The sequence below is a fragment of the Euprymna scolopes genome, chromosome 46 (assembly GCF_053919585.1).
Source record: "Euprymna scolopes isolate OS-2025 chromosome 46, ASM5391958v1, whole genome shotgun sequence".
Classification (NCBI taxonomy): Eukaryota; Metazoa; Mollusca; class Cephalopoda; order Sepiida; family Sepiolidae; genus Euprymna; species Euprymna scolopes.
The window spans coordinates 69,483,752-69,555,840 of record NC_136527.1 but is presented as its reverse complement, the minus strand read 5'-3'; the positions used below and the strand labels follow the sequence as shown (position 1 = coordinate 69,555,840).

Genomic DNA, 72,089 nt, shown 5'->3' with positions numbered 1-72,089 from the left:
AAAAACAATCAGAATTTTATGCTATTTTATATCTTCATATTTGCTTTATAACAAAATTGTGAAAGTGCTTTCAGTTTCGAAAAATTTTTCATTACTCAATATTACATCATTACTTTATCTTTTCATTGGTCAAAAATTAATGTCAGTAAATAAAAACGAACGACAATCACTTGAAATGCATTCGCTCGTGCTGTCACACTGTATCTTTAGTTATTGATTAGTGGATCACTTAACAATGTCTTTCTTAACAGTTCTTATGAACACTGGAAATTCAGTCAGGCACTCCAGCTCTATTTAATATATATGACGCTCCTGTTGTTAATGCTGGTTCTGTTAGTCAGAATTCTTTGGATCTGTGAGTCTTCATGAAAATAGAATTTAGACATGTTAAAGTCAGAAAAACCTTTTAATTTTTTTAGTTATGAGATTTCAGACGTTCTTGGCAGAAAAATCGATTAGTGTGAAGCAGTACACAGCTTTAGAGTGCGAGACATCAAAGCTAAATTTTACCACAAAACTAAGGATTTTATTTTTTATTTTTCCCCTCAATTTTGCACCAGATAAATGGATGACCAAAAGATCACGATATTGCAGGAGAAGATACCCGGATGTATTCATATTCAATACATCACCATGATCTGAGCTAAATTTTCCTATGATATCTTAATATCTTGTCTTAAGGTTTTGATATAGTCTATTTACGTTATTACTGCATATTTTCTTATTGAAGTGACGTTTACCCACTTTAATTTCTAGGATTAATGTTTGATTTACCGAGATTTTACAGAGCAAAAATCTTTCTTCTTGTAATAACGTTTAGGAAGTCTGGAAGCTCGTTTCCAAAATAGGACATAATTGTATCCTCAAATCCTCAAATGGAGAGTCCTACACCTCTTGAGAAATATGGGGTTTATATGTGGTATTTTCATGTATGCTGTAGACATATGCTGGGATTACATTCTTGATTTGATTGTATTGTTATAAGGCTACGTGTGCAGTGGACATAATTTGCAGAGTAACGTTCAGAACAAATCCACTCCTCGATAAGCAGCACTTACTGCCATTCTAAATAATGATCTGATATGTCGAAATTAGATCTTTGATGACCGGCAGATCATAGATTTAACAACACAATGTTTGGTCATCTTTATCAGTGCATGAATTAATGACAACACTGTATGCATGAATAGTAGTCTATAACACTGCACACTTTTGAATTGTTCTGCTTAATGCAATTCACTAGTGAGATTGACATTTCGGGAGTAAATGTTTTGTTTGTCCAAGAGAACTGCTACATTAATTAGATCGTGTACAGTCACAGATACACGAACTGGCTCTGAAAATTTGACCACTGCTGACTTAAGTTTAAAAAAAATATTGCGTTTATTTCCATTAGAGACTCACGCCTAAGTAGGTCTTTCACCATTATCAGGGCCTAAACTACAATCATGCATTCACATATTAACTCTATATGTCTGCATTGCAATCAAAGAGTAATCTGCTGAATAGTTTTCTTTTGCTAAATGTGATTATAAGACCAAGCAGTTACAATGGTGAACTCTCACGTAGAGTGCTATTAGTCATAGTAATCGTTGGTTGGAAAAGTTTCTCATAAATTTTAAAGGAAAGTAGATTTCTGTTAGTAACAATAACTTTTTATCGATTTATGGTTTCATTTACAAAGTAGTGAAATCTAACTAGAGTAATTAAATAAGTTTATGGGTTTTAGGACTTGACGTTTGTTGGTCATGTCTTTTTTAAATTCTTCATCACTAGTAACACAAAGGCAATTATTCAAATATAAAGAGAGGGAATATCCCACAAGTCATTTGTTGTATAGTTTGGAGAGAAAAAGGGTCATCTACTGATGATAATTATGTTAGTATTCTGCAAATTATATTTTTTACATGAAAAAATAAAAATTGTTATTTTTCAACCAATTTTGCTATTTTAAATTTCTAATTAGAAAATGCAAATCTTTTTAGTCAGAGTTTATTCTTTGAAATTATATAAGGAAATCACTATATCTTATTATTTAATACAAAAATCTGTTTATTCTATATTAAATCAATAAATTTGCACTGTTTTTTAATATATAATAAGAGAAACTCAAGTGTTTATTTCATGAAAAGAAAATTTAAAAACAATCAGAATTTTATGTTATTTAATATCTTCATATTTGCTTTATATCAAAATTGTGAAAGTGCTTTATGTTTTGAAAATGTTTTCATTACTTAATATTACATTATTACTTTATATTTTCATTTCTCAAAAATTAATGCAAATAAATAAAAACAAACGGCAATCACTTGAAATGCATTCACTCGTGCTGTTACACTGTATCTTTAGTTACAATTGATTAGTGGATCACTTAACAATGTCTTTCTTAACAGTTCTTATGAACACTGAAAATTCAGTCAAGCCCCCCAGCGCTCATTAATATATATGAAGCCCCTGTTGTTAATGCTGGTTCTGTTAGTCAGAATTCTTTGGATCTGTGAGTCTTCGGGAAAATAGAATTTAGACATGTTAAAGTCAGAAAAACCTTTTAATTTTTTAAGTCATGAGATTTCAAACGGTCTTGGCAGAAAATCGATAAGTGTGAAGCAGTAAACAGCTATAGAGTGCGAGATATCAAAGCTAAATTTTACCACAAAACTAAAGATTTTATTTTTTCTCTTTTCAATCAATTTTGCTCCAGATAAATGGATAACCAAACAATCAGGATATTGCAGGAGAAAATACCCGGATGTATTCATATTCATTACATCACCTTGATCTGAGCTAAATTTTTCTATGCTATCTTAATATCTTGTCTTAAGGTTTTGATATAGTCTATTTACGTTTTTACTGCATATTTTCTTATTGAAGTGACGTATACCCACTTTAATTTCTGGCCTTAATGTTTGATTTACCGAGATTTTACAGAGCAAAAACCTTCCTTCTTGTAATAACGTTTCGGAAGTCTGGAAGCTCGTTTCCAAAATAGGACATAATTGTATACTCAAATCCTCAAATGGAGAGTCCTACAACTCTTCTGAAATATGGGGTTCATATGTGGTATTTTCATGTATGCTGTAGACATATGCTGGGATTACATTCTTGATTTGACTGTCTTGTTATAAGGCTACGTGTGCAGTGGATATAATTTGCAGATTAACGTTCAGAACAATCCACTCTTCGATAAGCAGCAGTTACTGCCATTCTAAATAATAATCTGATATGTCGAAATTAGATCTTTGATGACCGGCAGATGATAGATTAAACAGCACAATGTTTGGTCATCTTTATCAGTGCATGAATTAATGACAACACTGTATGCATGAATAGTAGTCTATAACACTGCACACTTTTGAATTGTTCTGCTTAATGCCATTCACTAGTGAGATTGACATTTCGGAAGTAAATGTTTTGTTTGTCCAAGAGAACTGCTAGATTAATTAGATTGTGTACAGCCACAGATACAGGAACTGGCTCTGAAAATTTGACCACTGCTGACTTAAGTTTTAAAAAAATATTGCGTTTATTTCCATTAGAGACTCACGCCTAAGTAGGTATTTTACAATTATCGGGCCTAAACTACAACCGTGCATTCATATATCAGCTGTATAGGTCTGCATTGCAATACAAGAGTAATCTGCTGAATAGTTTTCTTTTGCTAAGTCCAGCATTTAGTCTTGCTCATTAGAGTTTAGGTGCAAATAGAATTTACTAGTGCATTCAAGACTTTAATGTTGGATCATTTTTAAATTCAAGTCATCTGTCACCATGTATGAACTAAGTTTGTCTAATTTGGTTTTACATTTTCTTTCAACTCTTTTAAGAATTTTTTGCTTCAAAAGTTAAATGAATGTAATCATTTGTATACGTGTACAATTAAATCAAAGTTTTAAAACGTTAATAAAAAATTTAGCCGATCTCCAAAAGTTAAAGTATTCATATATAAATACTAGATTACAAATTAATAAAGCAAATCTTATTAAATTATGAAATATTTCCCCACAGAAAAACAAATTTTTACTAAAGTAATTTTATCATAAATGTTAAAACCTATTTATTTCTTATCGAAAATGCATTTATAAAACAAACGGGTGAATGTTTTTCTTGATTGCTCTTATTTTAACTTGCAGATGCCATATATAACTTTCAGGGTTTTATGTTGTGAGTAAAGTTTGTCAGCGATTTTTTCAAGTAACGATTTAAATAATGACACTTATGGCGATATTGTTTTTCATTGACAATTTTTGAAAGCTAATTAATCAGTAAAAAATGTCTTTTCTACTTTTATTTTTTAATAAAATGAGCGAAGTCGATTAATTAAAACAATGAAAGGATTACCAGAAAAAACTCCTTTTATCGAAGGTTGTTTAAAAACATGCGAAAAATTTCAGATGTTTATACCTTCAAGTCTTAACATAAAATTCTGTGAGTTTAGAATTACATTTATTAAAAAAAAATACTTTAAAAATTTTATAATGTATCGACTCGACATGGGATGAATATGTTATATTTTAAAAGCATGTTGTTTTACTCAATTTATATATTCAGCTGAATGTTGTTTTGTGAACAAACATATAACTGTTACACCTGCAACATTGGGTCTTTGTTTAGTTGTTTTATTTTTATTAAATGTAAATATTACAGAAATAACCATATTTGTTACAATTAAATAATGGAATAATGAAATATTTATCAATATGTAAAAAAGATGAATGATTTTATGTTTTATGGCATATCAACTATTTGTTGGTTACGTTAGTAAATTTTAATATATCCACCAATTTTTTTATTATCTTAAATGCTTATAAACCTACATCAAACAATGTTACTAATAACATGTGAATATTATAAGTTTTTTTTAATGCGGTTACTAAAGTATTAACGCTTCACAAATATTATTAAACTTGCATATAATAACTTCAGTCTAGAATTTATTGCACATGCTTAAACCAAATCTTTTCTTGAAATGTAACTTAGACTTTTTTAATATTGCAGAATATCCAGCAATCAATAGAAGCAAACAAATGCAGGTTGACTACAGTTACAAGTCAGAAACAAGAGAAATCATACTGTTGTCTACGATACGAATTTTTGTTTCAATTTACAGTTTTGATACTATATTGAAAAAATCATTTTCCCATCAACTTTAAATGTGTTTATTCGCAAGCAACCTTACTGGAATACTTTTTGCAACTGTGTATGACTTATACCCCAATGATTGCATATGGCTAATGAATGTATGGTCTCTTTAATAAATGCAGAATTTTAGGCATCGAAATAATAGAAAGAAAAATCAACTGGATTGTTAAAACTGAAATTATATCTTGCTTATTTGTTGAAAAAACAGTTTCATCAAATTTTAAATCCATAAAACTTTTTAAATAAATTGTAAGTCTCTTAATATCTTACACAAGAGAAATATAAGAAACGTCTAATACGTCCACTTCGGAAGTGAACTATGAATCTGATTTCAAAAAGACAGCATATTCTTGTAAAGTATATGGGTTCTCATTTAAAAAAACAGAGTATTTTCGAACATATGAAAATACCATTGAAAAGTATGTGGCCTTTATTTTACAAATGAATCAAATATGTTAAAACACATGCGAACACATACTAGAGTAAAACAATATTCATGTGAAGTATGCGACTCTTTTACAAGAAAACAAGAAATGTTAACAAACATGCGAACACATACTGGAGCAAAACCATATTCTTGCAAAGTATGTGGCTCTTCTTTTTTAGACAGAATCAGTATTTTGCAACATATGCGAACACACACTGGAGAGAAACCATATTTGTGTGACGTATGTGGCTCTTCTTTTACAAGGAAGAAATATCTGTTGCAACATATGCAAACACATACTGGAGAGAAACCATATTCTTGCGAGGTATGTGGCCTTTCTTTTACAAGGAAGCAATATATGTTGGAACATATGCTAACACATACTGGAGAGAAACCATATTCTTGTGAAGTGTGTGGCTCTTCTTTTACAAATAAATCAAATATGTTAAAACACATGCGAACACATACTGGAGAGAAACCATATTCTTGTGAGGTATGTGGCTACTCGTTTACAAGTAAACAAGTTATGATACAACATATGCGAACACATACTGGAGAGAAACCATATTCTTGTGAAGTATGTGGCTCTTCTTTTACAAATAAATCAAATATGTTAAAACACATGCGAACACATACTGGAGAGAAACCATATTCTTGTGAAGTATGTGGCTACTCTTTTAGAAGTAAACAAGTTATGATACGACATATGCGAACACACACTGGGGAGAAACCATATTCTTGTGAAATATGTAGCTCTTGTTTTACACAGAAGGCACATCTGTTGCAACACATGCGAACACATACTGGAGAGAAACCATATTCTTGCGAAGTATGTGGCACATGTTTTACAAGTAAACAAGAAATTATACGACATATGCGGACACATACTGGAGAGAAACCATATTCTTGTGACATATGTGGATTCTCATTTACACAAAACTCTAGTTTGTTGCTGCATGTGCGAACACATACTGGAGAGCGACCACATTCTTGTGAGATATGTGGCTCTTCATTTACAAGGAAGCAACATATGGTGCAACATTTCCGAATTCATACAGGAGAAAAACCTTACTCTTGTGAAGTATGTGGTACTTCTTTTACAGTTAAACAATCTATGTTGCGACATATGAAAAAGCACACTGGAGAATAATAGTGGTCTACACATGTTTCTATTGTGCCTAGATTCATATCAGGTACATCCATTAATCAAACATCCATGGATTTACATGTGGCACTATATTGTAGTGCCACGGTTGGTAGTTCCTTATGCACCCTCCCCTGCATGGCCAGGTGGTCATTCAGCTGTAGGCGGAGGAATACATAGAAATGTAACCTCAGAATTCCCTTTTCCTTTTTTTCGTTCTCTTTTCGTCTGAACAGCAGGAGGTGAGCACGTATTTTCCGTCCCTCTGTATATGAGAGGAAGGGGAGCCCCTTCCTCTCATCATGAGTTAGGTCTGTTAGTTTTAAGGAGCTAATTGTGTTCAATTTATTGTATGAAAACATTTAAGATCCTTTATATACAATTGTGTCGTGTGTTGTTTGTGCCTGTATTGAGTGTCTGCCTAAGGTCAAAGAAAACGGGCTTGAAGACGAAGAAGATTCCATACAGAATGACAATAGAGTGGGGACGAAGCCCTGAGTGAAGGAAATGGCCACACCCAATATTTCAGGCATGTCTTTGATCTTACCTCTGACAAAGACGTCTAATCAACAGATCTTCATACGCAGACTGTTTCCAGGACATTTAGTGTAACACGTGGGTTAGTCACATCCCGATAGATCCAGTAAGCAAACTATTGAATTAAAAACAAATGTGTTTCCAATATGAGCCAGGGTCTCCGAAAAAACTCAAACAAACCGACCAATCAGTTGTTTTTTATGATGACGTCAAGCTGTATGCCAGCTTAGATACCAACTTAATTGAACTCTTTTTTTTTACATAGGCATCACCACTTATCAAGGCCAAGAGACCACTCCAAGATAAGGGTTAAAGAGTGTACAATAGAAATTGGAAATTATAGTAATCGTTAGTGATGGAAATTCGGTAAATTTCCTAACAAGGGGAACGGCTCATCAAGAACTTGTTTAGGTTAGACTTGAAGACAACCACATTGTAGTCAGTTGGAAAGCAGGAAAACGGAAGACAATTCCACAGGCCTGCAGTTCTAAGAAAGAAGCTTTGTTCAGGGAATCTATGTTTAGGTTTAGGCACAGATAACGAGTGGGGGAAATTATTTATAGTGATTTCAGCTAAACGAGTGTTTCTTGCAATCGTGCATAACCTCTCTGGGATATTGGCGTTAAATCTGAACTGAACAACTGTCGTAAGTGCTTCATTAATCTGAGAAGATCCAAACTGAAAATATAGCTGGATAAATACACACACCAAGGACATAGACGAGCAATAAAAATATCTTGTCATAGAATAGAACAATATCACTCAGCATGCCAACATGAGATTAAAAAAATGGAATTGAATGCATAAACCGAATCAGGAAGATATGTAAAATGGAACATACGGGCAAAACCAATACAAAATATGGCATTAACCAACTAGCCATGCCTGTTATGACATTGCCATTGTTGAATTGTCACAAAAAGATATAAACAAGCTTGACATTAAGGTATGAAAAATGTTGAAAATGTCTTAAAACGGTCTTCTGATTGGAATGTATGAAATATCAGGCGAGTGTTTGGCATGTGGTAGGATTCTCCATCCACGACTTTAACAAAATGATAAGAAAATAAAAAATAAGAGAGAAAAATCGTATCTTGTAGAATATGTGGCTTTATTTACAAAAAAAAGCCTTTTGGAACATGAACGAATACATTGTGAAGAGAAGTAATATATAAAAACCAGTGTCTGCCTAGAATGTATTTGCTTAGATGTACAAGAAATTGACCATCAACACTATACTACTATTGTGAGTATCGGACAATATCTGTTTTTGGAAGAATTAAACCAAGATTATACAGATAAGGGAGGCTCTATAAACTGCCCAAAAGATCAGGAGAAATTATAATAACTGCCTAAGAAGAAGGCTTGATGACCAATGCTTTTAAAAAGATGAAGGGTCTAAGTAATAATTAGTATACGTACAGCCAGGACAAATCTACAACAGGAACAGTTCATAGCCATCATCGTTTGCAATGGCCACATGTGTGAAGAATTCACATTGTGATGCAACCACCCACGCACATAAAACAAAGGAACTATGTTACGTTTCCTCACATAGAGACATTGAATTACAATAAACTGACTGCAAAATTCGAGAACATCTCTATACAAAAATTTAATAAGAAAGGAGTGTGGGCCACTTTACATGCAGCTGCAATGTTCTGCTAGAGGACGGCTACTATACAATGCAACACAATGAAATGTGTAAATATATTCACTGGATGATCTGTAAGAAGTTAAATATTGAATGCAGCAGCAAGTCTTGGCATATATACCTGATAATATATTTGTACACACAAACACCATACGTTGTGACATATGCGAGTGCATACTGTAAAAACATAGTTTTGTTATGTGGCTCTTCATTTACTAGGAAAGAAAATGTGTTGGAACATATACGAACACATGCTTGGCTAACCACGTGCGAAAGAGATTCAAACAATTGCACTCAAAGTGACGGTTAAAAAGATCTCTCGGTTTGAATGTATAAAACAGCAGGTGAATGTTTGGCATTTGTTAAGGTGCTTCATCCCTGACATGAACAAAATGATCAGAAAAATTTAAAAAAAACAAATCAGAGAAGCATATTCTAGTGAAGAAGCCATATTCTTGTGAGCTCATCTTTTACAAATAAACATGTTGAAACACATGCGAATGCAGGCTAGAGAAAAACATTCTTGTGGCTCTTTATTTGCAATGAAAAAAGTTTAATATCAAATGTAGCAGCAAGTCTTCGGAGCATGTACCAAAAAGAACTGTTTGAAATAAGTCAGATAGCATCCATTATTCATACACCATTCCATGAGTTAGGTATCTCGAAACGGGTTATTTGCCCTGATAGAACAATATGTGACAAGAAAATAAAAACTCGACGAAAGTAGAATTTTGTGTCCCAAACGATGCTGGGTTAAACAACTGAGAATATTTATATAAGGAAATACCAACGTCTTATGTAGGGCATGCAAAGAAAGTGAACTTCAGAAAGATCATCATTCCATACTTATAGAAGGAATTAGACTCAGTTTGAATATATGAGAACCAAGTTAAAAACAGATTAAAACATTTGCAATTGAATGTTAGGATCTTATAAAGATCTTTTGGTTTAATATTTGAAACAGAAAATGAGGATCAGAATTCTGGTAGAACGTCTCATCTTCAACGGGAACAAAGTGATGAGAATTTTTTTTGAAAGAGAGAAATCATGTAATTGTAAAATATGTAGCTATTCTTGTAAAATGAAGATAATATCTTGCAACATATGCAAACGCATACTTGGGAGGAAACATTAAAAACATTTTGTGTTTTCTTATTTGAATATATTGCCAATGAAACATGATGTAAGCCAAATTATGTCCCTTTAAAGTACACCCCCTTTTTGCTTTTACATAGATACACGTTTATGCAAACCTGAACAACTACTGCATAGAAACAAATTCCTGTTGTGAGAGCTGTCCTTCTTTGACCATTTTAAGAGTTATTTCCCTTACCTTTAATTTTCTACTTTTTCATATTTTAATGCTGTAATGACACATTCTTATTTTTCGTTGTCCTAAGCAATTATATTACATGCATGTACAGTCTCATAAAATAAATAAAGTGTAAGCGTCTCTCTGTGTCTGTGTTGAACGAAAAGTCTTCTTATGTGCGTTTTATTTTTAAATATTCTGTATTACATTATGAATTGCACCTATTTTTTTAACAAAGTATGCTTTGTTTTGACGAATAATTAGTCAACACTATGAAATAAAGAACTCTTACTTTTCAAAGTCGTTTGTCTTCCAGTATGAAATCTACAGTCTTACATCTATTTTCAGATGAAGTGTTTTATTTGTTTGACTATAATAATTATCAAACGAAAGTTATGGGCCTAGAACTCAACTCGATGATCGTTGAGAAGATATTGGATGATCAGTTTAATAAGAACGTGGGCTAACAAATAAGCAATGAAAGAAAATTATAAGACATTAAATAAAACATTCAAACGATTAAAATCGTTGATGTGTTGGTAGATTAAAGATTTTATTGATAAATAGGATAAAGTTGTGAATCATCTATCTACACTTGCAGATTCTTATAACATGTTAATGACAGTATTCGAAATAAGGATATATGAAGCAACTAGGATTAAAAGAATGGCAAACTATTAGTAACAAGTCTTGATTATGATGTAAACAAGGCTATCAACTTTTGTGAGTCACATTTTGATTGAAAACATTGTAATTTACGGTTGCATAAATTTTTTAAACTGCACTGAAGTAAATGAAGCAGAGTATGCAGCAATTACAAACTCAGGTTTAAATAAAAAGAACAAATTTTATCCACCATGGAACAAATAATTTACAGAAACTAGTAAAAAAACAAATTATAGCATCAGATTAAATAATTGGGTGAATAACCTTTATTAAACTACAGTGAAGGAGGCAGCGTATGCAGCAATTACATACTGAGGTTTAAATAAAAAGTAAAAGAATAATTAGTAACAAGTCTTGACTATGATGTAAACAAAGGTATCAACTTTTGTGAGCCACATTTAGATTGTAAACATCGTTTCTCGTTACAATAATCTGAAGTAATTTATGTGAATTGTACATTGCTATGTTTGTGGAGTGAATAATATCTTACTTTTATTGATGATAAATGAACATGTGCGTGAATTTGAGTACTCAACCACAAAAGAAAATATATTCCTCAGATACGGTATTGGGATTAAGGGATTAAGACCCTATGCTATGATAACATTGATTGTATTCCATAGCAGTGATGTCATCCTCAACGAAATAGATTCAGTAGTTAAACGAGATGAAGGAAATTGTAAACTCGTAAATGACAAGACCATGAAAATAACCAAGAATTAAGAAAACTTCAGATAATTAATGGTGAATGAGTCTACAAAGAAAATATATTCCTCTGATATGATATTGAGATTCAGGAATACAGACTCTATGATACAATGAAATTGAATGTATTCCATAGTATTGATGTCGACTTCAACGAAACAGGAAAGGAGGGAAATTGTAAACTCATTTCAAGTGAAAATCGAACCTCAAGACATATATGATAATGATGATAATGATGATGATGAAAACGTGAAAAAAAGTGACACGATCCAATAAAACTGAGATATTCTCTCAGTTCGGTTTTGCCCTTGGCAGAATGAAAGAAAGCAAGCAGAAATCACTACATGCTCACTTTTAAACTTCAACGTAAATGTTATTAAAGTTATAGGATCCAAATTGCAAAAGATGTGCCATCTTTAGCATTCTGCCACAACAGAGCTGATAAAATTCGTAAGGGTAGTAGTTCATGGTTTATCTTTACGTTTGCAGGATTCAAGATTCCATGCTGTTCGAAGAATAGTTGCAACAAGTCGATGAGTTAAGTGATGCCTTCCAATGATGAATGATGCAAGTCCGATAATCATCATGAAGTTCAATGTAAATAATCACCCGAGTGGCGGACAAAAGGCAGGTCATACTGTAGACCTTAAATTCGTGTCGGGGATACATTATACAAGTAATGAAGAAAGTCAATCAATCGTAGAGCACAATAGTGTGCGAAGAACAATATTTCGCCCAATGTAAGGGCATTGGTGTTTGCAAATGATAACATTTCGCCCCACGTTAGGGCATTAATACTTCTCGATGAGACAAATTGGGTTTTGAGGCTACATGCCTCGAACAAGTTTTCTTACGTCCATTCGACCCGTTATCTTTGTGAAAACTGAGGCGACCTGAAACATGCTAATAGCGCCAAAAATACGACTCGGCAGTTAGTAACGACAATCAATCTGATAGGTCCAAACTAAATCGTGGGCGATCAAACCGACCAATGAGGAGCCTGCTTTTTTTTGTAGAATTTCGTACAATACTCGCGAGTAACACAACCACAAAAATCACCAAGGATTAAGAAAACCAGATACTTATGCTAAATGACAATCGAAGAAGGACAATCCAGTGTTGAGAAAGATGAACCAGTGCAAAAAATGCAACGTGAAATTTCTTTTTTATATACTAAGAAATAATACAGGAACAATCAGCATTTACAGCTAAAGACTAGGAACATCTTGTCTGTAAAATGAAACGAAACATTTATTGTTTTAAACAATCGACAATCTTTTGGAACGAAGCATTGGGTTTGTAGCTGAAAAGGATGCAGTTAAAACAGTTAAAGAATGATTTTTGCATCTATATAAAATGTTCACGACGAGAAATACTTATAGCTGCTCTTCACGTGGAGAGATAACATTGTGAGAGCAAGGGTGACATGTATTCAATAATTTGTAAGACCAATTAAAGGACATTCGGAAACTACATCACTTTTTGAATGTAAAAATTGTTTATCGAGAATCTGGGCAAATACGGATAAGGACAATCAGCATGTACAGCAAAATATTTGAAAAAATTTGAAATGGAAAAATCAAAAATCAATCCAATTGATGCTCGAGGAAGATTAATAAGAGCGACTAAAGAAAGCAAACTGACTAATCAAAAGTTAAATATATCATCAGCTTGAAAACTACTGCATCTGTCAACGTGAACAAGACCTGGTGTTGCATATGCTATTGAAAATGTTGCAAAATTTTGTTCCCATCCTATAATTGAGCATCTCTTTAAACTCTACACAAGAGTGTGGCTTATTATATACCAAGAAGATGACAATGAAACTCCTGGGATACTTAGATGCAAACTCGACTGCTGATTTAGATGATCACAGTTTAACCTCATAGTACGTGTTCAGATTAACGAAAGGAGCTGTTAGCTGGATAAAATCAAAAGTATGTTGCATTATACACAACTGAAACCAAACACATAACAGTGATAAGCGCGGTACTGGATGTATGTGCCCACAATTTTTAAAGCTAGGAAGACTGTTAGAAAACCAACACAATAATCTAACATTATTGAGGAAGAAATTATAAATGTTGTTAGAGTTGTCTTCCTTGGGCCATTTATACAATGCTATTAGGAATTATTTCCCTTTAACAATAATTTTCGATGTTTACTTCTTTTTAACGATATAAGGACACTATCATTTTCTATTGTCATAAACGAATATATTACAAGTAAATCATTTGTTTATGGAAAAAAACAAAAATATTACCAAAAAGTATTTGGTTTATTTCCATGTTTACAATATATATCGTAACACAGACGAACAGATGATCAAAATTATATCGTTTTGCTGTGTGTGATTGCCTTACACATACGTTCTATAATCAGGTTGGTGAAAAAAAGAGAAAACTTTTGGTAATCACAAATGTGAATTAGAATTATTAAAACAGTCTTTTAAAATAATTACTTTGTGAATGTAATGGAAACTTGTATAAAACATGTTCAAATTTTACATGTAATAAACAAAATATTTTAATGTTAAAATGATTTCTCAGAGTGAAATCTTTGTAATTAATTTTATAAAAAGAAATGACGATGCATATGTTATTACAATAGAAAAATGCGAACAGGAAAGAGAAATAACAAGTGAAGCAGAGAGAATGAAAGCATAAAAGAGAGATAATTGGGTGGAATTTTATTGAAAGCAGACGAGTGCCTACAGTATTACATGTGTGTTTATGGGGACAAAAAATAAGACAGAAATTAACAAAGAACAAGTGAATTTATTGGAGCCTGGAAAATCATAGAATATAATAGAAAATGAGAGTATGAAAAGTAATATGGTTAAGCTTACACATGGAAAAGTAAAAGACTAATTGTAAAAAAATGGAAAAAAAGAAAATATATTCTAGTAAAAATATAATACATTTACAACTTAAACTATTGTAGCATTAAGAATTGATTATATGTTATAAATTGAATTAAAAAAATCTTATTGCTGAAATATTTTTCGTAATAAATTTATATTTTCCTAGAATATATTGTCTCCTTATTTTCCAGTTTTATATATATATATATATATATGATAGGATTACTGAATCTTACATTATTTCATTAACTAGAATACATACGGTCGGGCAAATTCTGCAGCAGAATCAGTTCATAGCCATCATCGCTTGCAACGGCCACATGTGTGAAGAACACACAAAGATACAACATTGTTATGCAATCACTCTCACACATAAAACAAAGGAACTATGTTACGTTTCTTCACAAAGAGATACAACAAACTGGTTGCAACATTCGAGAACACCTTTATATAAAGATTTAACTGCAAAAATTTAAACAGTCCAGGATGCAGTTCTACAAGTACCAATTACCACTGCTTGTGGTAATCATATATGCTCGACTCCTTCGATTTAGATGTAAAACAGAATCGCCGTTTAGAATTGCTTTTTCTCAACGTCTCAACCATTACTTTCTTGTTGCGCAAAAAGAATAAAAAAATGTTTCATATTTAACTTCCGCCATAAATCTGTGAAACAAATTTACATCGTAGTATATGTGGAGGTTGGGATTTTATTTTTTGAGATATCCTTTCTTGGGTAAATATGGGGAAATGGATCCCGCTAAATGCACACACTTATTTTGTGTTTTAGTCCAAAACTAAACATATATATTCCTAAACAAGTCTCTCTCTGTTTTTTGTATATATATATATATATATATATATATATATATAAACAAACATAACATCCGAAATATGGACTAAAACACAAAAGAACATATCTAACTACAATCTTTAATTTAATGTTTAATCACTTTTCCTTTAATAAATTTTAATCACCTTTCACTTAATAATCATTTTTAATTTAATAAATTTTATCACCTTTTATTTAATAAATGTTTAGTCACATTAATTAAGTAAATGTTTTATCACCTTTCTTTCACTAAATTTTTAACTATTTTTCATTTAATTAATGTTTAATAACCTTTCCCTTTATATATATATATATATATACATATATATATATATATATATATATATATATATATATATATATATATATTACATACAAATTTCTGACCGTCCCCCCCGGGTGTTAATTTCTAGGCTATCCATGCTTCCTTAAAAAAATATTTAATACCTTACATCTGGGGACCAAACAGAAAAAAAAATCTTTAAAAATCTTTAATAACCATTTATAACTTTGGACCAAACAGAAATACCCAACCTATGTAAGTCTAAGTGATCAGCATTCCAATTTCAAAAAGTACCTGTTAACATCAAAATTCATTTTTCAGCAACACTCAGACTTCACCAGATTCTGTGGTCACGGCTGACAATTGTCCTGCAAAGAATCCATACCATTTCTCTTAACATGCGGCTGGATTTCATGTGGAATTTCCATCCCTGCCAGGGTTACAATGCAACTAAACTCAGAGATCTACCCTTTCATCGAACTTAAAAACTTAATATATTAGTACGTTTTCTTTTTTAATTCGCAAAAGGGCAACACTTAATAAATTATGTAGATGCTTTTGATTTACTGCACAATGGCCACGTCACCACTACACGTCACCACTACATGTGTTGGAGGCTCTGGTTTTTCCATGATTGGGCATTTGTAATCAGCTAAAGCTTACAAGTCGCCCTTATCTGCACGTTTACTCTATGTTGGTGCATCTTATCTGCGCACACTCCTTGCAGCTACAACAAGCATTTAAAGACCATAGACTTGCAAAAAATTCCCGTCTCTCATGTTTGTTTTATTTTACTTTATTCAAAGTTCTCAAAATCCAAGGGGCCCACTACCTGGGGCTAAAACTTGAATTCTCTATGAAAATGTTTCATTAAAGATCTTTATCTCTCAAACACTGAGTTAGTAAAGAAATTGAAAACATTAATTTCCTATAGTCAAATGACCATTTCATATGTTGTAGTATACATTTCATTCTGGTCTCTTGTCTTACTAGAATCCAGGAGAAGTATTCATCGAGTCTGGTGGAGTATCCAGCTTCATGCTGCTACTTAAAGTAACATCACTTTCGCATATGTTACACCATAGTTTGCTTCCTTGCAAAAGAAGAGCCACATATCTCACAAGAATATGGTCGTTCTCCAGTATGTGTTCGCACATGCTGCAACAACATACATTTTTGTGTAAAAGACAATCCACATACTTCACAGGAATATGGTTTCTCGCCAGTGTGGGTTCGCATATGCAATAACATTGTTTGTTTCAGCGTAAATAAAGAGCCACATATTTCACAAGAGTAAGGTTTCTCTCCAGTATGAATTCGCTTATGTTGCACCATCTGGTGTTTCGTTATAAAATTAGAGCCACATACGTCACAAGAATAAGGTTTGTCTCCTGTATGTATTCGCATATGTTGCACCAAATGTTGTTTCGTTATACACGAAGAGCCACATACATCACAAGAATATGCTTTTTCGCCAGTATGTTTTCGCAGATGCTGCAACAAACTACATTTTTGTGTAAAAGAGAATCCACATATTTCACAAGAATATGGTTTCTCGCCAGTATGTGTTCGCATATGAATCAACATACTTTGTTTCTTTGTAAATGAAGAGTCACATATTTCGCAAGAATATGGTTTCTCTCCAGTGTGCCTTCTCATATGGTCCACCATATGTTGTTTCTGGGTAAAAGAATAACCGCATACTTCACAAGAATATGGTTTCTCGCCAGTATGTGTTCGAACATGTCGTAACATGTCTATTGTCCTTGCAAAAGAAGAGCTACATACTTCACAAACAGTTTTTCTCTTCAGTGTGTCTTTGCATATGTTGTGACATATTTAATTAACAGTAAAAAGGAAATTGTTTTGTTTTCAGTATATTATCAATAAATGGGATTTTATAAAACAATTGTACGATTCACATTTTTCTCATTTCCAGTTTTTAACTTTAATCAATTTGCCTTTGATTTCTTGTGTTGTTTGTTTGATATTCTGCAAAAATAATTTAAAAAATTAAAAGATAAATTTAAAAACATTAATTTTATACAGGTTTTTACAAACAAAATTATTTTTTATGACATTTATAATTTGAGTTATCGTGTGTCGTTTTATTAAAACGTCCTTAAATTCCACATTGTTTTATATAAAATTGAAATGAGGATATCTTTACGATACTTATCTATTAATAAAATGAATGAATTCATTATGTATAGATAACTAAACTTTCACAAAAACGTTAATGAGATCAAAATTTAATGTGTTTGATATAATTTACACATTTTATTTAGTTCATGAACGAAAATAATATTTAAAAACACAAATACTTTATTAATGATCTTCAAAAAATTGCAACACATTAATTTTTTTCACTGCATTTAATAAATCTGGTAATTCTTTATCATTGCTCGTAGTTCAACAAATTAATGTATAAATATTTACTATGCCTGAAATTGGAGAACATTTTAAAATCACCAAAATTATTTATTAATAGTTGATAATCAAGAAAATACAAAGAAAAATCTTACATCTTTTACACATGTCATCAAATATTTCCTAATATATTTCGTGTATTAAGTTAAATTTTTAAATATTAGTTATACTTAAATCAAAATAGAATAAAAGGTTATTTTAAGAAACAGTAAAGATATACAAAATAAAGTCCGAATGGCTAACAGTTATATCCTTAATCACAAACTCATATTTATTGGAAGGTTTACAAATATAAGTATCATAAAATACTGTCATAAAAATTGCAATATCTAAAGAATAATCTGTAAACAAAGTGTAGTGTGAGGGGATATTAATTGGGACAAAGTATACATGGGATTATGCAATTGAGCAACAAGATGTTTGTGTTACATTTAAACATCTCCATTCTCGTGCAGTCATAGAAGCAAGAAACATTGAGAGAATTCCAGGCTAAAGGAACACAAGTGTTCATCAAAGCACGTTTATTTTTACCTACACCATTGTTGCAAACTTTCGTTATTCACATGCATAACTTCAGTAGGTACTTGTACAGTTTAATCAAGACATTAAAAAATGGAAATATCGAAAAAGGTTATATTGTACGTACTCGTGATGGAACGAAGTTCTCCGAAAAAATTTCAATTAATTCCATCAAGTAGTTTTTATTTTACAACGAAAAAACAATTTGTTATGATACCGAGCAAAAAGTTCGAGTTTTAGGAAGAAAAGCTAGTATTAAAGATGGGGAAGGCGTGTCGACGGTTAACTGGGGTTATCTCCCTGTGGCGTGTCTAACAAATTTCATAATGGCTGGCTTCATGCTCTAATAAAAACTTGTTTTTTTCTAATGTAAAATAAAAACTACTTGATCAAATCAAATGATTTTTTTTCGGAGATCTTTAGTCCAAAATGGATACATACAATATAACCTTTTTCCGATATGTTCATTTTTGAATGTCTTGATTGAACTATACAAGTACCCTTTAGTGCATAAGTACCAAAAATATATTACATTTTCTTTAATTCGATATCTTATCAGTTTTATTTATAAATTATCGTTGAAATAATTTAAGAAAACTCATTTTTCCGAAGATTGAAATGTAAACAAAATTGTGTGTGTGTGTGTGTTTTCAACATTTTTCACTGTAATTTCTTTTTAACGCGTAAATTTTAGAGATTAACTTCGGTCTGTTATCTTTCAAAACTATATATAAAAAAGATAAACGAAACTAAAAAAAAATATTATAGGCATGCATCATTAGGTGAGGCAGAAATTTCGTGAAAAATATTGAATAATTCCACACCCTGTCTTACTAAGCTTATAACTCCTTGAAAAATGTAATTCAAGCCCTAATTGTTTTTCAATTAATGGAGCATGGACCAAGGTTTCATTAAAAGAACAAAAAACAACAAAAAAAAACGTGGTTAAAAAAAAGGTTTTTAACTTCGGACTTTACAGGTAAATTTCTAAAAAACACGTCTTTTTTTGTTTTAAATTTGAATATATTATTTATTGATCTTTATCTTCAATTTGTGATATATAAAACTTTGGTGGGTAAATTCATTATTTACTTTTTAATAGACATTTCAAAATGGGAGGCGTGATTTAATTCGACACCCGTATTTTAGTTTCATGAACGGCCGGTAGAGGGCGTTTGTCAGCCAAAAAAACAGGAGTCGATAACTCGTATTTTTGTAAAAGTTCGTGTAAATCTCCGAAAAAATGGAAACGCACTCATAGAAAAAAAAAAGAAAGAAAGAAAACATTGAAAAATGTTGAAATTAAATTTCGATACATTTTTATACTTTAGAATTATATTTGTAAACATTTGTATGCAGTCTTTCTGTACAAAAAAAAATATTCTTAAACCTCTATAAATGTTTCATGTTTTTAAAATTATGTTTTGTAGGTACCTCCAACGCGCGCCACAGTTTTATCCCCCCCTGTATGTAACACGATGTAACTATAATTAATTTATTATTATCATCCAAACTTTTTTACTATTTAAAAGAAGAAGCTTCAAATAAACTGCCAATATTTTTTTAAAAAGTTTTACAGCTTGGAGAAATAATGAAAATGCGAGACAAAAATCGTGTTTACATTATCGACGCATTAAAACAACGTTCCTATGTAGTAACGTGTTTTATATATCACAAATTGAAGATAAAAGATCAATAAATAATATATTCTAATTTAAAACAAAACAAGAACAGTATTTTGGAAATTTACCTTTAAAGTCCGAAGTTTTTTTGTTTTGTTTTTTTAAACACGTTGTTTGTATTTTTTTAAATGAAACCTTGGTCCTTGCTCCTTTAATTGAAAAAAAATTAGGGTCTGAATTACATTTTTCGAATAGCTTGGAAAGACGGGGTGGATTATTCAAAATTTTTCACGAAATTTCTGGCACACCTAATCGGTAACTCGTCTCTCTCGCCTCATGTTGCTGTCATGCAGAAGTGCCTAAAAAACACAAATGAATGATAATTTATATAAAAAATCGTGTTTGAAAGGCCAATGTGAATAAGATGTGAATAGAAATGAAATGTGCAAAACAATGAAATTAAGGCGTTTGTTTTTTTATTTACGTCAGAAGGTAAAAATGGGTTTAAAAAAAGAGTAGGTGAATCGAACCAGTCTCAGGTGAAAACCTTCGCCTAAATGTGAAAATGATCTGCTTACCAAACTGGACTTCCGGTTTTCATCATCGTCATGATTCAGACAGACTTCTTGCCCAGACCAATGTGAATCTCGTTCTCCAGAGTTTCCTGTCTTCTATTAGCTGCCTCAGATCTTCAGGTTCACAGTTGGCGTCGTGTGCTGGATGTACATGGGTCTAGGTCGTCCTTTGCTTGCGTATCCATGTCGTGGAGTCCATAGCAATACATCACTCACCAGTTCATGCTTCTCAGACAGTTTCCGGCAAATCGTAGGCATTTTTCCCTGATGGTATTAGATATGGCAGGTTGGTTGCCATAAAGTTGTATCCCTCTTTTTCTTTTCCTGCATCCTTTTTGTTCTTCGGGCATTAGTCCATGAGTGCTAAGAGCGGAGTAGATCTGATCAGTTGTGCTGTTAAAATTTTTCACATTGTCAGTAACCATGTTATTGGCCTGTAATTGCTTGGTATCGTCACATCTCCAGCATATTATTATTATTATTATTATTATATAATTTTGAAAAAATATAATACACATGTAAAATATACCCGAAGTAATGTTTAACATTTTATGCTATTTTTCTAAAAAATGTGAAGAAATTGCGCGAGCCTTTTCTAGTCTCACACAAACACACGTGTTCACATTTCAAGCCACTTTTCTTGTTATACACATATGCACACACAAGCATACACGCTCACGTACATATATTCACGTTCACGTACATACACTCACATTCATGCGCATACACACACACGCTAACATACACACATGTAAGTGCACATGTACGCACACATGGGCAACGTCACTTCTGCTTTAAAGGAAATCCACACATGTACAAAGAACACCGGAAACAACTATAAAAGCAAGAACCCTTTTGCTTCCTTTTCAAATCGGCTTTCGACCTGAGTGGTCAACGGACCAACCACCCCGTTCACCTGCTACTGTAGGTGGAGCAAGAGCCAACAGTCAGTACGTACACCTTATACACTTTCTGTCTCCATGAACTGGATTGATTTTCTCACTCTTTCTTCCCTTTTGTTTTGGTCCATCAACCACACAAGTTCGCGTCCACAGCTTGTGCCTGACAACACCTCCACGTAGTTAACTGCTAACATGTGTGCACTGCTTTACTGATGTCAACCCTCTATTTTTTCTTTGTCTACATGCTGGACTGTCATTCCCATTTCCACTACTTTACTCACCCCTCTTTCCACGCGCAGACATGAACACGTGTTACACCTAAAACATTCATTTTTAAACAGAAAATAAATGACATGATTATTTTATTCAGCAATTGAGTTTTTGTTTCCTTCATTCAATTCGTTTCATTATTTTCTTTTGTAGCGAGTTAGGATATTTATATCCTCGTCCGCAACAAAATCAAGAAATATTTAATAACGTAATATATTTTTAAAATACATAACACAGATGGAAACCATTAAAAAGAATTTATGCAAAATATAATCAAGTATTACTTATTTTGTAAAATATATTTAATATAAATGTGTACAAAAGTTTGACATATGTGCTTGCATGTCAAATTGCTTATCTATTTTAAACTAAACCCGGTTTGGATAGCAGACCATTTTTACATGAAGACGATGTTTTTATCAGCAGGATCTGATTCGCCTGCATTTCTGTTTTGCCAAAAGTGGAGTTTGACCCTGAAGGTGGGCATTACATATTACGATAAACCAGCTGAATGTCTGACTCAAAGTCCGCACATAAACAGTGTTCGATCAGATTAAGTTACTAAGATTAAAATCCACCCGTAATATTACTTTTGGTAAGAGATTATGTTTTTGTAATTTATTAATTTACTAGCAGACCAACTAGCATTGCCCGGTCATAAGATACACTTAAATATTGTATACAAACTTAAAATCTATATATCAATAAAATTGTCTGTGTGTGCGTGTGTCTCTGTGTGTACATTTCAATAACAAGCTACTCTGTCAATTGAGATTTGAAATGAGAAAGTGAGATTTGGGAAAATCTTTTTAATCGGTTTTCGCCCAGAAATTATGCTGTTAAGGAGTCAAAGTTCAACGATTAAACGATTGAAAACTCTACCAAGTCCCCCCACGCCAAATTTTTGATCTAAATACTTGAAATTTTAGATCTAGGTTACTTGGACATGAATCCAACTTTTTAATTTGATTTGAGTCCAAAATAATAAATGTTAAGGAGTCAAAATTGGGGTCAAAGTATAAAAAAATTACCTCTGCGATTACTACTAAATTAATCAGCCATTTTTTTATTATTAACATTTAAAATTTTACACAAAGCGTATTCAGACATAGGGCAAGCTTTTTATTTGGGTTTTGGCCGACAATTTGGCTGTCTAGGGGTCAAAGGAAGTTTTAAAAAAAGTGATCTTTGCGTTGTCTAGGAAACTATTCAGCTAATTCTGTATGTACACATTTGGGATTTTACATAAAAGGGTATTCAGACTTGCACCAAGCTTTTAAATCAGTTTTAGGGCGAAAGTTTTCCTACCAAGATGTCCAAGTTGAAAGAGTTAAACTTTGCAGAGTCTACCAAACTCCTCCGCATATTTTGTGTCCCAACACTTGAAATTTTAGATGTAGGTTACCTGGACATGAGTCAAACTTTTTAATATATACATATGCACACAAAGTTAGGAACAGTACATAGGGTCCGAGAAAAGCCGGACTGAACTGCTAGTATGATATAAAGAGCTGCAGATTTCATATTTAATATTATAGTGCAGATTCTCTATGGATTATTATATTGTACCGAATATATATACCAATGATTTTTAAAGTTTTTTATTGACTTTGATGGTCTCAGATAGAATTGAAACAAAAACATTCACCGCATAAAGCTATATTTAGAGTTATCATCTGAGCTATCGCCAGGTGGATAAAAAAGGCTCAAAATTAAGTGCCTTTAAGTTAAAAATGTATATGTACGCATACTCAGAAATTAATTTATTTCCGCTAAGCTTAACTGTATTTTTTCCTATTTTAATCCTTTAGCAAATACGGTGCAATTTTGCTCCCTACCACAAACAGATGGGACTATACTAGCTACATTCGATGTTAGCAGCCTATATAGCAATATCCCACACAATCTAGGAAAAGAAGCTATCGCATATTGGATTGACAAACATACACAGACTTTACACCCCAGATTCAATAAACAATTCGTGATTGATAGCATCGGCATAATCCTCAATAACAACTCCTCCCAATTCAATAAAGACAACTACATCCAAATACTAGGCACAGCAATGGGTACCAAAATGGCACCGACATATGCCACCCTTACACTCGCCTTCCTAGAAGAGACCCTTTATGAACGGATAGAGCTAAAGTACGGGCACAATATTAAAGCACTCTTCATAAAATCTTGGAAAAGATACCTAGGCTACTGCTTTATCCTCTGGAGAACCTCATATCAAAGAACTCCACACTTTGCTACAAAATTTACACCCAAAAATGAATTTCACACTAGAACAAAGCCCCACAGAACTACCTTTCCTAGACATCCTAGTAACAATAAAAAACAATAACATAATCACAGATATCTACCACTAACCCACAGACACTCAACACTACTTCCATTTCAAAAGCCACCATCCTAAAAACTGTCTAAAATCAATACCCTACTCCCTAGCACATAGAGTCTGCACCATAGTAACAGACAGACACCTCCGTTCAACTAGACTGAATGAACTACAAATAACACTGCAGAAAAGAGGATATCCACTACCACTAATACAGAAAGAGATTAAACTGGCTGAAAAAATTCCAATAGACCAACTAAGAACCCCAAAAGAACAAGAAAGAACAAATTCTAGCATACGTCTCTACACACAACACAAACAACCCAGAACTATTCACACAGATAACAAAAAACCTTATCCTCCTCAATCAGAACGACAAACTAAACAACATAGTTAAAACAACAAAAATAATAAAAAGCAAACGCCAACCCAAAAACTTAAAACACATCCTAACTTCCTCAAAACTCGTCGCACATACTACAAAAGGAGTTACAAAATGCAACAAACCGCGATGTGGAGTATGTGACATAATAATAGAAGGTAACACATACACATTCAAAAACCCAGCACAAACATTCAAAATAAAAATGGATCTAAATTGCACCTCCAGAAATGTAGTATATGCACTAAGATGCACAACATGCAACAAATCCTACATAGGCGCCACCAAAAATTTCAGCAATAGAGTGGCCTTACATAAGAGCAACATCAAAATTGCAAATAAGAGACACCTCTATGTTTCAAAACACGTACACACATGCAGTGGAAACAGCTTCAAAATAATGTCAATCTTCCAAACAGACAATTATTTTTATTTACTTACACAGGAAAAATACTTCATCACCAGATTCACTCCTGAACTGAACAGGGCCTAATATCATCACATAAAAACATGAAATGCAAGGTACACTCGCATGCACATCCATACACATATACACACCATCACATAAATCAGAACCGACACATTAAAACACACACACGTGCGCGCATACAATCACACAGACATAACACTCCTATCTCTAATACAACACACTGAACAATACCAACCCTACTTAACCTCGAAACCAACAACACTAGGAAACACCTAGAACCATAGTATAATATCTGTTCCAACACCTCGCTCCCTCCTCAGTCAGTGGAGGAGAACCCCCTCATGACTGAAACAACTATCATCCCTTCTATCATCCCCTCCCATACCTATACCCCCTCCAATGCCCCCCTCTGGGGAACAAAATCTTCCCCACACTAGGAACCGATCCTGGGGCTGGCCATACCCACATGGGGAGACAAATAAATAGAAACATTAAAAAATCCCCTATACATATTTTAAATACACCCCTCTTTCTACACAAACATAATATAAGGAATACCCGAAAAGACTAAAACGAAAAATCACAATACTAAAATCCAAGAATCTAAAAAATAAATATCAAAAGAGAATGAAAGCACCCCTACTCTTATTTCAGAAGAACTAGTTCCCCCTCCCCACACATACACATTAGTAACGACCTCGGATCACAGTCACCTTCCTAAGGAAGCAAATAACCCCAAAATACTATAAAACAATATACACATTCCCAAACCAATAAAAGCAAACACACACACGCACACACACACCCTACCCCACCCTAAAGGAAAAGAAAATACATTAGCAGAAAGAGATAGCGACTAAAGCCAGGTCAGCGGTCTCCCTCGACAAGCCCAATAAAAGAGTAATAAAAATTGAGCATGCCAATGAATAATAACCACTTGCAAGCCTCCACCCCTTGGAAAAACTTCAAATTAACAACGAAAATCGCCATTTTTACATCTCCAACACATTTGAAAATAATTTCTGATGAGGACGCATCACAGAACGTCTGAAACAAGCGTAAAAACGATTTCAATGACTTAAAAACATTATTACAATGATCCAAACATAATCCTCAATGAAAAACCAAGACACGGAATAATAAAATAATGTAAAAAATTCACATTGTTGGTGACTACTCCCTTATTTAAATATACATCTTTCTTTCGTTGGAATTTCTTAACCCATTTTATATATATATATATATATATATATATATATATATGCTTAAACTGCAACAGGGTCCGACTGTCGTTTGGGCGGTCGGGTTTCGATCCTAGCTTGAGGTACTTGCTTGTGTAGCCCATTGATGAGCTGTGAAACAGCGAATCAGTACTGTATGTGGATGACTACATTATATATATACATATATATATATATATATATATATACATAAAATTACAATAAGTTTACCAAAGTAATCAAAATTGTAAACTTAAAATATATTATAAATATTAAAGAGTTAATATTTACAAGTAAAATAAAACATGTTAAAAGACATCTTGAAAAAGAGTTAAAAACATATTTAATTTTAAAAAAAGGAAGCACAAGATAAGTGGATAGTCCACTTAAAATAATTAAAGTTTTGATTAATATCGTCAAATTTTTATTGGCCTTGTATGTCAACTAAAATCTATTTCTCCTAAATATAAACATCCCTATCAACTCAAATCTTTTTCTCTTAAATATAAACATCCCTATCATTTTCCAGTGTGCTTTTTCATATGTTGCAACATATTGTGTTTAACTGCAAAAGAAGTACCACAAACTTCACAAGAGTAAGGTTTTTCTCCAGTATGAATTCGGAAATGCTGTACCATATGTTGCTTTCTAGTAAAGGAAGAGCCACATATCTCACAAGAATGTGGTCGCTCTCCAGTATGTGTTCGCACATGCGGCAACAAACTAGATTTTTGTGTAAATGAGAGTCCACATATTTCACAAGAATATGGTTTCTCTCCAGTATGTGTTCTCATATGTTGTATCATATCTTGTTTACTTGTAAAACAAGAGCCACATACTTCACAAGAATATGGTTTCTCTCCAATATGTATTCGCATATGTTTACTCATGCCTGATTTATTTGGAAAAGAAGAGCCACATACTTTACAAGAATATGGTTTCTCTCCAGTATGTGTTTGCATATGTCGAAACATATGTGCCTTCTGTGTAAAAGAAGAGCCACATATTTTACAAGAATGTGGTTTCTCTCCAGTATGTGATCGCATATGTGTCACCATTTGTGCTTTTATTGTAAAAGAAGAGCCACATACTTCACAGGAATATGGCTTCTCTCCAGTATGTCTTCGCATATGCCTTACTATGTCTGATTTATTTGTAAAAGAAGAGCCACATACTTCACAAGAATATGGTTTCTCTCCAGTATGTGTTCGCATATGTTGCAACAAAGTGTTTTTCTGTGCAAAACAAGAGCCACATACTACACAGGAATATGGCTTCTCTCCAGTATGTGTCCGCATATGTATTACCATGTTTGATTTATTTTCAAAGGAAGAGCCACATACTTCACAAGAATATGGTTTCTCTCCAGTATGTGTTCGCATATGTCGTAACATAGTGTCCTTCCGTGTAAAACAAGAGCCACATACTACACAAAAATATGGCTTCTCTCCAGTATGTGTCCGCATATGTGTATCCATGTATGATTTATTTGCAAAAGAAGAGCCACATACTTCACAAGAATATGGATTCTCTCCAGTATGTGTTTGCATGTTGCAGCATACGTTGCTTCTCTATATTTTACTTCAGTGGGCGTTTGTATATGCTGGAACATATGTGATTTGCATGTAAAAGAATAACCGCATATACTACAAGAGTATAATTTCACTTCAGCTTAGTATGAGAGTTATATTTCAGTTTATGTAACCCATAATACAGCTAAAATTTAATTCGAAACAATAAGTAGTATTTTTTCAGATAGTTTGCATTCCTCCTATTTTGTATTCATTAAATGGTACATAACTGTATTAGTCATATGCACACGTGTAAAGACTAATCATATGAACTTATAATTATGTGAGTCATTTTCACCCATAACTACATTAATCATATGAAATTAAAAAGTATTCAATCTAGGTTGTGATAGAATAAGATTATGAATAGAAGGAATACTTTACTAGTAAACATGAAATGTTTTTTGCAATATATTATCAGAAAATGTTCACATTTCTCTCATTTCCAGTTTTTAACTTTAATCCATTGTCATTTGTTTTCTTGTGTTGTTTACTTGATATTCTGCAAAATTAAAAACAAAAGATACATTTCAAGAAAATATATTAATTTTATATGTTTTTGCAAATAGAATTATTTTATGAGGTTAAGGTACAGACACAATTATTCATAAAAGATAAATTAGAAATAATGTTCACTATAGTATGTTAAAAGCAAACATTGGAATTATCATAATCAATTTTATTAAAAGTCCCTGAATCCAATATCGTTTAATTTAAAAATTGGATGAGAATATTTTTCCGATATTTGTCTATTAATTAAATAAATGAATACATTTTCTATTAATAATCTATATAATCATAAAACTCAGATCAGAATGATTGCGTGGCCGTTTAAACTGTCCATCTGGTTCTGACTTCCACTTTCAAAAAAATTGTCAGCTTACTGATTTCATGGCCACCCTGTCTTACGTCAGATGTTAAAACTTCTGTTGCTATTCAAAACATACACAAGATCAACAATATGTTTTATTTTGATTTATTTAATGGGTTTTCCTTACAATTAAATGTAATTTAATCCTGTTGAGTAAAAAAAAACTGATTTAGATATGAATATAAATATGATTCTATGGAGGTTTCCTGAGTTTTATTTTTGACTTAAAAAATGTTTCCTCAAGAAAATAAACAACAATATAATCTTAAAATCAGTTTTATTTTGAACATTTTTATCTTACTTGCTAGTATGTAAAACTGGACCCACATCCAAATATTGAAATATTGAGTTTTTTTCAATTTTTTTTATAATGTGGTAGCTTAGTCTTTAATAATCAGAAGAAATAGTTGATAAGAGATGAAAAGGAAAACAATTTAAATGTCGTGTCAATTGTTCAGGTGCACCTACATATTTAAAAAAAAATATTTTCTGAACCCAAGTTGTGTTTGATTAAAACTAGAACTTGATTTTTAAAAAACTACATTTTTCGTGCCCACAATTATTTATTTACGATTATTTTAATGTGTATTATTTATTGCAAGTTGGATTTTCAGACAAAAAACAAAAGCAAAGCAAATATTTTTCTGATCTAAAAATACTTGATCAATTTACAAATAAATAAAATTTTAGTTTTTTTACGACTAATCCAATGTAGTTTACTTACTGAAATCATCAAAATCTAGATTTTGCTTCAACGATCTTTAAAGATAATATACAAGAAGAGATTTACCTTTTTTTTTTTTACATAGGCATCACCACATTATCAAGGCCAAGAGGCCACTCAAGGATAAGGGTTAAAGAGTGTACAGTAGAAATTGGACAATATAGTAATCATTAGTAATGAAAATTTGGTAAATTTGATAACTTATATCAATCAGATGACCACCATCTTTGTTATTGGCAATTACACTCAGGATCTTATCTGACCCACACTGCTTCTACACCGCCATCTTTGTTACTGGCAATTACACTCAGGATCTGAACTAAATTACTTCTATGCCGCCATCTTTGTTACTGGTAATTACACTCAGGATCGTACTACTCTCCGTTCAACATAATGTCTCTACACTTAACAGAAGGATAAAGTCATCCATTTAAAATATTTAAAAACTACGTAGAACCACTTCAAAACGGGTTTTATGGGGACTTTTTATTAGTTTTAAGATTTGCTTTGAAAATGTTTCATCATTAAATATTAATTATTATTTCCTGGTACTTTTATGGCTGTTAACACACAAAAAAACTAGGCTGGACCTGTATAATGCACACTCCCTCTTTGTATTTTTTCATTCGTTTTTATATAAAGGATATTTGATTTAATCTAAAGGCAATGATGTTAAGACCTTTATTGTCCAATGTATTCTGTATTGTTTTCACTGGTTGCCATCTTTGTTTTCATGTGTGCATTCATTAAATTTTTTGTGAGCACATGCAAAACTGTCTATTGTTTTCACTGACCTCCACGTTTGTTCTTGCATGCATGTAAATTAATTTTTGCACGTTCATACATTAATTCTGTATACTCACTTGCACTTTTATACAGTTATTTTGTATACTCATGATTCCATAGCAATCTGTAAAATATACTGACTCAACAGGTCGCAAGTAGTATAGTATTGACCCAAAATTTCCCAAAACCCTTAATGAAATCCAAATGTAATGTTTTTAATATAATTGACATATTTGCTTTAGCTTATAAACAAAATAAATACTTTATAATATTTTAAAATCACAAGTACTTTACTGATGATCTTCAAAAACTATTATAATAATCTCGTTACATTTGCAACAAAATGTATAAATGTATATGTAAATAATTGAAATCACATAAAATTGGAAAACATATTAAAATCACCAAAATTACCCCACACTAGTTTACATTACAGTAAATAAAAAGCAAATGCATTCATCCTTTTAACATTTTATCAAATATTTCTTAATTTACTATATTTCATTGTATCAAATAAAGTTAATTTTTAAATATGAATTTTATTTAAATCAAAATAGAATTAAAGTTTTTCTAAATAAAAATATTCAAAATAAAGTTTAAATGTGTAACAGAAATATTCTTAATCACAAAACCATGTTTCCTGAAAGTATTAAAATGTAAGTAAAATAAAATAACGTCAGAAAAAAATGGCAATATCTCAAACTGAACAGAAAATGTTTAAATATGTTATAAATACATAGTCACTTTGTAAAAAATGAATATTTTGGTATAATTGTTTTTTATATAAATTCTCACAAAAAAACATGTGACAATATTTTAAATTTAATAACTAAATTTTCTTATTAAAATGAGTTTTCATGTGAAAATATATTCTGTAATAAAGTTAGACTTTATTTTATTTCGAATAATAAAAATAACTAACTATATTCATGTGTTGAAAGTTATTCCCAGTATTTAGAAGTACAGATCCTAAATTACAAAGTCTATCAGTACGAGGACAAAAAAGAACTATTAGAGTAGAAAGCTGTTCAACGTCTCAACATTGAAGCAGTGATATTTTACTGCTTGTCGGTTGTTAAGGAGTACATATGCTAAATAGGCAAGGGTGCTATGAGTTCATCAGAGCACATTCATTTAACATACTTATAAAATAGGCACAGAGATGAACATTGCAGCGATGGGGCAGACATTAGAGCTTGGTCGAATGTAGGACTGTGCTTTTGGACCTTGTTAAGGAGGGTAAGACTAGTATTAGATACACTAACATACACATCATGGGTAAGTATTGTGGCATTCACTCCAGGTTAATTGGGCCAGCTGTTGCACCATGAAAGTTAGCCAGAGTGTTTAATGTCATCCAGTCGATTGTGTATAAGTGAAGAGCGTAGGTAAGAGAATGCATCTTTGTCGATCGTCAGAATGTATGTCAAAAAAGCATGACTCCTGACCATACATACAAACTTTAGTGCATGTGGAGAGATATTAGGCTTTGATTAGATTGAGCAGTTTGAAGGCATGTTATCAACATGTATGACCTTCCAAATGGTTCCACAGTCTACAGAGTCAAGTGCAACAATGAAAATGAGCCGGACGATAGTTTTTTTACTTTTTGTTCCAGCGATTCTGTTTTTTGGGAGAGTAAAAATTTGGTCAGTATATTTTAAGCTCTTTTGAAATATGCCTTGGTTTGACCTTATATGTGCGCCTCTTTGTCTATGAAACCGGTCTAACAGAATAGTAGAAAGGGCTTTTTCACTAATATCAATAAGGTTGACACGGTGATAATTACAGCAACAGCGTTTATCACCTTTCTTGTAAAAGGAAAGCTTGTCATAGCTTTTAAGTTTCCCACACAAGGGTGGAACTTTAGTGGAGGGTTGTGACTAATACTTCTGAAGATTTCAGATTAAAAAAACATCATCCCCAGCTGCCTTATTGTTTGTCAGATTTTTATTGTGTCAAGGATTTCCTCAAAAAATTGGAGTCAAGACACAAATGTTGAAACAATATGCTATGCAAATGTGAATGATGTGGAAACAATACTCTATGCAAATGTGAATGATGTGGAAACAATACTCTACGTGAAGGTGAATGAGAGCTTTGTAGAAATATACGATACTCTCAAATGTAATTTTAGCATCGTAGAATGATCCCAACTATTTTCCAGCAGTCTTTGCAATATTCTAAATATATTTGTTCGATTTTATGTTGCCTACAACTCTAAAGCCAATGATTTTGAATGAGGAGGCTTAAGGCAGGGTGTTATTTTCCAGGACAATCGTTTGTTGAGAAAGTTTCTTGTAATTGCTAAAGGAAAGAAGCCCTGGTAGCATTAACTACTGCCATACATTTATGGTCAAATTTTACTAAAATCTGAACGTCCTTTGCTAAAGTTTCTGCCTTTGTTTCTTTTAATTGTTAATTGCGTTCGGACACAATTTTATTGGAGATGTATTTTATGAATATCAGAAACAATAAAGGTCAACGGATCAACCCTTGAGGCACACACACATTGCTATCATGTTCTTTAGACATATTACCATCGAGAACATATTAGCAAGGAGTTTATCATTTATAAAGTTGTAAGCTAGTCCTTAATTTGTTAAGAAAGATTGAAAGGAGAATCATTTGTTTACAATGTAAATATGGAAAGGAGAATGATGAAACGATTATTCAGTAGGTCAGTTCTTTTGCCAGAAATATTGAATACTGACATCGTTGAAGACATTTTTCAATTATCAGAGAAGAAACACTTAGCAAGGCAATTTTTGAAGAGTTTGAAGAACATGATTTATCTTAACTAAGTATTTCTTTACTTGGCTAGGAATTTGCATGCTGTACAGGCACATGTTATTCTAATAATGAAAATTATTATTATTATTATTATTATTATTATTACTACTATTATTATTATTATTATTTAAAAATCATCATTATTATTATTATTATATTTGATAATTAAAATGAGAATTATAGGATTTATTGAGTTAACTTCATTTTTATTTTTTTGTGTGTTTCTCACAAAAAAAAAAGCCCACCAGACATGCGCAACTACGTGCAAAAGACAAATCGTGGACATACGTTATGGAACGGGCGGCTGCCGCTGTTACTGGAGGGCAGAGTGTGAGGAGTGCTGCAAAGGACTTTAACATTGATCGAATGATACTCAAGCAGTACATGGACAAACAAGGCATTCAACCAGCAGGGACTGCTTAAACACCTGTTTCCTTACGGTAATTGGTTTTTAGTCCTGAAATGGAAAGGGATTTCGCTGACCACGTGTAACAATTGTCAGGCATGTTTCATGGTTTGTCACTGAGAAGATGTCGCACACTGGCATATGCGTTTGCTTAAAAAACTGTCACAATGTTCCACCAAGTTGGGATTGAGAGAAAAAAGCAGGACATGATTATTTGTTAGGCTTCAATTATCAGGGAAGAGACACTTAGCAAGGCAGGTTTTAGTGTAGTAAGGAGTAGATCACGTTGAAAAACCTGTGAGTTGTCTAAGTTTGTTTTGATATCACATGCATAAGAAGGAGTGATTCTAAGATCAACAAATGTTGTTTCTATTAGAAATTATTATTTAGGAGAGAATGGTTTGTGGGATTGGTATTTTCTTTACATGGTGTAAAATACAATTACATTTCTTGATGATGTAGACAAACACGTCTTGATTTTAATTTTAAATAAACCATAATAAAAAGATGTTGACGGGGAATGAGAAAATCTGGGTCAAAACCCTTATTTTACATCAACTCATAATTTAGAGATTGCACTCAAACTCTTAAAAAATCATTCAATTAATAAAATGTTTATGAGTTTTAATTTCAAAACAAATTTATTTCTTTGTACATGAGTTGGAAATTACGTTTTATAAACAGAAAATTAGATTTCAATGAAAGAGGATGATTAGAGTTATCACTCATTTTCAGCTAACCTGTTTTTTCTACACATCGACATAAGGTTTTTCTTTACAGTAACATATAACATCAAACTGAATTCACTTCCTAAAAACTGAAATGAGTTTTTATCTAAAAAAATAAACAGGTTTGAAAGCCAAATTATATAACGGTAAAAGATAAATTAAATAATATTTGTGTTAAATTGATATTTTGGCTTTTCTTTGCGAATGCACAGGAAAGGAAAATAGAAAAATGGTTTTTAAGTAAAATAATATTTGCCAGAGATATGTGCTGCATCGTTTTAAATATCAAAATCGTTTTCAAAAGACTTACAAAGAAAATAAATTTAAAAACAAAAAAATACCTCATAAGAAAGAATCCTATAATTATGTACGTGCAAAATGAATGGTAAATACTCTACAATGTATAAACCTTTCCCTTAAGTTCCAAATACACGAAAATTTTGAAATTCAACTGATTTTAATGAAATTTACAGTATTTATTAATTATCACAGAATATAATGAACCCATCATTTTTTATTATAAATTTAATGAAAATGTATTATTTTATGTAAACAAAAATGCCTTAACTGTTTATCTTAAAATAAAAAAATCGAATGAATTTATTTTTCCTTTTATAAAATTAAAGCATAAATGTTTACAATAAAAATAAAAAAAATATACACATTTCAATAACATTACAAAAACACCTTAATGAAATGAATATAACCCGAAAAATATAATGTCTTAAATTAATGATATTATTCTTGATCCAGCATTGTTTATTTAATATTTACAGCAAAAATATAAAATATCGCAAAAAAATGCATTTGTTGTTATTTTAATGGTGATAGTTTCCGGCAAAATTAAACATTTAGTACTATAATATTCTTTTTTTTTTTTTTACAAATGAACATCAACAATTTTATTTTAATATATAATCTTAAAAATAAAAAAATAAAAAAATGAGATCGTGTCCCGTGTCATGTTAAAAAATTATTTAAAAATGCTATAAATTCTACTGACAATTGATTTTAAAAAGTGTGGGTCGACAGAACGGCGAAAAAGTAAAACTTTATAATTTAATTATTAAATAATCATTCTATTTCAAATTTGAATCATATTTAATCATCAATAAATCAATTTAAAATAAATCGAGTATTCTAATTGCTAAAATTGACTATTTAAACATTTTACAAACGTTTAATTTCAAAATCTAAGGAAAAACATTGGTAAGCAAACGTCCTCAATAATTTTTAAACCAAGTAAAATATAAAACATTTTTAGAGAAAAATAAAGAATTTTTACTTATGTACATTAAAAAATATTCTAATTAAAGAAATAAATTAAATGTAATTATTGCACTTCCCATGATCCATACTTTGGTGAGAATTAGCGCTATTTGTATTTATATATTATTGTCGGCATTTTTTTAATGGATTTTCATTTAAAAAAAAGGTGGTGCTTATGCAATTATGTCACCGCGCCATTTATTAAAATAGAATTTTAAATCTAAATTCAAGTTTTACATTTTTTTTATTTAATTGTAAAAGTGCACAATAGTTACAAAACACCTTATCTCCATGTTAAGACTGGCTTTCTAAATAATAATTTCAGCAGGGTATATCCATAAGTGCCAAAAAGGTACATTTTCTTTATTTCGGGATATTATGAGTTTAATTTACGAATTATTGTGGAAATAATTTCTTTCCAAAGATTCTTTTAATAAAATTTAATCGGAATTGAAATTCAAAAAAACATTTTTTCAATATTTTTTATTGTTTTTATTGTTTACACGTAAAGAGATTTTAGAGATTAACTTCGGTCTGTTTATTATTTTAGCAAAAACTATTTTTGAAAGATGTAGACGTAAACTAAAAAATAAGCCATCAATTCATGTGCTTATAATCCTTAGCAAGATGGCCGTGTACATGCTAGAAGAACAACAATAAAAGGAACATGGTAACATTGGCATTATTTCAAAGTTTCTCCTACCAAACCAATGTCGTCCACTCACCATGATGATCATCAATGCAATTCTGGTCATTTTTGCTGTCATTGTCAGTATCGTTACCTCTTTTTCTACAGCATTCTTTATTAAAAACTGAAATATTTTCTTATGAACACTAAAATTTATTTATTGTTGTGTGTGATGTTTTATGTAACGCCTACCTTCTCTGAAGCATTTTCTTTTCTTTTTTATGTATGTATGGGTCTTTAGTGTTTAATAATAGGTGTGATACTAATTTTCGGCATCAGTAAAAGAAATACAAGTCAAAACTAAGAAAATGAAATTAATTCATCGTAATTGTTACTCTATATTAAAGAAGAAGGATCGGGGTTTAAATCGCATATAAACATCACAATGTCGGCAAATTTATCAGAGAAGAGATATATGAAACATTAAAAATATAGGAAAAAACGTCAGCACAAATATATATTATACCTTCTTTAAGTTTTTGTTCAATTATTATTCAAGTGAAATATAACAGTAAAAACCTTACCTTTGACATGAAATATTATGAAAAAGACATGTATAGATAAGATATCCAGAAAAGAATATTTTAAGCGGATGATCCCTAAAACAATGAAATGAGAAAAACTGTCAAGGGGGGGGGGGTTCTTTTTGCATATTTTCTTTCAATTCATATATATTTCATTTTTTTTAAAAAATAAGTCCGTATATTTAAATATGTAAAAAAACTGAGATGTTAATCCCCCCCCAAATACTGCGTTAGAGGGGGGGGGGCAAAATATGAGGATTTTTTTTTTGCATATTATTTTCCTTCAGTTTAATTCATCCCCTTTTCATCTCTTTTTTGTAAATAAATCTGTAAAAGAATTAACAAAATTTATTAATTATTTCGTTTTTGAGAGAATTTTAAATATCGTGTTGTTTTCATTGTTTACGTCAAAATATGCAGAAATAACATGCAATTCAATTTTTCAGTTTTCGTCTTTTGGAGGAATTTTTTGAAAAATATTCACCAGTTTTATGGAGAGTAAAAAATATTTGTTTAGAAGCTGTCTTCTTGAGAATACTGCAAAAATTACAATGAACCAATGTTATTTTATAAGTTTTTACTGTTATTATTTATGGGGGTCGAAAATCCTCTTATTACGGTCATACCTACATTAATAACTAAACCACGAATTTGCGATGTTTTCAATATCAAAGTCGTTTTCAAAGTACTCCGGGGGGGGGGGGGGCTTTAAAATCACCAAAAATATTACACGATTGGAAAGAATTCTATAATCTTACTATTCTCCGTTTACATGCAAATATTGAATGTTAACTTATTTTTATATCAAAACAAAAGAGAAACATAATGGTTTGGACGCACCCCAGTAATAAAAAAGAACTATAAAAAACAAATAAATTCAACTAATACTTACTTTTTTTGTATTGCAATCTACTTTTGACAAAGAAACGATTATAAGAAAAACGAGATGAATTTGATGCCCGGAAATCGCCTTTTAAGATGGTGACCGGAAAAGCAAGTTCGCAGAAAATGGAAAAAATTATTATTATTTAATGTAATTTAAAGTTTCGTTTTTATTTAAAAAAAAAACGTAATTTTATTTTTTTTTAAAATGTAATAATCCTTTTTTTTTACATTATAAAAAACACCTTAGTTTTGATATTTAAAAAAAAATCGAACCATTTTAATATGAGAAGGGCAGGGCACAGGGCACGCACGGCAGGCACATGAAATAACGTCATAACTGATGTCTGTTGAACAATCAGTCGATAATGAATGAGAGCTTTTTATTAAAAAAATCTTAGTGGAAATGTATTATTTTGTTTAAACAAAAAATACCTTTACTAAAGTTATGGTTTTCAGTAGTAAATGGGTTTAATTTCACTTTTTTATGTAAATAAAGCATCGTAATTTGTAACAATAAAAGAAAGAAAAATATTTTTTACAGGAACATTACGAAAAAAAAAAAGCCCCAAAGTCCGTATTAACAAAATCGATAAAAAAAATTACTCAAAGAAAAATGAATTTCTCAAACTATCAATATTAACATTGAATTAAGCATTGTTTATTTCATATTTTCATACACAAATAAATATAATTGCAAAAATTATATGTACCTTTTTATTGTCTTATTTATAACATGATCTTTATATGTAAGACTCTAATATTTCCATTGCACTTATGAACGTATAATCATCAACGTAAGATAATGCTCATATAATCTTTTAAAAAAATAAATTGAAAAAACAGGAACATAGACAAATAATTTATTTAAAAATGGTAAAAATTATACAAACGTTCCATGTTGGTAAGTACAGATGTACAGATTTGAAAATAAAACCAGTCTCTTTTGTCCATCCTCATTCTCTCTTCAACTACCCGCTTCTTTGTGCTTATCAACTTTGAATTTCCTGTAGACATTATGATAAATTTTAACTTAAATTTGTATTTTTTTAGTTTGTAATTCTTTTCAATAATTATATATTGTTTTCTTAACCAGTTGTAATTCTGTATTAATATTAATAAATAATGGTCCGTATTTTTTTAAAAAATATTTAATTTGGTATAAGTTTTATATTTAATAATATTAAAAAATTATTGATGACAATACCTGAATACACACAAGAATGTCTGTATTTTTTGAAAAAATATTTTCATATTAAACTTGCTATAAGTTTTATATTCAATAATATTATAAAATTATTGGTGACAGTTTACCAATGTTTTTACTTTGACTTGGAATTAAACGTTTGTAAAATGTTGATCAATAAGTCAATTTTAGCAATTACTTTATTGATTATTTCCTACAGTTAATTATTCATTCAAAAGTTAACACAATTCTTTATTAATGATTAAATAGTTGTACGTTCTATTTTTTATACCAATATGATTTTTTTTCCACCTATATATTTTCAAATTGTCAGTAGTAAAAAAAATATGATTTTGGAGTTGAACGGGTATCTCAATCTTGAAAATTAAAAAAATAGTTATTTGAAAAAAAGTGTGAAAAATGTCTCACACTGACGGTTACATGTTCATCCCTATATATATAATATTACATTTAACTTTTTTTCTGCAACCTTTTATCATAAAAACCAACGGACAATTTTTTGGCAATTATTATTTTTCATTTAAATATATATAAAAAATGCTTAATTCAATTATTATTATCGTTAATTAAAGATATTAGATTAGTAGGGGGAGTGGTTGGTATGATGAACAACGGACACGTGTGAACATTACAAAGTATTTATTGAACTTGAAATATTGTAGTCAACCAACATCTATTGCATCTTACATGGTGGGAGGTAGCGATACGAGGAATAGTATGAGTAAACATGGTTAACGGGAAATAACTCATGTATAGCTAACATCTGTTTTTTTAATAAAAAATAAAAATAATTTTTTTTTCATTTTTTTATCCCTTTGTACGAATGAGTTTATTCCAATTTTTTGATTACCATTGCTTTCTGATTCTCTCTTTTGTTGAAACGTATACGAATAGTGTCATTTAATTTTTTCTGTGTTACGTTAGCAGTGTCAGAATACGATCTTAATGCATGACAAAAATTGAATAATTCGACCTCCTATCTTTACAAGCTTATAACTACTTGAAAAATGTAATTCAAACCTTTTTTTTCAATTAAAGGAGCAAAGACCAAAATTTAAAAAAAATATGACAGGTTTAATAGCAAATCATGCAACATTTGTTTTTGTAATCGGTTTTCTTTAAAAAAGATTTTAAGAAAATCATCGAAATTTTACTTTTTTCGATTATAAAATATCGATATAAATTCAAAAAAAAATCCATAAAAATACTATTGAATGTGTAGTTCCATTGTTCATTGTTCAGAATTTATCTATATTTATATTTTAAATTTCATTTACTTTTTAAATAAAATAATTTTTTAAACGATTATTTGAAAAAAGGGTCATGACTCACGCATTTTTACTTCCTTATCGAAAAAAACGGAAGTACCGATTTGCCCTTGTTTTGAACTACGGATGGACAGAAGACAGTAAAAAACCACACGTTCGCGTTAGCCGTCTAGCCTTGTGCATGAAGAAATGTGTTCCCCTAGTTTAAACATATTAATATTTTACTTATAAGTTTTTGCCTATAAAATGAAATAAAGTCGAGGGTTTTTTCTTTACCAAAAAAAAACAAACAAAAAAACATAAATTTTTGATTTCTTATATTTTAATAATTCTTTATCGAGTTAATTTAATAAAACATTTAGTGAAATAGAAATCAAATACTTACTGAACAATATCAGCAGAAAATAGGCTTCCAATTAAAAGAAAATATCAACGTGGTTTTAAAAAAGTTTTACACTTTGGACGTTACAGGTAAATTTCCAAAAAACACTTCTTTTTTGTTTTAATTTACAATATATTATTTATTCATATTTTATCTTCAATTTGTGATATATAAAACTTTGGTGAGTTCATTAATTATTAAAGTTTTAATAAACATTTCAAAATGGAGGGGTGAATTAAAAAAAACGTTTATCTAAAATATATTTGGTTGATTAGAAAGAGCATAAAATTTCACATGGACTCTGAAAATATCGTAAAAATATACCCAATAAAATTTTTTTAATAGATTTTTAAAGTTTAAAAATTGAAAAACATATTTAACTCGTAAAATTCAATTGATTTCACTACGTAAAAAAATGGTTGCATCAAGGCGCGCCGGCACTTTGTAAATATTGTTTTTAAAAAAATAAAAAAAATATTACTATTATTTTTTTAACAACTTTAATAGTTTATTTTGAAAGTATATTCCATAAAGAAAGTAAACAACCCACTTTTAAAAGAGAAATTACGAGTTTTTTTTTTTGTTAATATTTTATTTGCAGTTTCGTGTTAGGCGTGTTAAACATTCCCCCCAAATTCTGATACTAATAGTGTTACGCCTTTTCATTATTTTGTTGTACAAAATGTTCGGAAAATTTGTCCTAAGATTTCTTTTCATTAACTGTTTGGCGGGTGACGGAGACGTATCTTTTAATAGAATCGATATTTATGCTGATATTGTTCAAATGGATTTCTTTTCATTAACTGTTTGGCGGGTGACGGAGACATATCTTTTAATAGAATGGATATTTATGCTGATATTGTTCAAATGGATTTCTTTTCATTAACTGTTTGGCGGGTGACGGAGACATATCTTTTAATAGAATGGATATTTATGCTGATATTGTTCAAATGGATTTCTTTTCATTAACTGTTTGGCGGGTGACGGAGACGTATCTTTTAATAGAATGGATATTTATGCTGATATTGTTCAAATGGATTTCTTTTCATTAACTGTTTGGCGGGTGACGGAGACATATCTTTTAATAGAATGGATATTTATGCTGATATTGTTCAAATGGATTTCTTTTCATTAACTGTTTGGCGGGTGACGGAGACATATCTTTTAATAGAATCGATATTTATGCTGATATTGTTCAAATGGATTTCTTTTCATTAACTGTTTGGCGGGTGACGGAGACATATCTTTTAATAGAATGGATATTTATGCTGATATTGTTCAAATGGATTTCTTTTCATTAACTGTTTGGCGGGTGACGGAGACATATCTTTTAATAGAATGGATATTTATGCTGATATTGTTCAAATGGATTTCTTTTCATTAACTGTTTGGCGGATGACGGAGACGTATCTTTTAATAGAATGGATATTTATGCTGATATTGTTCAAATGGATTTCTTTTCATTAACTGTTTGGCGGATGACGGAGACGTATCTTTTAATAGAATGGATATTTATGCTGATATTGTTCAAATGGATTTCTTTTCATTAACTGTTTGGCGGGTGACGGAGACGTATCTTTTAATAGAATGGATATTTATGCTGATATTGTTCAAATGGATTTCTTTTCATTAACTGTTTGGCGAGTGACGGAGACGTATCTTTTAATAGAATGGATATTTATGCTGATATTGTTCAAATGGATTTCTTTTCATTAACTGTTTGGCGGGTGACGGAGACGTATCTTTTAATAGAATGGATATTTATGCTGATATTGTTCAAATGGATTTCTTTTCATTAACTGTTTGGCGGATGACGGAGACATATCTTTTAATAGAATGGATATTTATGCTGATATTGTTCAAATGGATTTCGACAGACGTTTTCGTACCCTCTTAATTGTTTAGATGTTTCTTTCTTCCAGTCCATCTGCTTGTGGGAAATTGTAATAAGCTTGAATTTCCATTTCTTAGCAAATTTTTCAAATTACAATGATTGGTACTCCGGTCCATTGTCGCTAATCACTATTTATTGAATACCAAACTTGGCAAAAGTGTTTTATTTTTTATCTTGTTAATCACTAGGTGTGACATACAGTTGTTTTAGTTTATGGATATCGAAATATCTCGTTGTATAGTCTATGATTACAACATGTACATTGATATATAGAAAACATATCAGTCGCAAATTTCATCAATGTCGTTACAGGTATTTCGGGGTGTATGAACGATTCTGATGGTTGCTGGTTTCTATGCTTTAAAAATATGTACATGTGCTTATCATATTTTTATTTGATTGTTTATATTGGTGTATGTGATCATCATATTTTTTATTTGATTGTTTATATTGGTGCATGTGCTTATCATATTTTTATTTGATTGTTTATATTGGTGCATGTGTTTATCATATTTTTTATTTGATTGTTTATATTGGTGCATGTGCTTATCATATTTTTATTTGATTGTTTATATTGGTGCATGTGTTTATCATATTTTTTATTTGATTGTTTATATTGATGCATATGCTTATCATATTTTTTATTTGATTGTTTATATTGGTGCATGTACTTATCATATTTTTTATTTGATTGTTTATATTGGTGCATGTGCTTATCATATTTTTTTTTTATTGTTTATATTGGTGCATGTGCGTATCATATTTTTTATTTGATTATTTATATTGGTGCATGTGCTTATCATATTTTTTATTTGATTGTTTATATTGGTGCATGTGATCATCATATTTTTTATTTGATTGTTTATATTGGTGCATGTGATCATCATATTTTTATTCATTGTTTATATTGGTGCATGTGCTTATCATATTTTTTTTTTATTGTTTATATTGGTGCATGTGCTTATCATATTTTTTATTTGATTATTTATATTGGTGCATGTGCTTATCATATTTTTTATTTGATTGTTTATATTGGTGCATGTGCTTATCATATTTTTTATTTGATTATTTATATTGGTGCATGTGCTTATCATATTTTATTTGATTGTTTATATTGGTGCATGTGCTTATCATATTTTTTATTTGATTATTTATATTGGTGCATGTGCTTATCATATTTTTTATTTGATTATTTATATTGGTGCATGTGCTTATCATATTTTATTTGATTATTTATATTGGTGCATGTGCTTATCATATTTTTTATTTGATTATTTATATTGGTGCATGTGCTTATAATATTTTTTATTTGATTATTTATATTGGTGCATGTGCTTATCATATTTTTTATTTGATTGTTTATATTGGTGCATGTGCTTATCATATTTTTTATTTGATTGTTTATATTGGTGCATGTGCTTATCATATTTTTATTTGATTATTTATATTGGTGCATGTGCTTATCATATTTTATTTGATTGTTTATATTGGTGCATGTGCTTATCATATTTTTTATTTGATTGTTTATATTGGTGCATGTGATTATCATATTTTTTATTTGATTGTTTATATTGGTGCATGTGCTGATCATATTTTTATTTGATTGTTTATATTGGTGCATGTGCTTATCATATTTTTTATTTGATTGTTTATATTGGTGCATGTGCTTATCATATTTTTATTTGATTGTTTATATTGGTGCATGTACTTATCATATTTTTATTTGATTGTTTATATTGGTGCATGTGATTATCATATTTTTTATTTGATTGTTTATATTGGTGCATGTGATTATCATATTTTTTATTTGATTGTTTATATTGGTGCATGTGATTATCATATTTTTTATTTGATTGTTTATATTGGTGCATGTGATTATCATATTTTTTATTTGATTGTTTATATTGGTGCATGTGCTTATCATATTTTTTATTTGATTGTTTATATTGGTGCATGTGCTTAGCATATTTTTTATTTGATTGTTTATATTGGTGCATGTGCTTATCATATTTTTATTTGATTGTTTATATTGGTGCATGTGCTTATCATATTTTTTATTTGATTGTTTATATTGGTGCATGTGCTTATCATATTTTTATTTGATTGTTTATATTGGTGCATGTGATTATCATATTTTTTATTTGATTGTTTATATTGGTGCATGTGCTTATCATATTTTTATTTGATTGTTTATATTGGTGCATGTACTTATCATATTTTTATTTGATTGTTTATATTGGTGCATGTGATTATCATATTTTTTATTTGATTGTTTATATTGGTGCATGTGCTTATCATATTTTTTATTTGATTGTTTATATTGGTGCATGTGCTTATCATATTTTTTATTTGATTGTTTATATTGGTGCATGTGCTTATCATATTTTTATTTGATTGTTTATATTGGTAAAATATATAACTTCCTTCGCCATTGTAATGCACTTTTCTATCTCTAGATGTCCAGTATGGATATTTTGCATGGCCTCTGTTCTTAAAGTGCCTAGGGACATTATTCGTGTGCCCTTTAATATTAGACACTTCACAACCGATATCGCATCACGACTTGGCATCGAATCACGATGGCGCTATTAAAGGCCGATTTTCCATATTTCATCAACGTATGTAGCGTTGGATCTTTTCTAGTTTCTTCTCTGTATATGTCGAGTTTTTAATCACTCATTGGATTCTGTTTCAAAATTATATAAATATATTTATCCATCTCTTTATCTGTTATTTTTTGAGTGGTATCCTTTAAATATGCACGTGACAATCCTTCAGATATGCACGTGACAATGTGTCTGCAATTACTAATTCACGACCCAAGGTATATATCACCTCAAATTTATAGTTCCGGTTAGTGCTAATAAAAGTCTCTGCATTGATCGAGGGCTTTTCGTTATATATTTTTTAAAACTCTGCCTCAAAAGTTTAAAATCACTTTTAGTGAGAAAATGTCTCCCATAAACGGACTGGTGAAATATTTACAGGCAAACACTATACTCAGGTTTTCCAATTAAATAGGACAATAATTCTATTCTGCAGGATTTGTCGAACGTGATACGTATGATAATGTTAACCACGTGTCTCCATTTTTTGTTTTGAAAACCGCAGCAAAAACGTTTTTTTTTTTTTACTCGCATCAATGGTGATTTATATTTCATTACTTTGATCATAAAATTTTAGAATTGGTGAACTTGTTATTATTTGTTTTAATTTCTCAACTGCATCTAAGGTTTATTGAACCATCAGATTGTTTCGTTGTGTAGGAGTTATCTTAACGGTGTAATTAATTCTGAGTAATTTGGTATGAATTTACACAAGTAGTTCGCCATTCCCCCAAAATCATTGAATGTGTTTTCCATTCTCCGGGAGAAGAATATTTGTAATGGCCATTTATTCTGGCTTTATTCCTTGATAAGTGATCACGTGACCTAAGTATATCAGTTGCTTTGTTGCAAATTCGCATTTTTACATTTTTTTTTTAAATTTCAAACCAGCTTTGCGTAGTTGTCTGAATATTTTTTCGAGAATTTTTATATGTTTTTTTCTAAGGTTTCCGACCGTCTTATTATATAATCCTGTGAATTCTTTGTTCTTCTACAGTATTTGAACCGAGTCAAATTTGTTGTTCTGTCTTCTCTCATTCAATTTCAATTGTCTCGTTTCGCCACGCGTTCTTCTAACACGTTCATACCTTCTGTTATTTTCGCTAATTGTACTTGAAAAACTTCCGATGTACTTTTTATCACAAAGAGTAAGCGATTAAATGAATAACGATCAAATGGCGAATTTAATGTTACAAGTTTTGATCTATCTTCATTAAAAAGTATGAAATACTTTGATTTTTCATTTGCTGCAAAAATTTCGTCGGCAGTACGTTACTTAAAATGCTCTATTTTTTAAAGTTTTGATTAGATCACTAGTGTCTAAACAGTCTTACCTTGCCATTCTGTTTCTCCACTATTACGAGAGATTTTACCCAATCTGCTGGTTCCTGAATGTGTTTTATTAATGCGATGTTTTTCATTTAAAAAAAAAATCCTTTAACATTTTAGTATCAAACCAAATAGTGTATTCTTTGGAGGATTACGCGAGCCTTTTCTAGTCCCACACAAAAACACGCTTTCACATTTCAAACCACTTTTCTGGTCTTACACATACGCGCGCACAAACATACGCGCGCACATACACGCGCGTTCATATATTCACGTTCACGTACGTACACTCACATTCATGCGCATACACACACACGCGCTCATGTATGCACACATGGACAACGTCACTTCCTCTTTAAAGGAATTCCGCACATACGCAGAAGACAACATGACCTGGATTCACTTTCCTTTTCTTCCCTGTGGCTTTGGCCCATCAACAGACAAGTTAGCGTCCACGCTCTCGGCTTGAAGACATTTCCACCTGGACAATACCACCATTGCGCGCAGCTTTACTGATGTCAACCCTCTATCCTTTTCTTTGTCTACACGCTGGACTGTCATTCCCATTTCCACCACATTACTCACTCTTCTTTCCACGCGCAGACATGAACACGTGTTACACCTAAAACATTCATTTTTCAACAGGAAAAAAATGACATGTTTATTTTATTCAGCAATTGAGTTTTTGTTTCCTTCATTCCATTCGTTTCATTATTTTCTTTTGTAGCGAGCTAGGATATTTATACCCTGGTCCGCAACAGGATTGACAACTGGTTTTACGTCCAGATTCACCATAATATAATGAATGACTGGTAATTTGTCTCCGCCACCAAAACAGTATTTTTCTATTAAGCCTTTTATGTGTATTTTTCTTATTTCGTTAATCCTTTCTATTACTCCTAGTTTTTCTTATGTTTCCGCATCAATGACTGCATTTGCATACGTATCAGCAACAATAAAGTGCGAATTGTTATATTAGAAAAATGGACGCATGGAAGCAAGAAGGACAAACGAATAAGTTTATTTATTAAAAGTCAAAGCGATCAAAGGAAAAACTGTTGATATTGTCAAGATGTGCCAGTGACGGCGGCGGCAGTGACAGGAACGTTAGTAGGCTGCTTGAAAAAAAAAGACGGCATCGGTTGGCAGACTCGGGGAGTTGATGGCCAATGAGGGGTAGTCTAGATTGCTGCTACCGATGTCGCTGGTGAAAGGTTAGTGACAGCTGCTGCTGCTGGCTTAAACTGCTAGTGAGTCGGCCGGGGCTGGCTACTATCGCTGGTAGCAATACGTGAATCGACACTGACTGACTACTGCTGCTGCTGACGGGAGTAACTTCACTGCTCGATGGGCTAGCCTGATCTGACCTGCTTGTCAAAAAACCGGCTGTATTTATACTATTCCTGCGGACGTAATTGTAGACATGAGTAGTTCCCTGGGTTAATGTATCGTTTTCGTTTCTGATTCGTGTTTGTTTTTATAATCTACAGCAGGGAGTCATCTGACTGGGGATTATATTCACTTGTCATATCAAATTGAAGCTGATAAAGTCGTGAATGTATTCGAGTGAGGATTGTACTCTTACAGTACGTAGGTCAATTATTTGTGTCCATGTGTATGCTGGAGACACGTCGGTTGTGATGTTATGCTTTGAATTAGATTCAGATTTTTTGGTTGGGATGACTTGCGGATTATGCCGTTGAGGTAGACACGGAAAGAAATAGGTTTTGATGCTGTCGTGTGCGTTTGGATAATTATTTGTGTTGATGTAATATGTTAAAAATCCGTTTGTTGTGATCCTGCGAAGTGCATAATCTAACTTGGGGGGGGGGGGCTAATTAAACTCTTTTGTACAAACATGGTGTTTTTTAAAAAATTTAATTCAATATCTAATCACTCTACTAATTATGTTTGAAATAGAGACAGACAACTAATATTTATCATTCAAAGGATTTTTACAGTTAATTTATTTAACTTTAAGATTTAGTTCATATTGTCAGTCATGAAAACATTTTTCATTATAACATTTTTTCCCACGTGTACAAATTTTTTTTTGGGGGGTAATCTTTAAAATACAATCAAAAAGTAGTCGGAAACAAAAGAATTAAATTTTAAAACTATCTTTATTCCACCATTTATGCACGTACCAGATTACAACGATTTCAAAAAGTGAATTGTAGACTGACGTGATGATAATTTCTGCAGATTTTTGTTTAGATCCTTCATATAGATATTTGTATACAATATTACTGGTACTTGTGTACTTTAACACCCGTTTTTCCGTTAGTCGCCCCCGGCAAAAAACGGAAAACGCCGGAATTTAACAAGCAAATAAATAAAAACTAACCAACGCACTTCAAGGAGCGAACGTATGCATATAAAAAAAAATGAAAGATAAAAAAAAAAATACAGAAAGGAAAACAGAAACAGAAACCTAAATTACAAACATTTTACTGTTTTATTATCTTTTTAGACAATTGTTTTTCTTTTATTGAGAGAGAAGAGTAATAACTTTTTTTTTAAATTTCGGCAGCCGACGATTGCATTTTATGTGAAACAATTTTTGATTGTGCATTTTATTTTGCAGTAAATAATTTCTAATTTTAATCTTATATATATATAATATAAAGCCGAATGTGTGTGTGTGGTCACGAATAGCCTCCTATATGGTTGACTATTTAAAAAAAACTGATTACATAAAATGATAGAAGATGTATCGAGACACAGGAATGGGTATGTTTGATCTGGCAGAATGGTGGTTTATTAAAATTGTGGGGTCTGCGTTCGCGCATGGTCCACAAAGTATGGAAATAAAAAAGTTAAAAATAAAACGTTTACAAGTGTTTTTGATATAGATATACATAAGAATACTTTGATAAGTATGTTTTACCTTAAATAGGGATGGTATAATAAAATTGTAGGGTCTGCGTTCGCGCCTGGTCTCCATAGAATGGAAATAGGCACACACTTTAATAAAAACGTTTCATATCTATCTACGTAAGTATACTTTGATAATTATGTTTCAGTTTGGAGAAATATGGTATAATAAATTATGGGGTGCTCGTTCGCACCTGACCTCCATAGAATGGAAATATGTCACAAAGTTTAACAAGGTTTTTAATATAGATCAACATAATATTGTGATACGTGTTTCAGTGTGAACAGGTATGTTATAATAAATTATGGGGTTTATCTATTTTATTTTTACTTTCATCATATTTTGCTTTGGTTTTGATACTCCCAAATTCGAAGCTATCTCTTTACAACCCTTCCTGTTCATAACCTATCATACTTTCATAAATCAGAGTCCATTTTCTGTAGGCTGTTTTTTTAACCCAGTCAACGACTAGTACTTTTGCTAGTATATATATATATATATATATATATATATATATATATATATATATATATATATATATATATAGCGGTTGTAAGTTATTGCGGGGTATGCGTATACATTTTGAAGCAATGTGCCGTTGTTTTCTGAGAATAGTCTATTTCTTTAAGGATAGTATTTTCAACCGATTGAAGTAAAGCAGCTGACGACGGCAAAGTAAGGTTGAGAAATGTTGTTAGAGAATGAAGAAGAAGGAGGAGGAGGAGGTGGTAACTTTCTACTATATGTTTGATCCCACATTCTTTTATTTCATTGTTTTGCCTCCTTCCACATCCTCTCCACATGATTTGTGGTAGCCCTAGTTTGCGTCCACGAAATGAAGGATGTGCTTAACCGTACGATCCTTTCCTGCAATCGGAAGCTATCGTGGTCCTGGAACTATGTATTTTTTCATTAACGGAAGAAGGGTTTCTGATTTACGGTCTGAGGCTGTGACAAGAAAACCCATCTTTTCAGCATGGTCGTATCCTCCGATGACCTGGAGTTGTTCGATAGGAGTGGCAGAAGACGCCATTAAAAAAGGAGTGATTAATTAAACTCGCTATCTTTCGAAGCTTATAACAATATGAATATTTTTTCAATAAAAGGAGCAAAGACCAAACTTTAAAATAATAAAAGGTTTTATCGAAAAATATACAATATTTCTTTTCATGGGTTTTCTTTTAAAAGATTTCACGAAATTCAACGAATTTTAACTTAATCTAAATATAATAAATATATATAAATTCAAAGAAATCACTTACCTATATAAAATACTAATCAACGGATGCTTCCATTCTTCATTTATGAGAATTTGTCCATATTTATATTTTATATTCCATGTATTTTTTTTTAAATAAAATAATTTTTTAAAACAACTATTTGAAAAGACCGCAATTACGTAAGCATTAACCGGTGTTAGCTAGCCCGTGTTTCTTCCCGCTTTGAAATACGGATGGATAAAAGGACTTTAAAAACGTAAAAACAACAGATACGGGTGAGCCGTCAAGCCTTGTGCGTGAAGAAATATGTGTAGCCGTATTTGAAAAATGATCCCATTTTACTTATCACTTTTTGCCTTACAAAAACACTAGGAGAATTTGACTTTTTTCTTCTCACAATACAAGATAATACATAAGTTTTTGATTTAATATATTTTATTTCTTTTTCATGGAGTGAATTGTTTTTAATATCTGAAAAAAAAACATTGAATGAAACAGAAAAAAAGTGTCGTAATTCTACGAAATTTTCTGGACAATATAAGTGTATAAGGTTTCACTTAGAAAAAAAAATCAACGTGGTTTTTAAAAATAAAGTTTTTAAACTTTGGACTCTACAAGAGAATTTCCAAATAACTATTCTTTTTTGTTTTAAATCAACTTATTTTATTGATCTTTTATCTTACATTTGTGATATATAAATTTGAGACAAGAAAATTAATTATTTTCATTTTAATAGACATTTCAAAATGGGGGGGGAATTAAAAATAAAAACGGTTTCTAGAATATGACATTCAGTTTATTGTAAAGAGCATAACATTTCATACTGACCCCGAAAATATCGTAAAAATTGAACCATTAGAAAAATTTTAATAGATTTTTCAAGTTTAAAAATCGAAAAAAATTTAACTCATAAAATTCAATTGATTTCATTACGTAAAAAAAGATGGTTGCATGAACTCGAGCAGGCATTTTGTATACATTTTTATTTAAAATAAAAAATATTATTTAAAAAAAAATATTTATTTTGGAAGTACATTTTGAAGTGAGAGTGTGCCGATCAGATATCGCACTCTCGCCGTAAGTGTTTGTGTGTTGCCATTTCGAACGCCAACAAATATATGAATCATATAATTGTAGGTAGCAAGAGATGGGAACTTTCGAAAAAGGTGCCATGGCGCAAGGACTTCAATTGTCTGCAATGGCCATTAGTGCACGTCCAGCCGAAACCGTCGTTTACGTTTCGTTTCGTCATGATGCATTTTCGCCGACATGTTTTGCATCTCCTCAGTTTTCCTGACAAAAATCGATGAGTTTTTCTGTTGATTTTCAAATTATTTCTACCCTGAATTAGTTCATTCCCCTCTTTTTTTGGATTGAAGACACACAATGAAATTCTGCCCTTTCTTTACTTTTCCAGTTCAAACTCTTTCCTTTCTTTCGTTTTTCTCTACCAGTTTTTAACGTCTGCTAATTGGCGTCTCTCTTGACTCGCTCGTTATAATCCGGCGTTTTACGTTTTTCGCCGGGCATTGCCGAGCGCGATTCGGAAAAATGGGCACTAAAGGGCAGAAGCACCTATTTGTGTAAGGCCTTTTATATAGATTTCCGTAAATTTTGTTAAAATCCTTTATATAGATTTCCGTATACAATATTTTTGTTAAAATCCTTTATATAGATTTCCGTATACAATATTTTTGTTAAAATCCTTTATATAGATTTCCGTATACAATATTTTTGTTAAAATCCTTTATATAGATTTCCGTATACAATATTTTTGTTAAAATCCTTTATATAGATTTCCGTATACAATATATTTGTTTAGAGGCTGTAGATTTTATACAGGAGTTACTTTTTATTGCCATTATCTATCGACTAGACATATACGTCATTTCGATGAGGTGTTTTTCATATAAACTTTAAAAGGCGGCCTAAATAAATGATTTCATCACAATCACATTTCGACGTGCACGTGTTATGGCACTTTTTGGGTTAATTTGTTATATTTTAGATAACTGGTTGTCTGAACAAAATTATGGGATAATTATTTGACTATTTTGTAGGTTTTCAAAATTGCAGGTTTTTGTTCTGTTACAAATGAATCGATCAAACTAATGATAAGCTGTAAATTTGAAGTAAAAAAAAACACGTGTGTATGTCGCAACCAGGATAGCGACTGCCTAATAATTTTTTATAATAAAAAAGTGACGTCAGAGGATGTTATCTGAGTGAGTTTTTAGTCGAATACAACAATGGCATAGTTAACAGCCTCCCATAACTTTGTCCATTTAATATTTAAATTGTGTTTAATTACATATTTACACAGTCTTGATCTTTTAGGAAGTGGCGCTTATATTGAAGTCTACAAATTAGAACGGCTGATGTAGCTCGATTTTTAACGAGTGGTTGTTAGCTGAAATGTTTTTTTCATTGTGTAACAGCTGCAATAAAATGTTATTTGTGGTATTTACTTTTATCAATGTTAAATCATATTCCGAATGGGACAGACTGGGGTTATTACAGAATAAACAACGATGCCAATGGTACCGTGTTACATCTTTGGTGATGGATTTACATCTGCATCTTTTGTGTTTGATGATTTTGAGATATTTTTTACTGCATCTTCATTGTTATTAGCGTATTCCTTTTGTACGAATGTTGAAGAATATGATCACAATGTTCGGTCTTAAAGATGGTTGGATTACTAGGATCACAAGGTTTTCAGGAACTCAATTGTAGAATAATGTGATGATAATTCGAGTCATGAACATTTATGAAATCAGTGTAATTAACATGGTTATGACGCTTTTTTTACATAAGCATAACCACTTATCCTCGAGTGGTTTCTGGGCCTTGATAAGGGTTAAGAGTGTACAGTAGTAGGTTGGACAATAAAGTAATCGTTCGTATGGAAATTCGGTAAATTTGTTAGAAACTGGAACGGCTCATCAAGAACTTGTTTACGTTGGACTTGAAGACAACGATATTGTAGTCAGCTGGAAAGCAAGAAAATGGAAGACAATTCCACAGGCGTGTGGTTCTAAGAAAGAAGATTTGTTCATGGAATCTACGTTTAGGTTTATGCACAGATAAAGAGTGGGGGGAATTATTGATAGTGTTTTTAGCTAGACGAGTGTCTGGTCGATTTTGATGTGATTTTAAATGAGTTGACGAGTCTTCCTATGATGGCCAGATGTTTTACATCAACGTGAGGAAATTGAAGGAAGAAGAATATTACAATGGTAGAGTTGGAGGATGTAAGGCTTCTCTCGAAAATCTGAACACGTATGCTACTCGCATTCCCCGACATGTCTCAGTTTCAAAGTGTTGGGTAGAATTCGCAGGTAATAATAATTACTTATCAGGAATTGGGACGCGAACGCTTTTATTTCAATTCTAACTAAAACAGTTTTGAAGTTTTTTTTTTCAGAGTTGTTGAAGTAAATAATACTGAATATTATTTTTGTCAAACTCAATGAAGCACAAATAACAGAAATATCGTAAAAGATCCATGTAAACATTTCCATTAAAAGATTTTCGACTTTGAACATTGGAAATAATCATAGGAAATTATATTTGACAAATGATTGAAAATTGAAATGTGCAATTCATTTGTGATCATTGGAAATTGATTCGTACATTTTTATTTTTAAGAAATTTGGAATTATAATTGGGTAAATTCTGTATTTTATTATCAACTATATTAAATATTTTAAAATATGACTGAAATATACAAAATACACGACTATTTGTTATACAAGGCATTTAAGTCGTTGTGTAGAATAATATTTATTAGGTATTGTGCAATAATTCTAAAAAACCAAACTCAAATTTTGATAGCATGTTTATATAAATGTTAAACAGATTTATTTAAAATGCTCGTCCGCGCGTGGAAATATTTAAGATTATACAGAAGAGTATTCAGGCATTTATATAAATATAAAAATGAAACAAATTAACAAGTAAATGTTTGTTCATTAAAGTTAATGTCTTGTTTAAATTAATTTATATATATATATATATATATATATATATATATATATATATATTGCTGGAGATAAGGTATCCATTCAGATGCTAGACATTTACCGTTTTTTTAGAGATTCCAACTAAAATATTTCAGCTTATTCTAACCGCCCTCTTGTGCGAAATACTATCTCCTGCATATTTTTAACCAGGTTAGTTTTGAAATCGTCCATGAAAGTTTGGTATATTGATATTTGGACTTAAACTAGGGTTGCTACATTTGTAGCATGCCATAAAACCATGTCCATCTGTATGTGAGTGTTTAAATCATTTGTAAACGTGTATCACCAACGTGTCTATTCATGTGCCTTTTTAAACTTGATTTTACTGAAAAGGCTGAGGTACACACTCTACAAACAAATGGTTTTTCACCCGTGTGTGTCCGCATGTGGTTTTGTAAACTTGATGGCTGTGAAAATGCAGAGGGACACACTTTACAAGTAAAAGGTTTTTCGCCAGTGTGTGTCCGTATGTGGTTTCGTAAAGAAGTGCTGTGTGAAAATGCAGTGTGACATTCGTCACAAAAATAAGGCTTTTCACCCGTGTGTGTCCGCATGTGGGCTTTTAAATTTGATTTCTGTGAAAATTCAGTGCGACACACTCCACAAGCAAAAGGTTTTTCGCCATTGTGTATCCGTATGTGGGCTTGTAAATGGCATTTCCTTGAAAATGCAGTGCGACACACTCCACAAGTAAAACGTTTTTGACCAGTGTGTGTCCGTATGTGCATTTGTAAATTGGATTCATGTGAAAATGCAATGTGACACTCGTCACAAAAATAAAATTTTTCACCCGTGTGTGTCCGTATGTGTGCCGTTAATGTATCCTGTCTTGCAAATTCAGAATTACAAACTTGACAAACAAAGCGTTCCTCAATTGTATGTGTCATCTTATGGATTATCAAATGGGATTGCTTTAAAAATGATAAATTACACATTTTACACGAAAAATGATTCAGTCCAGTGTTTCTCGGCTTTTGCATATTTTCAAAGTATTTTTTTCTGAATGTTTTAAAAATCGTGAGGTATACACCTCTGAATCGTAAATTTCTATCGAGGGTTTATTTGTATTTTTTGTAAAATTATTTGTTCAGAAAATAGTTTTCCCCTTAAAAAAGACACCGTTTTTTTTGCATGTATATTTTTTTAAAACGCCTTTGTTGTTCATCCATGGACCTGTGAATAAATAGAAGTGTTGTCGATAAAAATATTACAAAATGTACAGTTTTCTCATTTTTAAACATTGATTAAAAACTGTTTCCAATCATTTTATGAATTTGTAAAAATGTAAATATTTACAATTAATTTTGTAGGTTTTCGGAAATTCTCGTTGAAATCAAATGTATTTTACTGAATATATTTTAATGTAATTGTTCAATTTTTAAAAGTAAAATAAATATAGCCAATCTGAAACGTGACTTTGACGTTTTTTATGTTGTGATTTCATTAATGTTAGGAAACCAAAAGAAATCTGTTTTCAATTTGATTTGTTATAAATTATTTATTTTAACAAAATCTTTCAAAATCATTGGAAATTAATTGAAAAAAAAAAGTTGTAGATGAACAAATTTTGATGTTTTTGTACAGGTTGTAGGAAAAGCTAATGTTTTGCACATGTTTTATGAAATGAAGGAAGCAGTATTTATATATATATATATATATGAATCAGATAATAATAAGTTTGATATAATTATTTGCAAACAAAACTTCCAGGTTGATATTAGATATTTATTAAATGTAAATTTTCTGAAAAACAATAAGCAATATAATGCGCTTTAAGAATTCCAATTGTAGTAAAATATAAGGATGACAGTAAAATGGTATTAATGACTTTTGTAAAACTAACTTTCCTTAGGAGTTATTCCATAAATTTTAATAGATTATGTAATAAATAGTAATGGATTATATAATAAACACTAAAACAATTCCACATTTTCACTCATTTAATAAATACTAATAAGTATAACGTTTAAAACAAACGAATGAATGTGAGTTAATTCTAATACATAATATTAAAAAAACAATGATTGTATGAACTTTTAAACAAACATGTTATCGATTATAACAAAAAAAAATTCAATGGAATAATCTGTTTATAGAGATTAACACAAATTTCGTTTCTGATTTGATTGACGTGAACATTGGTTATTTGTATTATTTGCTTTCATCAAACTATTGTTCTCATCTTGAGAATCATTTTCACAACGTTTTCGTCGATGTAACTGACCTTTTTCATGTGTATCTTGTCGAACTCGGGAATGTTTCTGTCGAAGTTGGGAATTTGGACGGAATTTCGAACGACACCCTTTATTTACTTCACGCGGGCATTATGCTCCCGCCCCGCCAGCCATGGTTGGACAGAGGACCTAAGAACTTCGGAACAGCTGAGAATTAAAGCTTCAACCTGAAGGAGAAGATCACTTTTACAATTGATGTTCAAAATACTCTAACCATTACGCCACAAATCCTTATGGACTGATCTAATATGAATTTGGAGTTTAAACCTTTTTCCTAGTTACATATCTATACTCCTATAAATTTGAGTTTTGTGTAATGATATTCATACTAAAAAAAATCCTTTTTTTATTTATTTTTAAAGATAATACAACTTTGTTTGTATATGGGTCTTGGAATTGCATTCATCTGCAAAAGATCTAATTTGCATATTCTTTTTTATATTCATTTTAAGTAATTTATTATTTGTGTCTCTGGTTTTTACGTGTAATTATATTAATGCAGATAGAATACAAACAAGAGATTGCTGAAATTCAGTTTTCATGGCATAGTGGAAAGCAGGATCGCCTTATAACCTACCAGTTAAACGTTCGTACCCAGTAAAGGAATACTTTTTAAAAAATTATTATTATCGAATCCATACGGTTATATTGTTTTTTTTTTGTGCTAATGCGCTTCCTGATCCGCGCTATTTTTTTTAAATCGTATTTCCAAGTTTAAAGTTTTATTATATATGTTTTTTATTAAATTGTAAGGCTAAAGTATAGAATAGGTACAAAACATCCTCCCCACCTCATGTTTAGAATGGCGATAACAATAACGTTATTATTTCAGCACGGATCAATAAGTGCACTAGTACTGTTTTTTAATTTGTTTTTTTTTAAATATAGAAATGAAGCGAAAAAGTTTCATTTGTTTTTGTTTTTATATTCAGGTTTTATGTTTTTACAGTGATATGTGAAATAATTGAACGCAAGTATTGCAGTTAATACAAAAATAAAAATAAATAAATGATAAATACACGAAAGAAGTTTCGTTTCATTTCCTTTGGATAGGATTCCAGATTTTCCTTCGTAAATAAATTTCTGCTTCTTAATTAAACTATTAAAGTTGCGGAGCTAGGCTGACTTCTGCCTCTAATAGTTTATATTCTTTTTCTACTTGCTGCTATTTTCATTTTTTTAGGCTGGTGGTTGCTCAATACTCTTACTACATCACCTCTTTCCTCCCGTTCTTGACATTCCGATCGCAGTTCTTACCATGAGGTGTTCCGAGTGTCTATTATCTATCATTTCTAATTAACGGTTCCCATATCGTGTTAAATTCTATGTTAAATCTACTTAGTAAGTGATTGTCTCTCAGCATATGTGCTGCTTCTTCGAGTCATCTTACTCTCCACAATTCTTCTGTCATGATTTTTTCTGTAAGCGAGGGGGTTTGACCCTAACAAACTGTTTCCGGGGAGTTGAATTACTCCTGAATACTGTCCTGATATCATATGGATTAAATATTTTTGAAGTTGTATATATATATATATATATATATATATATATATATATATATATATATATATATATATATATTAATAATCTATATATCTATTAAAGTGAACGTGTCTGTGTGTGTTTGTATGTCTGTCTGTACATTTCCCTACATAATAACTGTCAATTTTCAGTCTACAGACTCGAAATTTGATATACAGTGTATTGAGATTTAGGAAAATCTTTGTAATCGATTTTCGGTTAGAAATGTGGTTGTTAAGAGGGCACAGTTTAACGATTTGACCTTTGAAAACTGTACCAAACTCCTCCGCCAATTCTGGGTATAAACACTTGAAATTTTAGATATAGGTTCCTGGACATGGATCTAACTTAATAACTTGATTTGAGCCCAAAACGATAAATGTTAAGGGGTCATAATAGGGAACAAATTTTTTTTAAAAAATTGACCGCTTCGTTCGCTACCAAATTACTCAGAGAATTTCTGGTCTAAACATTTGCAATTTTACATAAAGGGTTTTCAGAGATAGGGCAAGCTTTTTAATCGGTTTGCGTCGAAAATTTGAGCTAACAATATATAAATCTATGTATGTATGTTTGCATGTTTGCCTAAAACTTTCGACGGCGGCGACGGGTTTTCATAAGATGAGTATCGTTTTGAAGCTCGACCCTTCAGACGATAAATACCGAACAATTGGCTAAAACCATTGATTTCTTCACCCTCAACTGGGCACTTTTCTACAGGAAGGGGTCGCTTTTTTCGCCGATATTTTCGAAAGTCATCCTCTGTTTCGATTGTATAGCCTTAATTTAAACATACGTCACTTCCGGTTTGGCGGTGATCCTAACAGCAAATACGTCACATTTTTTCCTTCACAGTACGGGTTTGAGCTTGCCTTCCTACTATCACTTGTTTTTTTGCTCAATACACATCTCCAAACACCCGGGCAGCGCCGGGCACCCATGCTAGTTAGTAATAAATAGTGATATTTACTAGAAATAAAATAGGTTTAAGGCTCCCAAAATTCGTACTAGAACTGTCCGCAATGACCCATGGTGAAGTGCTTAGATTATTTGGATAAATCAATTATAAAAGTGATATTCTACTGAATGGTGAAGGTTTAATTAATTATTATTCTTTAAATTTATTAGCTTAATTAATTATTATTAATATTGTTTTAATTTATTAGTTTAATTATTATTAATATTAAAATACAATTGCCAATTACTTATACCTATATCAAGTCATGGCTGGAAAGGCACGAGGGTGCTGCCACCGTGAAATCAATAAATATTCTGTTCGAAATTCTATCCAATTCCAGAATTCGACAAAATCATTCAAGAATTCGACAAGATAAACCTGAAGAAGGTCGAAGGTTTTAGGTGATTATGTGTGAAAGCCCTTTAAATTTTGCATAATCATTTTAATATTTAGAAGAAAGTATCTGTTTCGCATGTGAACATAACGTTAAAGTCACCTTTTTCGGGCTAATATCACAGCAAATAGTGATGTGTGTGCATTTTACGATAATTTATTTTTAAAAGATAAATTGTGTGCGTTTTTTTGTTTTAGTTCGGTAGAAAATACAACCGTACGTTTACATTACTACAAACCCTTTGACTGGATGGTACTTTAATAAAATACGTCTCTTAACCAAGTCAGAACATTACCCCCCTCCATATTTAAAAGTAAGTATTTACTGTGTTAAGCAAAGAAAAATTCTGACGAGCAAGGCTTCATCCTCCGTAGGTTTTAAATAAAGGCTAAAAAAAAAAAAGAATTATAAAAAATAAAACAATATAATGTAAACGGTTTTACTAAATATGTACGATCAAATTATTTCTGATCATTGTATGACCGATTGCTCCTGCTGTTTGTCATATAGAAATATATAATATAGAAATAACGTGTAAAGTTGCTTGAATCAACAGCAGCCGAATCGAACAATTAGTCGAACCAAGTTTTGATGGTACATAAGTTTTATGTACGATTTTTTGCTCCTGCTGATGTTTTGCTATTAAAACAACTTTAACACGAACTTGCTATTGGATTTGTCAGCGCAAAATATCGTAAAAATTAAAAAATAAAATGAATTTACTCACAAATTTCAATCGAGAGATTATTTTTGTTCAAATATATTTTAGATTCATGTAAAATTATTCACATTTTTTTTAAATATTATTTTTTCAAATTCTGTGGGCTACTTTTATTCGTTTTTTTTTTTTAATTCTCTATTAAACCAGAAAGTAAACAAAATAGAAATACAGTTATTTGTGTTGCGAGAGATTTCAAATTTTGTTATAAATTTTCGTTTCAAAGTTTTAGAATATAGTTTGTGTTAAAAAAAAAATTCGAAGTTAAAAAAGTCAGTTCGGTTTATCTAAGATTTGGTTTGAACTTTTTTACTCCAGTTTAATTTAAAAAAATAAAATCGCATTAATCGATAACATAAATTTAAGAAAAAAAATATTTTCTCTGCTTTGGTGGAAGGGATGCGCGCTGCTTCTCAAAGCTGCAAAGGATGTTTATTCCGTAAACCGATCTTAACATGGGGAGGGTGGAGTGGCAATTCCGGAAGAATTTTCTCATTTTCAACTTCCCCACGAATTTCGGAATAAACACCGGTGCAAGTCTATAAATGGGCCACAAGTAATATTTGTTGCTATAAGAATCTGAAAAAAAAATCTTTATAATGTACGTACTTGTCACTGCATGAAAATGTCATGTTCCAAAAATTACGTAAATCGATCAAGTAGTTTTTTTTAATTAAAGAAAATCAAATATTATCGGACGTATTATCAAAGTTTCGCCATTCCGCCATCTTGTTTGAGAGATAACGCCACTAACGACACCTAGCGGATAGATAGTTCAACAAGGGCAGAACATCGAATATTTTATCAATCAAAAAGGGTTTTCGACATTTACGAAAAAAAAACAAAAAACTAAAAATAGTCGATGGTCTGCCCTCCACATTCTCTTTATTAAAAGGCACATTCTCTTTATTAAAAGAAGTCAATTTATTTATTTATTATCCCTAAAAATCGTAAAATTTATTTTTCCTTTAAAAAAAAAAAATTTGATTTTCTTAAAAAAAAATAAATAAATAAATAAAATATAAAATAAAAAAAAAGAAATAAAAAAATACTTGATTGATAAAATATTCGATGGTCTGTATGTTCTGCCCTTGTCGAGCTATATATCCGCTAGGTGTCGTTAGTGGCGTTATCTCTCAAACAAAATGGCGGAATGGCGAAACTTCGATAATACGTCCGATAATATTTGATTTTCTTAAATAAAAGAAAAACTACTTGATCGATTTACGTAATGTTTGGAATATGACATTTTCATGCAGTGACAAGTACGTACATTATAAAGATTTTTTTCAGATTCTTATAGCAACAAATATTACTTGTGGCCCATTTATAGACTTGCGCCTAAACACCATTTGCAGGTTGGACAAGTAACGCACGTTTTTTTTTTTTTTTTTTTTTTTTTGAGAAACTAATCCGAGTTGCGTTATCATGAAACGGAATTTTATGCAATATTATTAAAAAAAAAGAAAAAAAAACTGAAATTAATTATTTGAAATAGTTATTTACTTTCCTCCGCACGAGAGCAGTTAGACACAAGGTACGGGCAAAATGAATGCCGATGCTCAAAATGTATGAACATTTTGACCCCTCCCTTTACTGAAAAATTCACCAAAAATCAGGAAATTAACCAATTTTAATGGAATTTTCAGTAGTTATCAAATAATGATCGAGGAATATAAGGAACTAATTATCTTTTTAAAAATTTAGTGGAAATGTATTATTTTGTTTAAACAAAAAATACCTTTACTAAAGTCACGGTTTTCAGTAGTAAATAAAAAAGCAAGAATTTATTATTTTTTTTTAAATCTAAATAAAGCATCATAATTTGTAACAATAAAATACAAATAAATTTTTACAGGAACATTATGAAAAAAACCCTAAAGTCCGTATTAATTAATTCGATGTAGCTCGAAGAAACATTAATTTCTCGAACTACCAACATTATCATTGAATTCAGCATTGTTTAATTAATATTTTCGCTAAATAAATTATAATTGCGAAAATTATTTCTACTTTTTTTACGCTTACATTTTTACCGCAATCTTTACATGTAAGAGTCTAAGAATTCCATTGCACGCAAGAACGTATAATCATCAACGTAAGATAATGTTCATATAATATTGGAAAATAAAGTAGAAAAATTAAATTGAAAAAACAAGAACATAGAAAAATAATTTAAATAAAAATGCCAAAAATTATACGAACGTTCCATGTCGGTAAGTACGGATGCGCAGAGTTGAAAGGAAAACCAGTCTGTTTTGCCCACCCTCCTCCTCTCTTCAACTACCCGCCTGTTTGTGTTCACCAACTTTAAATTTCACGTAAACATTATGATAAATTTAAACGTAAGTCTGTAGTTTTTTAGTGTGTAATTTTTTCAATGATTATAAATTGTTTTCTTAACCATTCTGTAATAATATTAATAAATAATGGTGCAACCTTTTTTTTCAAAGAATAAGTTGTCAATAGTATAATTAATGAATTTAACTCTTATGCATTTTTAAGTGAAGGAAGGAGGGCCTTCGACTAAAAAAAAAAAAAAAGTCGCTCGGTATGCCGAAATAATGTTAAATAAAGTCATAAATTATGCCTATTTTTCCTTCCATACATATTTGAATTTTGCCGCCAGAGTGTTTTGGATACGATGAACAAGTTTCGTTCCTACCAGTGTACATTTTTGGATAATTATTACCTTTTTTTTGCAAAAGTTAAGTACATTTATTGTATCAATTCATTGCCTTAAGATTTTAATTGAATACTTAACTTGAAAATAATTCCAGAAAACTTCTATTTTTCTTGCCAGAAAAATGTAAACGCAATTTTGTCATGATTTTTTACGTGAAATCTAGGGGTTTTCAGATGCGAGATAAAATTATTCCATGTATTTTATTATTTCACATTTTTTTTCTTTGAGAAATTAACTTTAAACTATAATCTTTCAAATACGATAATACATTACTCGAAAAATTAAAAATTATTATGATTAACAGACTTTAAAAGCCATAAGCCCCTACCGAAGCAGTCATTAATTGCTCGTACCTATTAGACACTAATGTTTTAAATGTGGGGAGAACTAATTCCTAAAAAGAGGCACACGGGATTGAAAATGCTGCTTCAATCTTAAGGGATTTATTCTACTTTAAAAAAAATATACTTTCTAGTGTTACACTTCTATTGTGTTACGAAATTAAATTTAAAAAGAAGGTCATTTGCAAAATTAAATTTTTAAAAATCTCTCGGCTCAAAGTTGTGACTGACTAAATTCGTTTTGTTTCTTTTTCAATAATAAAGAATTAAACTTGTTTATTTTAAAATGATTTTTAAAAAAAGTGATTCACTGGGTTGAAAAAAAAAAATCTCAATCTTTAAGAATTTGCCAAAAATAATCACGACTGTAAATAAGTCGTTTTATTGTTTGTTTTAATAACATTGTTTTTTGCGCTGACGAACTTAAAATATTGCTCGTGTAAGAGGGAATATTTAACAAAAATCGTCACTTCCAGTTTAGAGGTGGTCGTACCAGCAAAGAATAACTTTTTTTCACGTTCCTTTCCTCCTTCGCGGTACGGGTTCGAGCTTGCCTTCTTACTACCAATTTATTTTTTGCTGTTTTTTCTTGTTTTGCTCAAAACACCTCAAAACACCCGGGCAACGCCGGGCACCCATGCTAGTATTATATTAAAAAATCACCCGCCAAAAAACTGAATATATTTTTTAAAATAGTTATTTACTTTTTTCCCCATGAGAGCAGTTATACAATAATGTTTAATGTGGGGAAAACTAGTTTTCCAAATGAGGCACACGGAATTGGAAACATTGCTCCAATCTTCAGGGATTTATTCTACTTTTTTTTTTTTTTAAGTTTTCTAATGTAACATTGCTATTGTGTTACGAAATTCAAATTAAAAAAGGGGTCACTTGATAAATTAAATGTAAAACAAACAAACAAAAAACTCTCAGCTGAAATTTGTGACTGCCTAAATTCGTTTTCTTTCTATTTAAACAATAAAGAAATAAACTTTTATTTTACAAAGATTAAAAAAAAAAAAAAAGTTATCCACTGTGCTGAAAAAAAAAATCTCAACTTTTCAGAATTTGCAAAAATATTCGGGACTGTGCCTAAGTTGTTTTATTGTTTGTTTTAATAACATTTTTTTTTGCGCTGACGAACTTAGTATCGCTCGTTTAAGAGGGAATATTTAATAAGACTCAGGAGTTTTCTTTAAAGGTATGGACTTAAACAAGATATTTGAAAAAATAATTAAAAAAAACCTCGGAACTTCTGGGTAATTCGTTTTGTTTATTACAAGATTGTTTTACGATATTTTAAGCTGACGGACTCTGTTGATTGCCTTGAAGTTGCTTTAATCAGCAGCAGTGGCAATTTAGTCGTACAATAATCGTTCTTCATTTTTAGTCGTACATAACTCAATACAATATACAAAGTTTTCGTAACATTTATTCATGTTGTAAATTTTCATAACGAAACAAATGTTTTTTTTTTAATATTACATTTTTTTTAAAAAGTAAAACTAACCGAAAAGTAAATTTTTTTGCAAAATAATAAACCGACATGTTCAAACATTAAAGGAAACTAATCTAATCTAATGTTAGTTATTAATTATAAACTTAATTATAATAAGTAAATTCAGTTAATTTCGAAAGATTTGTATCTTTACAGCAATGTTATTTTTTTTATAATTATTTTCCACGAAAAAGTTACATGTAAATAAAATAAACAGTAGTAAATGGCTGTAAGATATTTAAAAAAAAGTTCATATTTTTTTTATTTAATTTTGTCATTATGTAAAATAAGGGGAGAGAGAGTTTAGCCCGCTTTTTCCAAATATTCGAAAAAAATCGATTTTTTTTTTTTTTACTGAGATCAAAGTAAGTAGTAAAGAGTTAACGGTTGATCGATTGTAAAAAAGACGATATACCGACCTGTATATATTCAACGTTGAGAAACTGTTTTTAAGTATCTTGCTTTTTTTTTTCTTTTTTTTTTTTTTTAATCATTTCAAATTTTGTTATTTCTTACTTTCTTTACTACTCAAACGAAAATATTGGCGCTAGACGCTAAATTGTTATGGAACCTAATTCCTGAAAAATATAAGTAAAAATGTATTTAATCTATGATTTCGCTTTGGGATGGTAATTGCCATTCCAACTTAACGTTAGTGGTAAGGCAAGTTATTTTCATTTTCTATTTTAAACAGACAATTTGTAACCCCCCTCCCATCCATTCGGGTGAAATGAAAAAAAATAGGAGGCATTACATTTGTAACATTTCTTGTATAAGCGATATTCACTAAGAATAACGCTAAAGTAGAACATCTACCAGGTTATGGCTGATGGAATAAGGACAATCTACTCTCGTTAAATAAATAAAGGGGCCAGTCCAAAATCCGTATATTTTTTCGAGTTCACCTATTAGTTTCATTGCATTCAGAAAGATTTTCTTAAATAAGGTCGGAGGTTAAATCGGCCTAAACATCGTCCCATTTAGTCTTTTGGGGCTAAATGTTGGTGATAAGGGGGGGGGAATTCTGAACTTTTTTATGCCTCGTTCACTATGCACTCACGGGGGACCATGCATGCTTCACTTGTTCTCTTTTGAAATATTGTTCATTTTTAATAAGGTTAAGATTGAGACTGTAATAATATTAATATGTGTTGAGTTTGTGAAACAGTCCGTAATAAACTCATCATATTTTATAGTAAAAAAAACTATAAGGATTAAATAAATTAGATTTGAACTAAGCTAAAACATTTTTATTTCAATTGATTATTTTTAAAGCAAATTAAATAATCATATTACATATCACAGAGTTATAAAAAGATTGGATTTTAAGTTACAAATTAAAGGCAAAATAAATCGTACATTTTCTTAGTACGACGCCATTTGCATTTTTCGAATTCAATTGAAATAATATAAAGTTGTAAATGAAAATTGTGCTATACGAGAACATAGAAGAGACAAGCATTTTAAGTTTTTTTTTTTTTGTAAAAAAAAAAAAAAAAAAAAAAGGTAAGACAATATATTAGTTTGTGGTGTGTTCCATGGACTTAAATAATTTTGAATGACAATAGCGTGTTTTGGAATTGAACAACAACGATTATAATCAATAGTTACAAGTTATGCCATAGCAAAGGAAATAATGGTAAATTTTTACTTACTTTCCACCATAATAATCATCTTTTAAAAGACGATTTTCGGGTATGCTGAAAACAAATATCGCATTTATAATTTCCACAAACAAATAGTTTTCCGGATATTAATCAATGTAATTCCTTATAGGATATTTTTGCATGCGTAATCACGAGCATATTTTTAACGCGTACAACAATGGCCACAACTTATAACATAAAGAATTACATTGATTATTATCTGGGAAAATATTTGCGAAAATTTTAAATGCGATAACAGTTATCATGTAAAGTTGGGAAGGAAAAGTTTTAGCAACGAATATATATATATATATATATATATATATATATATGGAAAATAAAAAATGGCGATGTTTTATTACATTTGGTCAGTGGTTCAATTACTGAACAAATCATACAACTAGATAAATACTTGTGTTATTTTATATCAACAGACTTATTAATTTTTGGGTGAATAAGTTAGAGACAAGCATTATACATAACTTATTTGGAAGATGGTCAACCACATTCAGACCAGATAAAGTTTGAAAGTTTGTAATGATTTTATATGGAACAGTGATTTTTTTTTTATTTCTTCAGAAGAAATACCAGTCAGAAATTGATTTAAGGGACTTTTTATCGCCTTTACCAGAAGCACACAAATTACCTTTCTTAATAAAAACAATCCGATTTATATCCTTAAACCGATATTTGATTAAATAATGGTTCGGACATGTGTGATTATTTTACGTTAAAGTTTTATGCCAAATTGACCTTCCGCTTCAAAATAAGTGTTGGTAGTTTGTCTCCAAGTTTTTTGTTGTATTAAGACGGAATTGCAAAAATAAATTTAAAAAAAAGTAGAATTTCACTTTTGTGGAAGAAAATATCATCATTTAAAAATTTCTCTTGCTTGTAAATATATATATATATATATATATATTATATATATATATATATATATATATATATATATATATATATTTCCATCTTTGCATTTGACCAGGTTTCATTTTATCAATTCATTATGTGTCATTTTTAAATTCGTTTGAAACAAATTAAAATGCAATAAATATAAACGTTAACATTTTTAATGGGTTGTCTATAAAGTCGTTGCAAATGGTGAAATTATTTTTATTCGTTGTATAATTATTGTAGCATAAATATTAGTTTTACTTGTATCAGATTTTCATCCGACTTTTTTTTTTTTTTTACATTCGAATGAAATAACTTGTTTGATAAATTACACGTTAGAAAAGTTAATTTTTTCATGTGTTTATTTTTACCCTCTATCAGATTTTGAACATCATTTAATTATTCTAAAATATTGAAATTATTTTTAATTTTAGTATTAAACGTTAATCCTAAGTACCGGCATTTGCTATTCAAACATTAATCCTATTTTGCTTAGAGTAAAATATTGAACACGAGAAAGACGGGACCCTGTGTTCAGAATGTGATCTAAATAATAATTCAATTAAAAAAAGCAACTGAAACATGCAAAGCGGAATGGCCTTTATGTACTGAGAAAGTTTTATTTCTTTAAAACGGCAGAAAACTTATTCAATTAATACATAATTCAACAATTGATAAAATATGATTATTAAAATTAAATCAAAAAAATAATTTCATACTCGTTAAAAGGTTAATCAAGAATTTAGTTTGTTGCTGTTTTATTTTACGTTTTATTTTAAAAACGTCAAATTTCACAATAATAAAATAAAATGTGGTAGTTTTGAAAAGTTAATAAAACATATTTACAAAATGTTAAACCAATTCAAATACTATTATACTTACTTTTATCTTTTCCGATTTGCTTGTGTGGTGGAGACTTCGCCGGTTTTGCTTGCTGTGAATGGCATGATTAAGTGAATACTGAATCTCATCGAGTTTATATTGGAATAGTCGGCGCATGCTCAACTGGTTCAAAACAAAATTTTCTAATTCGTCTCTCTATCAACTTCTGCTTCATTATTGAGATGCCTTGTTCCTTGTTAACTCGAGCATGGTTTTTTCCTGTGCACTTCTAGGGGCTCCACCATCCCAGGCATTGCCTTCCGTTTCGAGTTAAGTAAATCTATTGCCAACTGCCTGAGACACCCCGACCATAGAATGCCGACATTGCGGCCCAGACAATTTTAAAAGACCAGAGTTTTCATCGTTTTTTTTCTCTGCCTTAACCCGGTCTACCTTCCAACCTTGTGTCACATCCTTATATTGTTGTAAAAAGTAAATACCAACGGATGCGTAATAACCAAATTGATTTTTTATTGAACATATGAAAATAACTTAAATTTGTATTTCTGGTCAATTTCTGATAAAAACATTAAATTCATTCATCAAATCAACATGTTGCAAATAAAATGATTAACTCAAAACAGAATACAACAATGTTGCATATTAAATATTGCATTACGTTAATAACTACTTTTATGTTGTTGTTATTTTTATTTTTCGTTTCAAAAAGGCCGTATGAACTTCTCCGCTTTATTCAACATTATCGAAGAATAATTAAGGGTAAAATATCTAACAGCGGCCGAATATTGATTTCTCGCTCGTCCAATCGTCAAATCAACAACCAAATATAAAAGTAATGAACGACGTTTCCTCGTTGCAATATTCCAACAACTTGTCCGAGAAAATACGTGTTTTTTTCAGGACAACTTTTCCACTAGGTGTATCAGAATTTTTGTAGGAATTTTTGACACCCCTAACACGACACTGCGAATAAAATATTAAAAACTCGTAATTTCTCTTTTAAAAGTGGGTTGTTTATTTTCTTTATGGATTATACTTCCAAAATAAACTATTAAAGTTGTTTTAAAAGTAATAGAAATATTTTTTTTATTTAAAAAATAACAGTAATGAATTTTAGAACTCAATATTTTTAAATTTTTAAACTTTAAAAATCTATCAAAATTTTTCTATTGATTCAATTTTTACGATATTGCCAGGGTCAATGTGAAATTTTATGCTCTTTCCAATAAACCGAATATAATATTTTAGACAAATGTTTTTTTTTAATTCACGCATCCTCCCCATTGTCAAGTGTCTATTAAAAAGTAAAGAATTAATTTACTCACCAAAGTTTTATATATCACAAATTGAAGAGAAAAGGTCAATATATAATATATTCAAATTTAAAACAAAAAAAGTAGTGTTTTTTAGAAATTTACCTGTAAAGTTCGAAGTTTAAAACTTTTTCTTAAACAACGTTGTTTATTTTTTCTTTTGTTTTTGTTTTTGTTTTTGAATGGAGCCTTGGTCCTTGCTCCTTTAATTGACAAAAAAAATAGGGCTTGAATTACATTTTTCGAGTAGTTAACAGCTTGGAAAGACATGGGGTCGAATAATTCACGCCTCCCATTTTGAAATGTCTATAAAAAAGTAAATAATTAATTTATGTACTTATATATCACAAATTGAAGAGAAATGGTCAATAAATAATATATTCAAATTTAAAACAAACAAAAAGAACTGTTTTTTAGAAATTTATCTGTAAAGTCCGAAGTTTAAAACCTTTTTTAAAAACAAACACGTTGTTGCTGTTTTTTTTTGCTTTTTTTTAATGAAACCTTCGTCCTATCTTCTTTTAATTGAAAAAAAAATAGGGCTTGAATTACATTTTTCGGTGAGTTATAAGCTTGGAAAGACGGGGTGGCATTATTCAATATTTTTCACGAAATCTCTGACACACCTACTTTTCCACTGATTCAAATAATATATGAACAAACGTGTCATTTTCTGTGCAATATCCCTTCTACTCATTACGATTAAATGTTTCTTAAAAGTGCAATTCAACCGGTAATTCTTTTTTGGCACGGCAGCTCGCCAATAAGTACGCCACGCGCTAAATTTTATTCCGTCATAAAAACAACTTTCTACAGAAAAAAATGCAACTTATTTTTATATATTTATCCCGCGAATAAACATAAAAAATATATTAAAAACCGATTTATTATTTTTAAAATCCAATAACGGAGTTGAAGTCAATGTTTTCGATTGTAAAACAAAACTAATTTTCTTGATAAATCTCTGTGTGGCGTACTGATGAATTATTTTTTCAAGGAATAAAAATTGAATAAAGTTTATTTTTACAAGAATGTTTGGACACTTACCTATATATAAATATATATGAAAAACCGCGTTTGTTATTTAAAAAAAAAAAAATCAAAATTATACGCCGGATATGAAGTTGGCTTCTTTTTTTTTTTTCTTAAACGAAATTAATTTTGATTGATAAAATTGTGTTTGGCGTACTGATGAATTATTTTTCCTAAAGAATAAAATTGAATAAAGTTTATTTTTACAAGAATGTTTAGACATTTACGTAGCGAATGAGCATAAAAATATATATATGAAAAACCGTATTTATTATTTCTAAATAATCAAAATTATACACCGGGTATCAAGTTGTTTTTGTTTTGTTTGTGTTTTTCTTAAACGATACTGACTTCATACGGTTTTACTTACTGAGTATGGCGTCCTTCATTTTTATTAAACGCATGGCAGCGATGAGTAACAAAAATACTGCAAGACTAAAGAGCAACCTAACTGTTCTCTGTTTATGTCTGCCGCAATCTTTTATGTACAATTTTTTTTCTATTTAATCCACCGCTACCACCATGTTAAAGGTTGGGTTATTAAGATTACAAGAGAAAACACAAGTACATTTGCAGCTAACAAGGGATGCATCTCAAAAACATGCCAAACAATTATATTAAATCAGGTAACAAGAGACGCTTCCAAAAAGCATGCGCACCCGTTTTATTCAAGAGCAAATAACTCGTATTAAAGGAAGACTAACATGTCATACTATATCTCTTTAGCTGGAATGTTAACTAATAATTTTACCATAAATAACTTTCCTATATACCATATTTTGGGGAGGTTTTATTACACGCCCTGACCAAGTAGTTGTCCCGGTTGGTGTATTATTACTGGACTGACTTTGTTGACTAATTCGGATTGGGTGTTGATGCGTGTGCGCGCTCGCGAGTGTGTGTGTGTGTGTGTGTGTGTGTGTGTGTGTGTGTGTGTGTGTGTGTGTGTTGAGCGGTTTAGCGGGTTGTATGGATAATTAATGTGTAAAAGTTTAGTTTGATGTTCGGATGTTTTATAGATAAATGTTTGTGTCTTATCGGCATTGCTGACAGCTTTCTTTTAAATACTTAAGGTTTCTACTAAAAAACCTATCCTGTTGTAGTTTCAACAATGTATGATCCTGATTCATTGCAGGCTTGTCTGACAAATGCTGGAATTTATTTTATTGTACTCTAGTATTTTACTCGTACTAGTTGTCTTGTATATAAGTCCATTAGGTATTTTGCGTGTTGGTAGAGCTGCGTTCTCTGCAACAACTGTCTATGGAGTAGGCGATCCTTAATTACTTTCTTCTGCATATTGTTGGGATAGATCAGAGATATAGTAGACTCACATTTATGTCCTGGTTTCATAATATGACTCTTTATAGCTGTCTTTACTATCTGTATGCACCGTTTTTTCATGCGTTCAATTTTAGAAATCTGAGAGAAAGGTGATGTGCTTAAAATTCCATTCTTTAGCAAATTCTTTGAAACATTGATAGCTAAAATGTAATTCATTGTTGCTGATAAGCCTTTCTGTGACTCCTTGCTCAGAAAAGATTTGCTTGGTCACGTTGATCACTTTCTCACTAGAAAATCCCTTTAGTTTTCGGATAAAAAGTATTTTAAATAATTGCCATGGTCGCACTGATATGTCATGAGGCATGAGAGATTCGTCAGTTGTAGATTTCTGTTGTTCTTAACATATGATTTCATGTTCCATTT

General features: G+C 30.8%; 2 long non-coding RNA genes across 2 annotated transcripts; both read right to left on the bottom strand.

Annotated features, from left to right (window-relative positions):
• Positions 1-26,573: 26,573 nt before the first annotated feature.
• LOC145270558 (uncharacterized) lies at positions 26,574-37,580 on the bottom strand. The gene is made up of 2 exons (XR_013865441.1): positions 37,506-37,580; positions 26,574-28,326 (listed from the first exon to the last, which is right to left on the bottom strand). It is a non-coding gene; the product is annotated as an uncharacterized LOC145270558 (long non-coding RNA).
• A 16,699-nt stretch (positions 37,581-54,279) lies between these two features.
• LOC145270680 (uncharacterized) lies at positions 54,280-68,288 on the bottom strand. Its single transcript, XR_013865509.1, has 2 exons — positions 68,077-68,288; positions 54,280-55,477 (listed from the first exon to the last, which is right to left on the bottom strand). It is a non-coding gene; the product is annotated as an uncharacterized LOC145270680 (long non-coding RNA).
• Positions 68,289-72,089: the final 3,801 nt, after the last annotated feature.